The sequence below is a fragment of the Crocuta crocuta genome, unplaced genomic scaffold, assembly GCF_008692635.1.
Source record: "Crocuta crocuta isolate KB4526 unplaced genomic scaffold, BGI_CrCroc_1.0 scaffold556, whole genome shotgun sequence".
Classification (NCBI taxonomy): domain Eukaryota; kingdom Metazoa; phylum Chordata; class Mammalia; order Carnivora; family Hyaenidae; genus Crocuta; species Crocuta crocuta.
Window position 1 is genome coordinate 4,976,286 of NW_027527436.1, and position 72,089 is coordinate 5,048,374.

The following is a 72,089-nucleotide window of genomic DNA, read 5'->3' on the forward strand; positions in this document are numbered from 1 at the left end:
CACCAACAGGTCTTTGAAATGGACAGAAATACTGCCTTTATCAGACTCTTCATTTTTCTCTGTAGATGTATTGTTTGTTGTGAAATGAGCAGAGAGAAACAACTTAGCTATTAAAGCTTCGTTGTATGCTTGTTGGTAAGTGCAGTGTGATATATTTGACATTCTTTGGGGTAGAGATAATTATGGCTTTAGTTCCCCACTCCACCCCATAAGCGCTCGAGTGCGCACATGCGCGCGTGCACACACACACGCACATACACACAGAAGTTTAAAGGGAAATGTCCCAAGAACTAAGAGTATGGAAATCAATTTTATATGAGCTCCGAAGTAAAACTTTCACTTATCTATATAATGGTGAGGCATGATCCAAAATAGCAAAAAAGCACCATTCATAAACTGAAATGAGCAAAAACTCTCAAAATGATAACAGCCATTTAATAATAGCCTTTAAAATAATTCAAGGGAACTTCAGTGCAAACACAAACCCTACACCCACGGCTGAAAACTCTCTGGTTCTACAGGAGAGGCCGGCACATCTGCTTCCGCACACATCTGGACCTTGACTACCTGCCCCTCCACCCTTAGACCGACACTCACAAAAGCCATGGGAATAACCTACCATCTAATAGGAGGCTTTCCTACTTGCGTGTAGTATGAAGTCATAAATCCTACGTTATTTCAGATGAGCAGTGAAAATGGAAACCTTTAAAGTTTGTACTTTCCACAGGAAGTCTCAGTCCCCCCTGAACAGATGATTTTGATTTTGAAGTACACAGTGGGCCTTTAACTTCTACAGCTTCAGGGAGATGTTAAATTCCAAGACTCCTGCACTATCCTAAAGAAACAGCAATAAAACGTGTTTCAGGATTCAATTCCTTCAGCTTCAGAAGCTGAGACGGATGAACTAGTTTGGGAGAAATGAGACATGACCCAACCCTTCACCTAAACAAAAAATGACTCCAAATTGAACTTCTCACAAAGTTCAAAATACTATGTAATACAAATTTTCTTAAAAAAGAAATCCCAGTTTTATGTTATATATTATACTATTCCAGTTGTGGCTTGAAGTGGAAGAAGTCTGAATTGGAGTTGAAGGAGCAGGTAGCTCTTTTTCCTTTTTCCAGTGCCTGGCAGCAGCCCTGACCTGAAAGACCAGCAAGGAGTCTGAGAGGATGTTTTCCTTCTAATCATCACTGAAGCCATGACCTCTAATCCATCTCATCAGACTATTCATAAGCATTAATGTGGTTAAAAACACATCTTCAGGGAAATTCATAAACCCTTGCCTCAGTGGATCCAAGATATGTTCTGAATCAAACTACCTTAACGTCAGTTCATCTTAAAATTTCTTTTAATCAATAAAATAATTCATTAAGCCTTTGAAATTGACCCTATATGAATTAGAATTGCTCATATATGATCACATTGGAAGTGGTACTATCAAAAGAAAGAAATTAAACATTACATAGATTATGTCCCTAAAGTTTTTTAAAGAATGAATATTTTTATCATCTCTGCAATCTGGCCTGTGAAATATAGGACAACTGGCCTGTGGTTTTGTCTTGTGGCCATGGAAGAGAGAAGAGACCACTGGTTCTTACAAAGAGTGACGCTATGTGTTCAAACCTTTCATTGGAACAAAGACCACAGAACTGCCTGCTACTTGGGAACAGAAAGCACACCAAAGGCAGCTAGAATGGGAGGCAATTCCTGGCTACATTATGTAAATCTGGACAAGCTACTTAATTTTGAACCCCCCACCCCCAGCTTTTTAAAATTCATAAAAATGTCAGGTATCTGCATTATCTCTTTGTAAAATGCCTACACATAACAGGCACTCACTTACAGAGCATGCCACTTTGACCCATCAGCCATTGACACGAATCAGCCAACTATTCCCAAACAGTAGGGTGCATTGTTAAGAGAATGCTTGAGCTCAATTTTCAAAAGGTCTTAATTCCTTTAGTTGCTTTTAAAGATCAATCTTGTATATCTTTTGGCAACAAAGAATTCACGTGTGCTCAGAAGTAGCAAAAGATGAGAAGACAAATGGAGTCAGGGAGTGGAAGGAAGACACTCTTCCGGAATTGGTGGGTTCACCGACATCAAGAATCTGTCTGTGGGTTACAGTCTGAAGGAGGAGAGGATGACTGAGGGCCTGTTAAGTGGAGACAGCAAAGGAAAGCTAGAGAGGCCAGTGACGATTCTTTGGTAGACATCAGGACGGGTGGGGATGTATTATAGCTCTTTGTCGTCTTAGCAGTGACTATCTCATGGTGGGAGGAGGGTGTGGGAGAAGATGAGTTTTAAGTAAAAGAAGATAGTGTTTCATGTAGGGAGGATCAAGGAGGAAAAATGTAATACTAAGTATCTAATTCAAAGAAACCATAATATAGAAATTCCCCAGTAAAGCTTTGCTTCCTTTCTTTTTAGAAAACAAAATTAACTCACAGCGATTGGTTTAGAAAGAGGGAATCACAGACACAGCAAACGTAGTACGGAACCCCCACTTCCCCCACCATACACACATACATATAATTTAGGCATCTATTCAGTGTCTGGCACCAATCAGATACCTTCAACAACTCTTGTGTTAGATGATCTGATTATGAATTTGACCAAAAAGAGTAGTTTTTAATAAAACTGCATAGTAATTACAATGCAGTAATAATCAATAAATTATTCTCTGCACTTTTCTAAAAGCTTGAACTATTTCAGATGTTTTTCAATAAAAAGAAGAAAAGAAATTGTAAGTATAAAAGACACACATGGTCTTGCAAATTCAGATAATCCCACTGGGGAAGTGTTTAAGTAATTGATTTTGAGTAACTTTGGCCTGAAAGTGAAGTCTTACTGCTTTCCCAAGTAATCTGGGGACTGAATGGGAATGCAGATGGTGTGATGGAAAATTTTAAAGACTTGACCCAAAATGCTCTATTCTTTTATTTCACCTTGTTGACTTGAACAAAATAAATCTCCATGTCCGTAATTCCAAGAAGCATCTGTTTCTTGTGGATATACAAGGTCTAAAAATGCATAGCATATGTGTAAGTTGCACCAAGAAATATGGCCATAATGAACTCAGGTAAACCTCAGACAATATCTACCTCAAAGGGCTGCATGTTTGCATGTATCGTGTTTGGGAAAGACCACTTTCACACCAGATGTCATTAGTGCCATCATCTGCACTCAACTGAATTTTTGTTCTATTGTCTTCTCTAGCTTATACAAGAAACTTAGGAAGGAGGAACTGCTAGCCTGCACTCAGTCAATGCTGCTTTCCTAACATGGCTCCCTTCAGCTTCAATCAAGAAGCATTAAAACATTACTGTGTTTTAAGTAATTGCTTTTTCTACTTTGCAGATAATATATAGTAACTTGTTTACTGTAACTCATACCTTCTTTTTCCTAACAAGTGACTTTTTGGTTCACCCATTTTTGCACCTCCTAAGAGATGACTCATATTCTCCACTGGCCACATCATCAAAAAGTCTTAATCAAAACCATGTTATTGCAATGTGAGTTTTCTGGGTTAGTTAAATTTCTCAGCTTTATATATCCCATTGGATGTAATTCTTACATAAGTCACTTACTGTTTGCTTATGTAGGGTTAACTGTTCATTTACTCTGCATGGCTATATTCAACCTCCTTTAAGTATAATTATATTTTACCTTCCAGAAAACATATTCCCTTTCAATTCCTACTTATTGAAAGTCACTCTGTTTTACTTTTTTCAGAGGAAGTTCTTATCTTCCCAAAGTCTTGGATGACATATTCGGAGAAAGCATTGGAAATGTATTCTAGTAGAATCTTCCTTGACATCAGATAAATTCAGGCTTGCAATTCACCTGAAATGTAGGTTCCATGCTTTAGGTTTCAAGTTATTATTTAAATCTGTAACAATAGCCATTCTTCATAATGTGGAATCAAAGGAATAATATTATTTGTTTAATCTGACCTGGGATTATTTAACAAGTTCCAAAGCAGATTTTTTTTGAATTCTCTTTTCTTCCTATGTATTTACCCTTGATCTACTTAATGAGCAATCTTTGCTTGAGAGAGCTTCAAGTAAGAGGTGGACACATAACATAGCATGTACTTTCTCCTTCTCTCTATTTCTCACTTTCAAGTGAAGATTTGCCAGCTTTCAGGTCCCCAACAGAACTGAGTGTTCTAAAGGTATTAGGGGTTGATGACTTTACTTGTACCACCTTCCAGAAAGAAGAATGTGCTTAATGGAAATATTAGTCTATTGCTGCTGTAACAAATTTCACAAATTTAGGAGCTCAAAACAATACAAATTTAGTAACTCATAGTTATGTGGGTCAGATGTCTGAGTGGCCGTGACTGGGTTCTCTGCTCAAGGTGTCACAAGGTCAGAATCAATATGTCAGCTGGCTGGGCTCTTATGAGGAAATTCTGGGAAGAACCCACCTCCAAGATCATTCAGATTACTGGCAAATTTCAGTGCTATATGGTTGTAGGACTGAGGTCCTTAGTTTCCTGTTGACTGCCAGGCAGTGATCATTCTAGAGAATAACCACACTCCTTGGTTTATGGCCCGATTCTTTCAGCAACAGTGGATGAAGACCTTCTCACACTGTGAATCCCTTTGACCACCCCTCTGCCCCATCTCTCTCCTGTCTCTGCTGCTGCTGCTGCATCTCTTTGATTCCAGCAGAAGAAAGTTTTTTGCTTTGAAGAGCTCATGTGGTTGCTCATGCTCACCTATACAGTCCAGGATAATCTCTGTATTTTTAAGGTTTAATGTCTCAATGACACTGGCAAATTTCCTTGGCCATCTAATGTAGCATATTCACAGGTTCCAGGAATTAGGGAGTAGACGTTTTAGAAGGGGATGTTATTCTGTTCAACACATTGGGAGATGTTTTTCTCTGAGCAAAGTGGGCATCAGGAGATGAAAACCTGAGAACAGAATATTTTCATCTGCTAGTATAGCTACCAAGAAAAGAATATCAGCTAAGTAAATTAATGACTTTGAGGGCCCTGGGGAAATCTTCATTATGACATTTTAAGAAACAAAAGATCACTTAGTATGTGCATTCTTGAAATCCAAATCATTTTGATAGTGCTTTCTCTTAATGATACCTCTTGTATATTACTGTGCTAAGATCTACAGGCTTATTTTCCAAGTTTTTAGGAAAGATTTGAATCAATAGAAGTATGTGAGGCCATAGTAAAGAACTCATACTCTTTGTTTAAGGGGGTGTTTTTGATTTAAGAAAATCCATTTCTATGAACCATATTTGGCACTGGAAGATGGTGGAATAGGTGTGTCTTAAGCTAAGGTCTGAGAAAGTTCAGACTGGGTTTGAAGATTGTAGAAAGGAATTTCATGCATAGTGAGCAGTGTTACCTCAACTCTTATCAAGCATCCAAAGATATGAGTTTGGCTTAGGGGAAGGATACAGTTGAGTAATCCCCTTTATTTGCTTGCTTAGTGCCCCTATTGTGGATGTGTCCAAGGTGGACAGAATGGTCAGCAGCCCTGAGGGTCAGGAATTTGCCAGTTTGGAGAACAAGTCTGGACCAGAAGCTCCCTGACAGTTAGCTTCCCCTCATCTTCCTCCCTATTGAGTGTGTTTGCTCAGCAAAGACTCAGGTTTGGGTTCAAGGTTTTGATATCCATACTGTTTATAGTATGTAACTTGCCTTTACTGGGGCCTCAGACTTTTCCATTTGGCTCACTTTGAGCTTCCCATAGCGTGGTTTACTATAAGTACTGTTAGGAAATAGAACAAGCAGTTTTATTAGGTAGGTTCTACTACATGCCATGCACTATTAACATACATTGTAAAAATTCATTTAGTCTTTAAAAACCATCTTATAAGATTATGACAAAGGTATTTTTAATTTCCTCACAATGAAATTGAGATTCAGAGGATCAGTGTTCTGTTCAAAGTCACATAAATGCCGAATAGAATTGGTATGATTTGAACCCAGAAAATGTAAATGGTATGAGATTGCCTGGCATCTTTCACATTAGTGATATTAGGACAAACTGTAAGCTTTAGGTAAAGACACCACAAAAGGCAGTCCTTATCTCATGCATAACTGACATTTTTCTCAAATGGGCAGATTACAGCAGATCTCTTCCTACTTAATGGGTTCCTTAGACTTTGGGTTTTGAGGTATTTCTGAGATTTTTGAGTTTATTTTTTCCTCATGAATTTTAAGATATTGATTCTAGCTATTTTCAATAACTGGATCCTCCACCACTCTAGTTGAGTTGTTTTCCTGGACAGCTTTGGAACACCAGGGGTTAACCCACTCCTCAGTTTGCCTATACACCTTTCTGCACAGCAGTGAGCCTGCACCCCCTCCCCACAGGAGACAGGCTCAGCAGCACTGAGATTAACTGGGAGCTAAATGCAGGCAAGTAGCCAAACCAGTGCGATAAGCATCCTGGTTTTGATGGAACACTTAAAAATCATTTTAACTTTTCCAGACCTAATGTAGTTAAAAATGTGGGGGTGGGAGGTCTTCTTGTGGGTTATACAAATAGCTTCACTCTGGCAACTCCTCTGGCAACCTAAGATTAGAAAGAGTTGCACTAATCGGGGGGGAGGGGTCTCAGTCACACCAAACTTTCTATCACATGACCTGCCTTTACTCTTAAACATGGTGGTTTTTATTTGCTTGTGTTGTTGATTTCACGACTTGACTTATTATTGTCAGTCTATTAGAAAGTACTCCATTTCTCACAGAAGGGCTATGTGGGTACAGTCTGTCCTGGTTTACTGCATAATCTTTGGCTGTTTTGTTAGGAAACCACCTTACATTGGTCTTTCTGTTTACATGGAGCCATGATAAGAAGTGAGGCTGACAAAGTCCAGTTCATTTCTGTAGATGAGGATGCTGAGCACTTTTTAGAAGCCTTCATGACAAGAATTTTTTCAGGAGGCTATACTGATTGTGTGTGTGTGTGTGTGTGTGTTTAAAGATTATTGGCTTTTGTTGCCAGTGTCTTTGTTAAAATGAGCTATAGCGAATGATGTCTGAGGGGACAAGGCTACTCAAGATCTATAAATGAGAATTTGAAGACTTTGGCAGACCAAAGTCCCCATTTTGGGTTATTACCCAAGCTTCATCTATTACTGGAAATTTGAGGAAAACTACGACATTCTTCACATACAGCGTAAGTCCAGGAATGATGGTGGTCAATGCATCCCTAACAGTGCTTGGCATCCCCAAATTCCCAGAATGCCCAGCAAGTACAGACATTTCTAAGGAATGGGTAAGGCAGGAAGGAAGGCAGAAGTAGTGTTCAGCTGTTACATACTAGCACAGCCACAGGCTTGTTAAAACATTGAAATGCTCCTGTAACAGGCTGGGAAATAGTTTCTAGAATGGGTCCTCCAAGTATCTCCCCTGGGCAAGCTGGATACTCCACTGCTTTGGCATCAGCCAGCATTCATGTAGGCTATGTTAAATGTCACTGGAAAAGGGGAAAGACTGTCAAGATTTTCCTTGGGTGTGGGCAGGGATTTGGAAAGCAGAATTTCAACATATTTCATCCAAACAAAAGAAAAAAAAACCTGGGTCTGGGACCTTCAGAGGACCACAGAGTGTCTTTCCAATGGCCCACTGAGACACTTCCATGATATTTCATGAATGTGTACTCATTGTCTTAGAAACAGAATTCAAGGGAAACAAAGCATCCCCACAAAATGCTTTAAACCTTTGACAATTCTCATCACTCTTAGGTGATTGTAGAATTCTGAGTCCTTTTATTTTATTAGCAGTTAGGAAGGCGTAGTAGGTGGATAAAGCAGGTTTCAAGGAAAATTCCATTATGAAATTCAACCAGGTGGCCAGATACTAGGCCAACAATTCACCCATGGGCATCTGAAGTCATGTGCCTGGTTCAAATGTCCAAACGACTACAGAGAGTTATTCTCTTAAGTCTAAAGAGTATATGCTTCCGAATTAGGCAGACTTCAGTTGAAATTTTGGTTCTCTCCATCACCAGCTCTCTGACCTCAGCCAAATTATAAAACTTCTCCAAGTCTCAGTCTCAGAATATGTATAATGAGAATAAGTACAGCTCATAGGGTTTGTTGTTGTTTTTTTTAACATTGCTGGTTTCCCTCCTGTTCAAAATGTAAGAATTATCAGAGAATTGAGCCATGCAGCACTCTGACACTTCAGCATTGCCCAGGACAAGTGAAAGTACCCAAAGGTAACTGGCTTCTCTCTCTTCTGCCTCTTAAAGTCTTGTCTATTTTAGATCAGTCTTACTTGGCTCAGATCACTCCATCTCTCTCACCTTCTTGGCACTTATATGTTTAGCTTTACAATGAGTTAGTGGCTCTACTTGATTAGGGATTCTTCAGTCTTTCATATGTTTGAGCTTTCTTGACTTTTATGTTGAAAGCTACTTAGGGGTGGGAGCCTGAAGCTTCTACAGAAGTCCAAGTGCCCTTGGCCATCAGTGTTGGTGAGTGATAGAGTGACACATGTGCTATGGCTTGAACATTTGTCCTCCCCAGCCCCAAATTCATATGTTGAAATCCCAACCTCCAATGTGATGGTCTTAGGGGTGAAAATTAGGAATATGCTTAGGTGCTTTGAGGCCTCTACCTTTATACAGAGTCTCTAGACTCTAATCCACCATGTAAGGGCAAAGCAAGAAGTCAGCCGCCTGCAACCCAGAAGGGGGCCTGCACTAGACTCAACCATGTTGGCACTCTGATCTTGAACTTCTACTCTCCATAACTGTGAGAAATGCATTTCTGCTGTTTATAAACTATTCAAACTGTAGTATTTCTGTTATAGCAGCGCAAATGGATTAAAGGCACCATAGATTCTTTCCAGCATAGATGCAGCTTACCATTCTTTCGGAGAAATAATTAGATTGAGTACTAATATTGATCAGAGCTTGGGCCACTATGGAGCACCTTCCAGAGCTAGATCTCTGCTGCTTCATTGATTCCTATGTCACACTTGAAAATGGAAGATGTCATTAATATTCATTTTATTGTTGAAGAAACTCAGCTCTGAGAGCTTACACCACTCAACCAAGGACAGATGGCAGAGACTTGGATCCTGTTTCGCTTGTCTCTAACACCAGGCCCATTTGACTTTTTATCTTGCCATCTCTATAATCACCAATATGCCCTTGTTCTCAGGTTGTCTAAATGGCAGCTTGTTACTGGGGCGAAGTTCTAGTTAATTGTAGCCAATTGTTAGGACAGCACATACACTGAGAGTCTGATCCTGATCATCCAGAGTATTGCAAAAGAGATTGTTGAGAAGCGTAATGGTTAATTCACAAGGAGTATAAATCTAATGACACTCAGTGGGTGTGGTTGGTAAACGAATGGTGCATCCAGGAAACCTTCAGATCACACTATATGTTACCATATAATGGCTTTAAGAATATAATCTAATTGAGACATGAGAGTAACAGATTTTTATTAACTGATCTTTCGACTCCCCACTGAGTGTCCTGTGTGTGTAAGGAACAGATTGAACACAGAAACACAGGGCTCAGAAAAGTGAGGGAAGCAGACAAGCAAAAGACATGTTCTTTTCTTTGTATGGATCTATGAAATATCTGAATCTGAAGCAATGTGGTCTGAGGTAGGAGGCTATCCAGGACCAACTCCCAGCCAGGTCATTCTTTAAATGTGTGACCTTCACAGAATCACTTAAACCATCTGGGCTTCAGGCTTACTCATCTGCAAAATGAAATTAATAGTAGCCACCACCTCTCTGAGCTATTACGAGTTTCAAATGAGGTACTATTTACAGGGCACTATGCATGCTCTGTATGTGTCAGGTGGTTCCCCTTCACCACTCCTTCATTCACATTTAGAAGTACAAGTGGAGTGACCAAATCCTATTTGGGAAATGAACAGGAACTAACCTCATGATGACTGGTATCATTTTCTTAAACACGCATACAAATACACATATGGAGTGTGTGATAGGATAGGAAGCTGAGAATCCCAGATTGTATCCAAAGACAACAAGCCCAGTGGTGGTTTGGACAAAAACAAAACAAACAAAACAAAACAAAACCAAAACCAAAACAAACAAATAAACCTGTGATAAAGCTACATTAGGGCTAAAGTGTCACCACTATGGTCATAATTTTGCTTTGAGTCATGAAGGTCTGTACATGTGTCCAAGGGATCGAATTTTCCCCAGCAATGTTGAAAAGAGATGCACAAATAAACTTGTTCCTCTATCACAGGCTGCAGCCTTCTGTGTTCATCAAAGCAAGAATGGTAAGCGTTAAATATATACGTGTTTGACAACTATTTCTCAGGAACAACTGGTGAGGAGTTTGGGCCCTGAGCTGGCCTGCCCTCCAGACTTAGATACCACTCCCATTATAGGATTCTGCTTGAGCTAATAATTTACATAAAAGAAGAGGAAAACTAAAGCTTAGCCAAAAACAGCCCCCAAATCTACCCCCACCGCTGCTGCCATAAAGCTGATATAGCAACTGGGATTAACATGTAACCTGAACCAAGAGAGTTTTTGCAAGTAAGATGAAAGCTGCCATTTAAGGTTTCTTCAATGGCACCAACTGGATTAGATTTGCTCTTGAGCCAGGCGTCTTTTGACAATCCCTGGGAACTGTGTCTACTTACTGGAAGGCAGAGCTGATGCATGCAAAGTCAATTAAAATGCTAAATGAATTAAAGGCTTGACACGTTTCATGGTAGGCATTTTCCAAAGAACCCTGGCTTTATTTATGAGAGTTTTACGCTGAGAAGTGGCAGCATGGGTAGTGATTTGAAACTGAAGTCTGAAAATCAAGGAATAAAAACAACCAAATTCATCCAAACTATAGAGGATCAAAGAAATTCTATACCTCCATAGATATTTCTATGAATAATACTTCAATCTTATGCAGGACTTTCTTTCTTTTTTTTTTTTAATGAAGTCCTTTATATTGATACTAGAGTACATGTATAAATGTGACGTTAAAATCTTAGTTTCCTAAACCTTGTGTCATTTCTTGTCAGCTGAGTCCCTTTTACACCAGTGCCAGGTAAGTAATATCTTTGTTATCAGGTGAACTGATGGTGGAGGTGAGATTTCTATCCATGATGCTGATTAGTTTTGTCTTTGAAGATCTGATGCCTGCCTGGAGTGTTCTCACAGACTAAGTGCCTGGACCATGTATCTGTCAGTATTCCACACTTTTAGAAATTCCTTATAGGTAAAGCTCATTTGCCAGGATCTGGAACAAATTGCCCTTAAAAAGATGCCATTAGCCTTGAGGACAAAAGAAAGTCTAGAATGAGTAAGTTATTTGCTGAGTGCCTTTTAAATATCACAGAGGTAGGCACACTGCTAGGTCTTTTTCACATGTATTTCATAAATATCCTAAGAATAAAACATCAGCTCTATGTGACTAGGAACTTATAATGATCTTAATTCATTATGCTCCGTTCAAAATATAACTTGGCAATATTTAGTTAATATATTCAATGCATTTCTTTTAACTGTCTACCTTTTATAATGCTGCATATTCATCTTAAGTATACGGTAAAATGTGTTTTTTATAAAGTCTTATTCCTAATACTAAACTATTTTCATTGCAACATTATATGGAACACTCTGATAAATCTTTTGGCTGATGTTTCATGCTATTCCTAGTCAGCCCTGATTATCTGCAAAATAGTTCTCTTGTCCTCAGAACCATGGCTCACCTTTGTATCTCCAAGCCTAGAACAATGGAAAGAGCTCAGGAGGAAGATGGTATTTCACTCAGTTCCTTTTTTTCTGAGTTAGAGTAAGTTCACGGTTTTCAGCCCTTTTCATATCACTCAACATGGTTAGTAAATCTGAGACGACATAGCAATGTGGAACTGTATTATTCTGGAAGCTTTTTAGAACTCCTTCCACTGACTTAACTTCATATGTCATTGGTCCAACTTTTACCATATGCTCATGTCTTAACCAATACCTGGCAAGGAGAATGAGATTATCATCAGGTACAGATTGTCACAGGTGGGGTAGGTATTGATCAGACTCAGATTTCTTTGAACAGAAAGGAAGGTGACAGATTTGTGTTGTGTGAGTCACCAACAGTGTCTGTTACAGTTTGCATAGGACTCAGGTCTGGCCAACCAAAATCTAATATCCAGGGATGTGTACCAGGTCTCTTAGCACCAGAAAAGGCCACAACATTTTTGCTGAGACTTCTGGAACTCAGGTGGCCATTCTTTCTCTTTAGGCACGAATCTAAAAGGATATAAATTCTGGAGCTATTGTCATCATCTTGCCTCATGTGAAAAGAATCCCACTAGCTAACCTGTACTGAGCACAAAATACCTACTAAGGCAGAGTCTAAGTACTTTTTTGTGCCTTAAGTCATTTAATCTTCATGAGACCCCATGAAGCACATTCTTGTTTCTCCCATACTCACTTGCCTGTATTGGCTTTGTGAATGTAGGCAATGAAAGGAAGAACCAAGAAATAGAAACCAAGTCCTAATGCTATCCTTTGAGCCCTGACATTTATTGTGCTTTGATCCAGCACTTAGAAACTTCCATTACCTGAGGCAATAAAACCTTCTACCTGAGGCAATAAAACCTTCTATCATTGAGGCAGGTTGTGGTTGATTTCTATGTGCCTTGCAACTGAAAAAGTCCCAAATGATACAGAAACCATGAACCCAAGCTTTTTAACAAGGAAACTGAGGCCCCATAGTTTAATTCACTTGCTCAAAATGACACAGCTAATTTGTGAGGTGGGAACTCATGTACCCAGACTACTAGTCAAATGTTCTTTTGTCATTAACAAGATAGTTGACATTTATTAATATTGGTAATTCACATTGATTGTGTGCTTCCAATTGTGGCACTCTTAGACATGCTATTACCTGTTTCCTCCTCAGCAGTCCTGAGAGGTAGGTACTATTGGCTTCTCATTTGACAGATAAGGAATCTGAGACTTAGAAGGGTACATAACCCACCTAAGATTACTCAGAACCTGAGTGGAAGAGCTGGGATTCAGACCCAGCTGTGTGACATGAGAGTCAGAGAACTTACTGGGGTCTCTCCTGCTTCTGGCTACACAGTTGATACCTAGGCACTGAGCATAAAGCAATGACCCTGACATTGATTTCATAGGTTACTTATAGAAGCATCTAGCCCTCTTTGACCTTTATTTTGTATTTAGAAGATGGGCTTTACAATCTAACCTAAAGGTTTAAAAAATTATAGTTCCTCTAAAGTAACATTGTTTTTTAAAATTTTATTTATTTAAAAAAATTTCAATGTTTAATTTTGAGAGAGAGACAGAGGAACAGAGTGTGAGCAGGGGAGGGTCAGAGAGAGAGGGAGACACCAAATCTGAAGCAGGGTCCAGGCTCCAAGCTATCAGCACAGAACCCAAGGTGGGGCTCAAACCCACAGAGGTAAGGTTATGACCTGAGCCAAAGTCAGATGCTTAACCAACTGAGCTACCCAGGGGCTGCAACATTGCTTTTTATTGATATCCAGTAATAAGTATTAATGTAGCCTTCCCTGCAAAGCTTTTGCTTAATTTTTATTCATGTTGTACAAGAAGTCACATGGTTCAGAAAAAAACTGAATGGTGCTGTCAGCCAGAATATATGGACTTAAGTCTTGCTTTTCCCAATTGATACATTTTGATTTTAAGTTGCTCCTTGACACTAAGACCTCAATTTTTCTCCCTGAAAAATGCAAATAATATATACCTCTCTTATCTACTTCAGAGTTGTTGTGATTTGAAAACTTTTAAATGATCAGTTAATATGTTGTATTTTACTGAAAAACTGTTTTTCTATGTTCAGTTCTTAGACTGACGTATAAAAAGATTGATGCCTTATAGTTGTTTATGTAATTCCTCTGAGTTGAGAAGTAGAGACATTTGCAGAAAAGAATAAAGAATAAAACAATAACCTTAGTTTTCCCTAGTTTAGTGAGTTGCTGGAGCTCAGAGCCTAGAATATACTCCTATTCATGCAAAATTGGTGCAAAGAGAATGAACAGAATCATTTGACATTGCTCGTTAGCACCAACAGGATTAAAGCAGTACATATTTTTCCCAGGAGTGGCAACTGTCCCTTTCAAATATAATATGCAAATATGGAAAATTTCCAATGTCAGGAGGAAAAACCAATTGGGATATAAATCAAAATGCCTTGACTGGCAATCTTGGAAACTGTAGTTTTCTCTCTATTCACAAAGGGAAGCCAGTACCAGCAGGCAAGTACCGTTCCCTGGTGTTCTCACCAGGACTGCCTGGTGTCCTGGCAAAGCATCTTGTTAGATCACCTTGGCAGAGACCCAGTTATGGAAATGGCGGTAATGTCAGTGCAGGTCTGGGTAGATGTATTCTGCCTCTCTGAATTCCATTTCACTACTTAGCCCCCACACCCCCACACTCATATCTTCTCCCTCACTCATACCGTGGAGTAGCGGGCGTACCAGGGATTCACAGTCAGTCACGACAATCTTTACAACAGCCCCATCACTGTTGTGCTCATTAGCCTCTCGTCCATCGCCCTTCATCATCACCGTTATCCCTGATATTTGTATAGAAGTCCTCTGTAGTTTACAAAGTGCTTTCCTATGAAATCCTTACAATAAACTTGCATGGTGAATAGAGCAGTGTTAGTATCCCTTGTTTAATGCAAAGAGGGAAGAATTTCTAGTTGAAAGACCTTTGTTCAAGCTCTGGCTCAGCTCAGTAAAGTTCAACACACATGGATTAAGCACCTCTTCACGACAGGAACTGTGCATGATTGCCCGGGACTTCTCTGACCTGCAAAGCAGCTCACATCCCCAGGGAGTCCGCGAGCTGCCTCTCCTTCCCCTTCAATGCTGACAGTTTTGTATTTAAACCAGTGGTTTTCACCCTGTGTCCCAGGGACTTGAGGTATTCACAAAGCTGAAGCCAGGATCCTGAAGTTATTGTCAGTATTTCTAAATTATAGCCTTTGCCGTGGAAATTGAACCCTAGCTCCGGGAAAGACTGCACAGGCCAATTCACATATAAAAAAGATTGCACAGGCGAATTCACATGTGGACTAGACATTTCTGAAGTCTGCAGAGAGACTTTCTATCTGACCAGAATAAAGAGCACTTCACTCATCACGGGACATCAGTTTGGAGTTTCCTTTAATGAGTCTGTGTGATCTTTTGCTGCTGTTCTCTCTGGCTCATTCAGGCCATACTGCTAAAGGTTCCCTAGGCAACACTTTCCAAAAGTGCCAAAAAATTGTGGTGGTGTCACAAGTCTGCTTGCTGCACACAAGCCACATCATTCCCAATTTTGTTTTCAATCCCAACATAAATGTGTTTGCAGATCTGAATACTCGCTCCCTAGAGCCTGCCAAGGGTTTCTATTTAGGGAAGCTAAGAGGCTTCTGAAAACTGAAGGTTTGTTGAAAAATTCTCTGGAGAGAGCCACCAATGTCCATTCTACAAATTCCCTGTAAGTGACAGTATTTCATTTGTAGAAATCGATAGCATGATTGGTGGGGTATGGGATGGGGTAGGGGTTGAGCATTTTACCCAGGTTCAAATGCCAGGGCCAAGTCAAGTCCAGTGGTTGCTCTGGGTGAAAATGGAGCCACTCCACCCCAGGCGTTGGCCCTACCACTGACCTGAGCAAGTGCCAGCCACAGAGCATATGCTTGTTACAGCAGCTGCCCGGCCCTTCTACTTGCTACAACGCCATAGCACAGATGGAGGGAAGTGGTCGCGTGGACTCCCGATCCGCTGCCTGTTGGAGTGAAATGTTACCGCAGCCATGACTAAGTAAATTCTTCGTCAACTTTTAATCAGTGTTTCACGTAACTTGCAATAAACTGCATCATGGGAAAAGAAGGAGGCTCACATTGCCGATCTCTGGGTACTTCCAAGGTGGTAAGCGCAAAGCTGGCTCACACAGGACTTGAGAAGAGGCTTTCTTTTCTCTTGCACTGCCCAGGAGAGTGGCCTGAGCAATAAGGCCAAAGTCTTCCGAGCTCAGTACCTTTTCCTGAATCTGATACTCTAATGCTCGCTGCAGAACAAGATCCTAAGAAAACTCGTATGACAGGGCTGCCTGTGTCCCTGCCTTTTACAGTCTCATGATATTCTGAGGCCCTTAACATAGACTGCCGGAAAATCTTTAATATTAAATCCTCTCTGTTGTTGCACTGAATGATAAACCGTCAGGGCCCTCTGAGTCCCGGTGCCACTACTATATACACACGTGTGCATGGGTGCACACACACACACACACAAACATATGCCTATATACAAAATTTATATATAATAATAAAATATATATAATCACTATCATTTATATATATACACATATACATATATATAATTTATATATAATCTCCATCATTTATATGTATGTAAACTTGTTCTCACTGGCATGTAGAATGATTTTGTCTCTTATTCTTTAAGATATTAGAAAAATCCCAAATTCCATGAAAAATAGAATCATGTCCTACAAGTAAAATAGTACCTATAATAGCTTTCATCTTTCCTCTTCCCACAACTCAAGGTCCTATTGATATTTTCTAAGTGGTTAAATGGATGAGAGAGCAAAGCATTTAGTTTTTTAAATTGAGATAAAATTTAAATAGAGAAAAATTTGTAGATCGTTAAGTATAAAGTTTGAGGATTATGACACCTATATACAAATGTTTAATCAGTATCCAAATCAAGATACAGAACATTTTCATTATTCCCGAGAGATCCTCCTGTCTCATGCCTGTCAATAACAATCTCATAGATAATAACCATTCTCTTATTAATCAGTACAAACACTGTTCTTAATTATATATTAAATAAATGCAATCATATGTTATGATATCTTTTGCATCTGTTACTTTCACTAAGCAAAATGTTTTAAGATTCATTCATATGTGTATCAGTTTATTCTTTTTTATTGCTAAGTAGAACTCCATTGTCTGAAGGAATATACCATGATTTGTTTACCCATTTTCCTTTTGACGAATCTTTGTGTTGTTCTCAGCTTTTGTGTTATTATGAACAGAGCTGTTATGAATAGTTATTATACAAGTCTTTATGTAGACATATAGTTTAATTTGCACATGAGTAAAATTTCTGGAATAGAAATAAGCATATTATTCAAGTTTATGTGAAAATGCCAAAAAGTTTCCCAGAGTCACTGCATCATTTTTACAATCTTACCAGCAATTACTAGACTTCTTAGTGCAGTATTTGGTGTTTTCAGCCTTATTTGCCATCATGCTGGGGGTAAGTGGTATCTGATTTGCATTTCCTTGATAATAAATGATACTATATTTTCATGTGCTTTTTGAGCATTTGTATATCTTCTCTTACAAAGACTCTGCTCAATCTTTCCCTTAATATTTAAAAAATTGGGTTGTCATTTTAAAAACTGAATTTGTAGAACTTCTTTATATACTGTGCATGTAAGTCATAGTTCCCATATATGTGTTGCGAACATTTCCTCTTGTTATGGAGCTTACATTTCCATCATTTTAAAGACTTTTTTTGATAAGCGGACAACATAAATTTTGATGAAGTTCAATTTATCATTTGTCTTATAGAAATTTTTGTCTACGTAGGGTTTCAACAAGGCACTCCGTTTTTTGTTTTTTTTTTTCTGTTTTCCTGGAAGTTTCCGGAAGTATTTACATTGAGCAGCTAACTTCCAAAATGCAAGTCCAGAATCCAGCCTCTCCCAACGGCTGAGATGCAAGGGAAGTCTTAATGCACAAAGAGCATGTTGAGGGTTCAGTAGCTTTGCGGGCCCTGAGCATCAGGGTGTCATCATTCACAGCATGACCAGCATGAGGAGTTTCAAGGGCCTAATTTTGGTGTTATTTTTGGAGATGACTTGGTTTTCTGTAGTTTTGGCTTTCTCTAGGATCAGAGTCATGCCTTGTAGCAAAGACTGCCAAGCTAAACTTTTCTCTGGGTGAGAAAGCACGTGTTTACCCACGTGCAAACCTGAGCTTCAGTGTCTTGTTGTAATTCCATCTGTAAAACCTCTTCCTCAAATATTACTCTTTGCCTCCGTGGAAAAACAGCACCTTTAGCAGAAAGGACGAGTGGGCAAAAGCCTCCCTTACACCACCAGAGCGGTAGCATTTAAAAATGGAAGTGGCTTGTGTGACCTACTTTCCTTTGGTTTTAAAATAACAGCTCATAGATTTGCATTTGTTTTTCATTCTTGGCCCTGTGACCCCTGCTCCTGTTTTGCTTGATAAATTCCCTCTCGTCTTCCGCAGGCAACCATTCAATCCTGAGCTTTTCCTAACGTTTCATCAAAATGGTGTTAGGTAAGTTACTGGTTCTCTAGACTGGTAATTGTTCGATTGAAAAGAAAAGTGCTTGCCAGAACTATGTGACCGCTTGGATTTCTCGGTTTAAACAATTTTTATAACTGTCTAATATTAATTACTAGCCACAATCAGACAGTATGTAGAATGTAACACGTAACAGAGGCCCTGCCAATTCTCTAAAAAAGGGATTGTTTTGATTTTTTGTTGTTCTTGTTTCATAGCCAACTCTGAGTTGAAATACAACAAAAAATAAATCTTGCAGACCGCCTATTTGCCTGCTTAAACACACGTGCATGTACACACATATGTGTATGCACGCACAAATCATAAGAGACCTAGTATAGAGAAAAGTCACTGTTTGAAAACAAAGAAGTAATTATAGGCTTTGAGAATTATTGCCAGGAACATGAAAAGAGACACCGTTATGGTATTTGCACTAAGGAGAAAAGAAAAGCTCCGTTAAAAAGGTTTTAGGAGGGGCGCCTGGGTGGCTCAGTCGGTTAAGTATACATCTTTGGCCCAGATCATGATCTCATGGTCCGTGGGTTCGAGCCCCGAGGCGGGCTTTGTGCTGACAGCACAGAGCCTGGAGCCTGCTTCAGATTCTGTGCCTCCCTCGCTCTCTCTGCCCCTCCCCCCACTCACACTCTGTCTCTCAAAAATAAATAAACGTTAAAATTAAAAAAAAAAAAAAAAGGTTTTAGGAGCCCTGACAAAGTGGTGCTGGAAACCTGACATAGAGATGGAAATCAATATGCATACACCACACAAACACATATTAAACACACTATGTGTTACTTTTCAAAATATAGGTTTTCATTAATTTTACTTTTACTTAATTACAAAAGTATGCATGCTTATTATGATATTTTAAGTAATACAGAAATGTACACATTTAAAAAAATGTGGCTCTTTTGCCCAATCATCCCATCCCCGAGAAAACCATGGTCAATAGTCTGTTCTGTGTCTCTTTTAACAAACACATAAAAACATACACACACAGAATTTATTGTGTTTTTCTGTCTTTTTGCCTGAAACAAATTGAATCATACGACATGGGTATTATCCTAAAATTTGCTTTTCCCATTTATTAACGTATCAAAGATATTTTTGAGGTATATATTTGAATTATTCTCTTTAATGGTGGCATAAAGGTAAATTTGCTCACTGTATTAGCATGTTAGGGCAGCCATAACAAAATACCAAAAACTGGTTGGCTTAAACAAGTGGAACTTCATTTTCTCACAATCCTGGAGGCTGGAAGTCCAAGATCAAGTTGCTGGCAGGATTGGTTTCTAGTGGGGAGTCCCCCATCAGTGCTCTCACGTGGCTTTTGCTCTGGGGATTCACATCCTTAGTGTCTCTTCCTCTTTATAGGAGAAACTGGAGTAGAGACCCACCCTTCTGACCTCATTTAATCTTAATCACCTCTTAAAGTTCCCATCTCCAACTATAGTCACAGTGGGAGTTAGGGCTTTAACCTGTGAATTCTGGGAGACATATTTCAGCCCATAATACTCACCAATTGCTTTACTCATTGACACATCTGGTTTGTTTATTTATCAATTTATCTGTACCTCTGCAAATAATCTTAATTTAAAAAAATGGTTCATATTCTTCAAACATTGATGTATATGTGCAAATAGAGAGTAGAGGTAGGTAGATAATTATACAGATAGATGATAGATAGATAGATAGATAGATAGATAGATAGATAGATAGATAGATAGACAGATAATTCTATTTTAAAAAGCACATATTTTTTTTTTATTGAAAATGCTCAATTCATCAATACTAGACTTACTGAAAAAAGAAACATGAAAATAAAGGAACTCCTGAACTTTTGAATGGTGTTTTTCCATACGTAGCAGGAGTTAAAAGTTTCTAAAAACTCACTTGGATTTTTAAAATAGCTTGAAAAGCCTCAAAGGGCTATGATCATTATGTGTCATTACATGTTTCAATACATTAAATATTACATATGTAATATTTATCAATCTCTTATGAATGAAAAAGAGAAAGCTCTTTGCTCTTACATTTCCAACACCCCTCTTGTGTTCATTTAGTTATATCCCTTTGCTTCCATTGTTAAAATTTATAAAATTTACATCACATTCTGAAACTATATTTCCCACATTCATCTAAGTTTAATATTAAACATACACACACACACACACACACACACACACACACTCGTCCATTGCCCACTAACAATATTTTTGTTAGGGCTTCTTCAATCCTGAAATATCTTGATTAATCTTGGAGAGCAGGAATTTATCTTAAGTATGCTTATCAAGGTGTGCTCAACATTCACTGAATTCCTCGCCTCTGAGGGTCTATGTCTTTTGAAGAAAATTTGATTTGATATAAAATTTCTGGGTCATATTGTCTTTTCTTTATTAGCTGTCAATATCTTTTGACATCTTAAAGTCTGGTGAAGACTTTTTTCTCACCTTTATGTAAGTGGCTCTCTAACTTGTTTATTATCTACATGCTTTTAGGTTTACTCTTAAAACTTGGTAACTGCATCAGCATATATATCAGTGTTGAGTAATATTCATTTTTCCCAGATCATACTCCTCTCATGGGTAACCATGAAATTTTTTAATAGGTTATCCTTCCGTGATTTTTCCTTCTATAAATATATATGTATATATATATATAAATATGTATATATTTGCATATATATATATATATATGTTCCTCATGGTTTTTATGCTTCTCCTTTTCCCCTTCTCAAAGAGTAGCATATTATATATATGTTCTCCAATGTTTTTTTAACTTGACAATATACCCTGAAATTAATCTATAATAGTATGAAGAGATACCTTTCATAACNTGAGAGTCACCATGTAGTTGTGTTCATCAGTAGTTGCTCATTTTTAACATTGGGGTGTATTCAACTGTCTGGATACTCCACAAATCATTTATAAGCCCACCTTTTCATAGACAGTTCGATTGTTTTAAGTTCCTAACTATCACAAATAAACACTTCTGAATAGGTCTTTGTATGCATATGTGCTTCCATTTCTCTTAAGTAAACCCTAGGAGTGGAATGGTAGGAAGACATGCTAAGTATATGTTTAAAGTTTAAAGAAATTACTAAACTGTTTTCCAAAGTGGTTGTACCATTTTACATTTCCACCATCCATGTGTCAGAGATCCAGTTTCTTCACATCATCGCCAAAATGTGGTGCTGGCAGTTTTCGTAATTTTCGCCTTTCTAGACAGGAATGTGATGGTTATTCATGATGGTCTTCATTTGCATTTCCCTACCCACTAATGCTGAACATTCTCATGTGCTTATTTGCCACCTGTATATCCTCTCTGAGGAAGTGTCTATTAGAAATGTTTGCCCATTTTTAAAATTGAGCCTTTAATTTTCTTGTTATTGGGTTTTGAAAGTTCTTCATATATTCTATGTACAAGTCTTTCAACCAATGTATATAAGTTGTCATATCTAAGAAATGCACCTAATCTTAGGCCACAAAGAGTTTTGCTCTGGTTTAATCAAGAAATTGTAGAGATTTAGACTTTACATTTACATCTATTATCCATTTTGAGTAAATTCTCGCATATAGTGTGTGGTGTAGATTGAATTTTTTGCCTATATATATCCATTTATTCTAGCCTCACTTTTGGAAAAAAATCATGTGTTCTTCACTGAATTTCTTTTGCAACTTTATAAAAAATACTGTTTTCTATATGTTTCTATTTGTGTTTGGGTCTATGTTTAGACTATATTCTGTGCCATTGATCTAATTCCCCAACTTTGTCTTTACCCTATGTCACACTGTCTTAACTGCTGTAGCCTTTTAAGTCTTGAGGTCTGGTAGTGTTAGTTTTCTCACTGGTCTTTTTAACTCTGTTTTGACTACTCTAAGTTTCTGTGTTTTTATATAAATTGTCTATTGAGTTAATAAAAAAAAAAAATCCCTACTGCTACTTTGATTTCACTAAGTCTACAGATCATTTTGGGGACAGTCGACATTTTAAGTCTTCTGACCTATGACCAAAGTGTGTCTCTTAGAGAAACAGAACCATGTAAAGAGAGTTAGTATCAGGAACTGGTTTACCTGAATATGAAGGCTGGCAAATCCACATGTGCAGGGTGGGCCAGCAGTCTTCAGAAGATCCAGAAGAGCTGAGTCAGGTAATATCACACAGAAAGGCAACTTTATAAATATATGCACATGTGAGCCATCTTATTTTTCAAAAACCTCTTTCTAAGTGGTTTGCTTAGAAATGGGACACCCAGGGGCGCCTGGGTGACTCGGTTAAGCGTCCACCTTTTGCTCAGGTCATGATCTCATGCTTTGTGAGTTCAAGTCCTTCATGGAACTCTGTGCTGACAGCTCAGAGCCTGGAACCTGCTTCAGATTCTGTGTCTCCCTCTTTCTCTGCCCCTCTGTCACTAGCACTCTGTCTCTTTTCTCTCAAAAATAAGTAAACATTAAAAATTTTTTTTAAAAAGGAAAGAAATGGGACACACAGTAGCCATACAAAATGTTTAAAGTAGCTGTAATGTACATGCTCTATTCAATAAGTTTATTTAAGGTATAGTTAATGGGAATAAATTTTTTTCTAGTAATTGTGCTTTTTAAACAACCACAAACTATATCATATTTTTATGAGAAAATTCATTTTGATCACCAAAGTAAATGATCTCTTTAAATTGAACAAATATTTATGAAGTCCCAACTTAGTCTCAGAAATGATTTTAGATGATTTGTTTACATTCTCTAATTTAATCTTTATAATAACCATGTAAGATGTAAATGGGGTAGAATTATCCTTATGTCACATATAAAAAATGGAATTTTGGAAAGTTTAAATAACTTTCCCACAGTTATTTAGATTATGGCAGAGCTGAGCTTGAACCCCAAGCCCCATTTTTTTTCCATTATACTTTGTGGTCTCTTTCAGAAAATATCCACACACATGGCCCTAACAGCTGGACAAATAACTCTGTTTTGCTTCAGACCCTGGCGTTTCCATAGGGTCACATATATTCAAGTGACAGCACTTATTAGGATTCATTGTGCTTTAGCATTATGGGCCCATCTCTCCCAGTAGACCAGGAGTGTCTTAAAAGTGGGTTCTATGTCTTACTCACTTTTGTAAACTTCATGGCAAATATTGCCAGTCACAGACAGGCGTTTTGTACTACCCTCCTAGAAGGTTTTAATTGTCTTCTTGGTAGGTGTCTGAGAGAGTGTGTTGGGAGACTTTTTCCCCTATTCTCCCTTCGCTTTCTGAGATCTGACAGGGAAAGATAAAGCTGTACATTTGTTTTACAGTGAGACTTTTAGTACAAGAAGAATCAAGGCAGATTGATCTTGATTTCCAAAACACTTGGGGTGGAAGAAAGGAACCTAAGACCAGAGACATTACTTGAGAAACCAATTCCCAGGCTGAGGGATGAGAAGAAGAATAAGTATATGTAGCAGTTCATTCTCTTTCTTCCCACTTGTTTTTCTTGTTTTTCTGTACTATTACTGTAGATCATATCTTAGTGAACTGAGGGTGGGAGTATAGTGTATGAGTGGCCAGAGGCAAGTCCACAGAGTAAAGAAAAAGAAAGAGGGAGATAAATCTGAAGTTGTATCAGCTGAAAAAGAAAGGCAATTAGTGCCTATGACCATTTTGTTACAGAGGTTGTTCCCTGGAAATCTTTTTTTATGCAGGTACCATCATCATGATGAAGAAAAGATATGATGAGATAAAGTCTGGTTCATTAGTATGAACAATGATAATCAGGTTAAATGATAAGAATAACTTGAGAGTTGGTTATGTCCATTAAGGCTCAGACAGGCTGGGATGTGGAAGGCATGAAGGGAGATGTTCCCTGGCTGATCTTCATGCCCAGTCCAATCTGGAAACCTTTTCCTTACAGTAAGTAGTCCCTAAAGATGTTACTATATGAAAGAGTAGAGTAGTTGCCGAGATAGTGGCCAGAAGCTTAATTATAGAGATAAGGGCATATACTGAATGAAGAGGAAAAGTGTGATATTGGTATTATACTTGGCCATCTAGGTGTGCCACCAGGAACAGAAAGCATGGCTGCCTTCAACACTCTACTGCCTTCTAATAATATGCCCACTTCCCTGGGATAGACCTAGATTCCTCTTCTACTAGAATTAAGGTAATAGGCCTTATCTAGTCCAGATATTCTACACATATTAAGCAAATGAATTCAGTTATAAATCTGGCAGTAAAGAGAGGATTAATTTAACTCCTGGCAGGTTTTTTTTTTTCCTAGTAGCCTGGCAGATAGCTCTGCATGTCAACACAATATAATACACTTAAATATCAAGAGTATCTTTTATCTCAAGGGTAATAGAACATATGCCATTAGAAACTTAAAGATGCCCCTACATATTTCTTATACATGTATAAAAGCCAGAAGAGTGGGTGCAAATGAGGGAACATGTTCCCTTGGGGGAAACAGAGGCACAGAAATCATTAAGAAGCATATGAAAATTTTAAAAAACTGAATCACTTACTCATAAGAAATAGCAACAATAGAATACAAAGTAATCAGTAATCAAATCAGTATATTTGAAGCACTAAAGTCCAAGGGGACAAATAATAATTTGTCGCAATGTGTCCTCATAAATAACAAATACTGAAACTTCATCAGCCCTCCCCAAATGGATTTTCTCTTAGGATAATACGCTGCTTTCTGGGTTGCTCAAGTTTTTTTCCTTGAGTCATATGTAAGCAGATACTTTCTAGAAAGGAAAAGGTATTTTCAACCTGAATGGTGTAGGGCTTGAAAGCAGAGCAGCTAGCTTAATTTAAAATACACAGTAGTGGGACACCTGGGTGGCTCAGTCGTTTAAGCGTCTAACTTAGGCTCAGGTCATGATCTCGCAGTCCGTGGGTTTGAGCCCCGTGTCGGGCTCTGTGCTGACAGCTCAGAGCCTGGAGCCTGTTTCAGATTCTGTGTCTCCCTCTCTCTCTGACCCTCCCCCACTCATACTCTGTCTCTCTGTGTCTCAAAAATAAAATAAACGTTAAAAAATTAAAAAAAAAATAAAATAAAATACACAGTAGTAACCTAAAGTATAAATGTGCATGAATCTGTACTGATACAAATAAATGAGTAAGTTAATAAATAGGGAGAATGGACAAATCTCCCATACAAAAGGATTCCAAATAGTTTATGTAGATCCTCTGCCTTCTAGGAGGTGTAGCTTAACTTCCTACTACTTCCATGTAGGACAGAAGGAGGAAAGGAGCAAGAGGAACTTCACTTGCAGAAATCTGGCAATTACCACCTCAGCCAGGTTGGCCAGTGATGATCTTGTTGATAGTATGTGTCCTTGATGTAATGTGATGAAAATGAAGCTTCTCCTCTGTGATGTTAATCCCAGCTTCATCATGAGAAAAACCACAAAGAAATCCCAATTGGCAACATTCTACTGTATACCTGAGCAGTACTTCTCAAAACTGTCAAAGTCCTCAGAAACAAGGAAAGTCTGAGAAACTGTCACAGCCAGAGGAGCCTAAGGAGACAAAATAATGTTGTATCCTGGATGGGGTCCTCAAACAGAAAGTGGACTTGGAATAAAATGTAAAAAATATTGGAATCGGGCATGGACTTTAGTTAATAATAATGAATCACTATTGACTCATTAGTTGTGACAAATGGGATATACTGACATTAGATGCTAATAGTAGGTGAAACTGGATGTGTGGGTTATATAAGAACTCTTGGTATTTTTAAAATTTTTCTATAAGGCTAAAACTGTTTGAAAATAAGCTTATTTAAAAATACGCAGAGGATGATTAGGGAAAACGCACAGTAACTAAAACATACAATGTCCTGTGAAATAATAGAGTATATATATTGGTCTTGGAGCCTGACTCCTGGCACAGTTACTAAATCATTGTAATTTCTCAAGTGATCAGAGTACTGGGAGCATCTTTTGTTCTGATATTTGGGAGTTCCTGAGACAGAGCTCCCAAATCCCTTGTCATTTCCTAGAGGCTAGCAGTGTCTTCTGTTTTAATGAGACGATCATTGGTGGGTCCCTGGATGGGAGCTGGCCACCAGAAAGACCACCACAATTAGAAGCTTGGAACATTCAGCCCTGGTCCCCATTCTCCAGAGAGAAGAGAGGGGCAGGAAATGGAATGAAACCATCAATCATGCCTATGTGATGAAACCTTCATAAAAATCTCAGAAGTATGGGGTTCAGAGAGCTTTCAGGTTGATGACTATGTGGAAGAGCTGGAGGGTGGTGCCCTCTCAGGGCGTGGAAACTCTGAGTCCCTTGCCACACACTTGCTGTATTCATCTCTTCCATCCATTTATATAAAAATATAAAGTAAGCAGTAAGCAAACTGTGTTTCCTCAGCTCGGTGCATTGCTTTAGCAAATCCACCCAATGAGAAGAGTAGGGCTGTCTGATTATAGCTCATGGATTATAACGGGCAACCTGGACCTGAGCTTGGCACTCTAAGGGTCATGGTGGAAGGGGACCGAGCCCTTCACCCAGGTAGATAGTGGCATAATTGAGTTAAACTGTAGGACATTCAACTTGTGTCATAGAATTGCTTGGTGTGGGAAAAATGTATTGTAATCTTACATTTCATTTAAAAAAATCAATTTTTCAACTTATATTTTGCTGATTTGACATTCTGTCCTCAGCATTCAAGACTCTCTCATGGTTTGCCTCCCTCCCTCTCCCCCAGAATTTTTCCCCTTATTCTCCCCCATGGTCCTCCATTAAGTTCCTCCTAATTATTAACTCCGTTATGTTCTCTATTCTATTCCATTGGTCTATGTGTCTGTTTTTGTGCCGATACCATACTGTCTTGATGATGACTGCTTTGTAGTAGAGGCTAAAGTCCGGGATGGTGATGCCTCCTGTTTTGGTTTTCTTCTTCAATATTACTTTGGCTATTCGGGGTCTTTTGTGGTTTCATACAAATTTTAGGATAGTTTGTTCTAGTTTTGAGAAGAATGCTGGTGCGATTTTGATTGGGATTGCATTGAATGTGTAGATTGCTTTGGGTAGTAATGACATTTTAACTATACTTATTCTTCCAATCCATGACATTCTGTCCTCAGGTGTCTACATGTCCCTTCTCAAGTCCTCATTTTTCTTTTTTTTAACTTAAATGTTTATTTATTTTTGAGGGAGAGCAAGCAGAGGATGAGCAGGAAAGGGATAGAGAGAAAGGGAAACACAGAATTAGAAGCAGACTCCAGGCTCTGAGTTGTCAGCACAGAGACTGCCACAGGGCTTAAACTCATAAACCGCGAGATCATGACCTGAGCGAAAGTAGGATGCTTAACCGACTGAGCTACCCAGGCGCCTGAAGCCCCACCTTTCTTGTAAAAGTTAATAATAAATAACTATGTATATGACTCTTCATTTCCAAACATTCTGTATTATGTTCCAATACTTCCAAAAAGGGCTGATTAGAAACTTCATGTGTAGATGCAAAGTTTTTGTCAATGGGTAGATTTCACTGTATGATGATTAAACAGCAAGGTATTGTTGAGGGAATACCAAGTGTCACTAAGTGTTGGTCTAATCTCTTGGGCAATACTTTACCCCAGAGAACTTGTCTAATTTTCTATGTGTGGCTCTAAGTTAAGCATTACGAGCAATGCTCTGGAAGCTGGGTCGGGGGAGGAGCTGGGCTTCTTGTCATTTATTAGCAAATTTTCTCCTAACCTCTTGTTTCTGGAGAGGCCCCTTGGTGTGAGCACTTCCTAGATACCCTGAATTCAGAGTTTATCTTGTTCAACCATTCTGGAGAGTCAACTGTTTAATCTCCCACCTCACTGGGAAAGGAGTAAGTCTCTTGGCTGCATAGAATTGAGAAAGTAATATGATTGTGGAAGACTTTTTAATATTTTTTTTCAGAACTAAAATCAGTCCTTCTACATTCAGAGATAGTAACACCTTTACCTTCAAAGGTACCAGCCACCTCCAATTCTTGAGCCATTTTTAACTAGTGTTGTGAAATTTGGCTCTATTTTTTGGCATTGCCAAACCTGTACTTAGCTTTTTTCACAATGTTAAGTCAGGAACAACTTGTTCCTCTGTTTTCTAACTTTCAAAATGCTGATACACCTCATTTATGCTTCTCTTGTTAACTGTTACTCTTTGTTTTGGGGGGGTTTTGAGGTTTCTTTTTTTATCCCATTATTGTTATTTTGGAGGCTTTTCAGTAGGGATCAGAAGTAACATTGCATCTTTTCAATTTGCTCTGCTTAAATAAATAGAGAAATGTCTATTCTCTCTATCTCATTTTACCCATTCTGTTTCTGTGTTTTGAGTTCAAACTTTTCCCAGACTTTCTTGACTATGTTCATGATGACACATGAACTAGTCCTCTAGACTTGATCTCTCCAGAGTTTCTTTTGATTTGATGCTTAAACTTCCTTCAGCGTTCCGCACTGAGTGAACCACAGGTTCCTCAAGTTCATCTTGACCAAAATAGGACATATTATTTTACTTTCTCACTGAAAAAGATCTTTCACTCTGTCAGCTCCCTCATTAGTTCCCATTTTAATCCATTACCAAATCCTATGAATTGTGCCTTTATGATTTCTGACAAATATGGCTTCTTTCTTTCCAGTTCTATTGTTCTTCCTTACATCTGGGAAATCAAAATGACCTCCTAACCTTCCAGACTATTCTAGAAACATCCACCATGCTTTGATTACTTTGACTTTGCCATTATGAGTGGAATCAAATCCAAATTTCTCAGCCTAGCAATTTGAGATCCTTTATGATTTCACTCTAGTATACTTTTCTCAGCTTATATTTTGTAATATCTTTCTTAATTGACTAACAAGGTACTTCCCACCACAGAACCTCTGTACCAACTGTCCTGGGTACAACACTTATTCCTGTTTCCCTAGTCAACTTCTGTTTTGTTTTGTTTCCAGAGTGTATCTCAATTGTCTAAGTCAGTTTTTATTTATTTATTTATTTATTTATATTTTTATGTAGGCTTTCCTGAAGATGGCTATCTCCCTTCCTTGTTTCATTTTTTTTTTTTGAATACTTTAATTTGTCTGCTGGGGTGATGATTGAAGAGACAGTGTTTACTGTAACCTAATGACAACATTCTTCTAGCAATAAATTTTTCTTCAGAGTACAAAGTTCATTGAACAAGAAAGAGATACCTTAAATTTAAGCTTCGGGTTTAGCAGTATCAGTGGTGAAAGAAGAGTGGTTAAAGAGAATGGCAGGTGACTAGCAAACGTTGGGGTTAGAGATCGCCAGCTGGTCAGTGTTGCTTTAAAGTGATGTAAAAACTCAGCATCTAAACCTTATGGCTAAGAAATTACCACGAATGATCTTTTGACATCAAATCGAAAACACTCATACCTGAGTGGGATGAAAGTTTCTGAGAGAATAATCAAAACACCACTGGAAAATACCATACCACGGACTTGGTGTCATGATGACTTTACAATTCTTTATAGCTATAAACCATTTAACGTTCTTCAATAAAAGCTCAGAAAAGGCCGAATAACATGCAATTTTCTTTGGCAAAAAAAGCCTGGTTTAAACACAGTGAAAAGGTTTGTATGGGTTCAAAAGGGGTGACAAAGACACTATTTTTTGCTATCATTGGCCTGTGGTCAACTTTTGTGTCCAAAACAAATGAATCTGGATGGAAGTAGTTAAAAGACTGAGTTGAACTAGTCCAGTTCTTTTAAGATATTATTGCTGCACTATCCTCCCTCGTTTGAAATCTGTGTTGGGAGATAGAGACCACTTCAGCTCAATGAGTCACTTCTACTTCCTAGCCAGAACAATTAAACTTCTTGTATAAAACATGACCTGAAGCCTGCCCTTCACCACATCATCCCACCTCAAAAACTCCCAAGGGTCAGCTCTGACATTTAACAGCTCGCAAATTCAATTTCTTAGCTGAAGAAGCCAACTCCATGCTTTTACAAATGAATATTAGGTTATTGCAAATTTTCTTCTTCAACATTTGGGTAATATATAAAATGTGTTGTCAGTTCAACTGCCAGCCTGAATAACGTTATGCATGCCTCTTTATCATAATGAAGAGAGCATTTATAAGTCAGCTGCAGGGAGAATGAGAATACAATGAACAAATCCTCCATCCTTCACTTCCTGTTCTCCACCCACTGACCCCCAAGGGAAGGAAGGAAGGAAGGAAGAAAGGGAGGGAGGGAGGGAGGAAGGGAGTGAGGGAGGGAGGGAGGAAGGAAGGAAGGAAGAGAGGGATGGAGGGAAGAAAGAAGGAGGGAAGGAATACAAAACCCAATAAATATAGCTGTATGGTTGATTTAGTCAGCATTCCTACCAGTTAGTGAAACAGTTAATACATTTTTGCTGCTTCTTTATTGTTAGCAGCTGAGCAGCTCTTTACTCCTCCTCCTTTTCCTTTCAATTGTTATTGATCTCTTGCCACAGTTTGCCTACAATCCCCTAACAGCATTAGCTCATTTTTACTCCAGTTTTTCAGATTAGCTCATCTGGGTTATGTTTTTTGGTTCGTTGGTGTTGAGTGTTGAATACATCTTAATTTTCATTCTTAAAGGCCTTCTCTACCATAACAGGTACTCAATGAGCTTGATCTTCTTTTATATCATGTGTTTGACCTTCATACCAGAAAGAACTCTCAGAGTTTTTCTTTATTCATTTGTTGGTATCTATAGCAGGTGGATTTATGTGGAAAGGGAGAGGGGATCTTAGATTTCTTTCCTTCATTTCTCAATTGTTTCTGAAGCCCATCCTCTTCCCAGAATGTATATTTGACATGATGGTAATGCGGGTTCTATTTTCATCCTGTTTAACGTAACAAAAGCATCTGCACTTCATTTGAAAACAAAAGCCTTTTCCTCTGCTTAAGATAGTTCACTGTTATTTACACTTATTCAAACACACACAATATACTCCCTACTCAGGCAGGACTCAGAACTCGGTTTTAAAGACAAATTTAATCAAATAAATCAACCATTACTCCGTGGGAATATTGTGGCTTCCTACCCCGAACCCTTACCAATGTACACAGTGTTCATGCAGTCTAACTGCAAATATAACTATCATTCCTTTTTTCCCCCATACTTATCCCAATTTCAGATCTCAGAGAAAATATAAGATCCAGTGCCATCTGTTTCTGAGCTTCTTCCCTTATGTACATGAACCATTATCTCTACATCTTTATCCCTATTGCTAGCTCTGTCTTTGTCCCTTTCTCCATGTCCATCTGTGTCTACATTTACATCACCGTTTATCTATCTACCTGTGGCATGGATGTACAAGTCTTTAGGGGTTACTAGCTCTCTGTAAGGGACTGGAAAAAAAGGGTGAGCAGGGCTCAGTTCCTTCCCTTTAGAAAAAGCTGAGAATAAGACACAGGGATGTTAAGACATGTTTCAATTAAATGGAGTAAGAGTGGGAATAAACGAAGTAGTGTGGAGCCCAATGGGAAGACTGATTGTCTCCGCTTAGGAACCGGGAAAGGTTTCACAGTGTGGGTCTCACTTCCTGAAAGGTGAGTAGGGGGTTGCAGACAGACAGAAAGGTGGTAGTTTTAGAGCGAACAGTGTGTGTCAAGGTGCACTTAGCTAAATATTTGGTGTGTTTGGGGCACAGCAAGAGAGCCTGATGGCTGCAGTCTGGGTTGTGTGGGATGGAATGGCAGAAGCCCAGACTACAGGGATGGAAAAGACCTATGAGCTCATCGTTCCTTTTCTCCATTTCTTCCTTCTCTATCTCAAAGCCAGAGTGTCCATGGTGTTCTCATCCATGGCTGGCCCAGGAAAATGGATTTAATCTCTTTGAACTAAAAGAAAGGAGGTCAAGAATGGAGACAGGCTAGAAGCCAGGTCACAACCTGTCTTCTCAATAGCCAAATGCACTTTGGTTTTACATGTGAAGCCCTGTGTGCTTTTTAAATTTGAGTTACTCAACGTTTAGGTAATGTGCTATTTTTAATCTGTTTGCTAAAGTCAGCCATTCCTCATCCTCAAATTCATTTCTCTAGATCTGAAAAAGGATAAAATGTCATTTGATGTATCTTCATGAAATTGTATTTGATTTACTATTTGAGATTCAGAGCTGGCATTAAAATGCGTGATGAAAAACAAATTATTTATCGAGTTTGTTCTCTTTCCCCCCACACACAGTCAAAACATTTTTCTCTCCCTCGGAGCAATCAAGCAAGGCCTACTCTATCTACACTTGGGGACAATTTAATTTCTTATTCCATTTTGCCCAGCACTACTGAATGTCTGTTAATTATAAAAGATCTCCCATTGCAGTGATGGCAACGGAAGTTACATAATTGTAATTCCAGAAAATATGCACTAGACCTGTCATTTAGGAAAATTTTAAAATCGTGCTTTAAGAGGTAGCAACAGTTTAGTTCGTGAAATTCTTTTACCCAGAATAGTAGAAATTTTCAAAATCCAAATGCATTTTCTCTCTTTTTTACAAATACTAAGTTAACCATTACATAGATATTATGCTTTGTGAAAAATCAAAAACCGAAGGTCAAGTTATCCCTGGGAATTGAGTTAAAAGCCACAGTTAGAGTTTGAAGGTATGACATGTCCCAGAAATAACCTAGTAATCCATACTGAAATAAGAAATCTAAAAGGAAAGCTGACTACTTGTTTCATTTTTCAGACTTTTACAGTGGGTAGGCCAGTTGAAATGTCAAACATGGGTCAAAATACATTAAATAGGTCTCATACATGTAGCATGAAGCAAACTTCCTATTCTAAAGCATGTATAACCAAATATGATAGTTAAAATACTGCAGAAAATTTGAAATAGGTGTCAGAAAATGGCTTTTTGAAAATATAACTTTTAAAGTGTTTTCATTCACAATCTTATATGAGACTAGATATTAAATTTATTTTTCACATAAAAATGATACAAATCTCAAAAGCATTTTTCATGATATATAATTGCATATGTTGAAGTATTGTAATATTGAAATGTACTCAGTGTAATTCATCATTATTAGTGCTCATATGCAAATTATATTCTACTCTGGGACTGTTTTAGTTATTCCTGTGTTCATTTTTCCTTAGAAGTTTTATGTAATTCTATAACAAAAAAAGAAGGAGAAGGAAGAAGAGGAAGAAGAAAAGGAAGAGGAAGAGGAAGAAGAAGGAGAAGGAGAAGAAGAAGAAAGAAGAAGAAAAACAGAATAGATTCATACATTGTTAGCTTCTCATAAAGAGTATGAAGCTTAAGGGGCACCTGGGTGGTTCAGTTGGTTAAGCGTCTGATTTCAACTAAAGTCATGATCTCATGTTCATGAGTTTGAGCCTCACATCAGACCTTGTGCTGACAGCTCAGAGCCTGGAATCTGGTTCAGATTCTGTGTCTTCCTCTCTCTCTGCCCCTACCCTGCTTGTACTCTGTCTCTCTTTCAAAAATAAATCAATATTTAAAAAACATTTTTTAAAAGAGAACGAGGTTTAATATACATATACAAAAATATATGTGTGTGCATCTCTGTGTATGTGCAGAACAATTTATAATTTATATAACAATCATTTACTGAGTTACCACATTGTGTCAGGTACTTTTTCAATTGCATATATCCGTATGTTCAATATAAGCCTTGAAACAGTTCTAGGAGGTAGGCAACACTAATCTTATTTACAGAAGAGAGGAGAAAATGAGCCAGAGGAAGTTTTAAGTAATCAGCTGAAGTTCAAAGCACCAAGTCTTGGATCTGAACACCTCTTTGAAGGCTTACATACTCCCAAACTCTTAACCACTACTGTGTATTCCTCTCTGCTGCTGAGGGAGTGGACGTTTTAACTCTTAGTTGACAAATATAATAGTTGATTTGTTTTTCATTTTAAAACAAAAATGGCCATTTATTAAGTGAATTATCAAGAGCAGAAACCAGTATAGTAAGAAATTGAGAAACATTTAAATTAATAGTCTACTAATACAGTAATTTTCTTTCTTAATTATTTCTTTAGATAAAGAGAAAAAACTACAATCTTCATTGCTTATTCTAGAAAATTGCCAGTCTCAAAGTCTTTATATTTACATAGAGTCATTGCAATAATGTTATCATAACACGATGTCATCAGAAATAAGACTTTCTCACGTTCTGACAGTTCTGGATTTTTGTACTTTTTACATTTTAGTGTCTCCCTTTCACCATATTTCTTCACTGCTCTCATGTCATGGGCATTCTGTCTTGTTCTCACTTGGTATCTACTAAAGAGATGAACACTCCCACTTCCAAAAGCTCAATTGTCTATTTTATCTATGCATGCATCAACAGATTATTAGAAAATAAAGAAAATTAATCTTTAACAAGTACTTCTGATGTGCTACATACCATGCTACATGCATGAAATGTGTTATTCCATATGGTCCTAATTACCTATCTGTGAAGTAAGGGTTATTAGCTCTAGTTATCAGGTGAGGAAACAGTAGCTAAGTAATCTACATATGCTCATTTATGGCGCTGTTAGAATGGTGTCTAAAGCAAATGCATATGTGGTATTCTTCTGTCTAACGCACAGCAGTACTACTAATTTTCTCAAGACCTTTATTTTGCATTCTTCATGCCTCTCCCACTGTGACTTAGATTGATGATGTTGCAGGGGGCCTGGGTGGCACAGTTGGTTAAGCATCTGACTTCAGCTCAGGTCATTTTCATGGGTTTGAGCCCCATGTCAGGCTCTGGGCTGACAGCTAAGAGCCTGGAGCCTGCTTTGAATTCTGTGTCCCCTCCCCTATTCATGCTCTGACTCTCTCTGCCTCAAGAATAAACATTAAAAAGATAGATTGCTGATGTTGCTGGACATGCAAATATTCCTCCCATATTGTGTTATACACAATTCAGAAAACTACCTCTGGTCTCACAATATTGCTCCCTTTTTGAGAAAATAAGGTGGTCAAAACCTATGCACAATATTAGTAATCTTGTAATAGATTACTAATAAAAACAATGATACGAATACAATAGAAACACATGTTTCAAATAAATTTAATTATTTTGGTTTGTTTTAGTTTTTTAACATTTATTTATTTTTGAGAGGGAGAGAGACAGAATGTGAGCAAGGGAGGGGCAGAGGAAGAGTACCCAAAGCAGACTCCAGGATCCAAGCTCTCAGCACAGAGCCTGATGCGAGGTTTGAACCCACCAGACATGAGATCATGATCTGAGCTGAAGTCAGACGCTTAACCAACTGAGCAACCCAGGCACCCATAATGAATTTAAATTAAATAAATATCATGGGAAATACTGAAACCTTAGAAAGAAAGGTAAAAGGGAGCTTGATGGACAGAATACTAAGGAAAAGATTATAAGAAAGGGTGCTGAGCTATAGAGACAAGAGTGAAATGCATAAAAAAGCAGGAAGAACCACCCAGTAAGCATTTCTTAGACAGAACATGGGCAAACTGAGTCAGGAGGAACAATATGGGGTGCCTGGGCACTGGGGATAATGCTGTATTCCTTCATGCTTTGCTGTATCCAAGTGGCGTGGTGTGCTTTGCATTCTGTGGCTGTGACCGTATGGCATGAAACATTAAGACAACGGGAAAAAAGTTAAATATGGACATCAAGGCTTCCACAGTGTCCTGACATCATTCCCTTATTCCCCAATATTTTATCAGTAATTTACATATGGGAAATATTTATTATACTAGAGTAGATTGTATTGCCTTCATAAGTGAGTGACATGGTATTAACTTTTTAAAATTTTTTTTATCAAGGGGCACCTGGTTGGCTCATTTGGTTGAGCATCCAACTCCAGCTCAGGTCATAATCTCACAGCTGGTGAGTTGAAGCCCCGCATTGGTCTCTGTGCCGACAGCTCAGAGCCTGGAGCCTGGTTTGGATTCTCTCTCTCTCTCTCTCTCTCTCTCTCTCTCTCTCTCTCTCTCTCCCCCTCTCATCTCTCTCTGACTCTCACTCTCTATCTCACTCAAAAATAAATAAACATTAAAAAAATTTTATCAAGTATCTGGTAGTATGACAGTGTGGCCACCCCAAAATATAAAAGGCAATTCACTGGGAGAGTAAATCAGTAAGTCCTATGATTTGACAAAATATGTCTATTTTTCAACAACGATATTGATATTGCTTTGCCTCAAAGGGTTAGATTATTCAGAATATTCTTAAGGTGCCGGAAACAAAAATCCTGTGTGCTCATCATGCGAATTCCTTGGGCTTTCAGGAGGGCAGAGGGATCAGCGCATATAACATGGACTCTCAGGAGGGGGCTTTGTTCAACTTGTGCCATTAGTGAAGAAACTCCAAGCTGGGTTCCATCATTTACTAAACATTTAGTGAATATTCATTTATGGTAGGCCCTTCTTCCCTGACTCCTGGTCTGGCTCCTGCCCCACACTCTCATCACACTGGCACCGTATTTTAGTGGAGATCAGATGTACTGAGTAGAGCAGAGGGAGATAGGGAGAGCATGTCTGGACTTTTTAGACTGCGTGATTTTAGCCAAGTTATTTTGTATCTCTAAGACTTACTTTCCTCAACTGTAACATGGGAACAAGTAATTTCCTGCATTCCTCATACTTATTTCAAATTTCATTTCTGAAAATGAATATAAAGTGTTTAGTGAAAAGAATTCATAGCTACAACTTACTCAATACAAGGTGATGGTGTTGATTACTACCAGAAGAGTTGCTGGTTGTTATATGGATTGGCTATGCTGCCTATGTAATTATGTACCTTCCAACAGAGCTAACTCCCTCAAACCCTACCAAATCATGCTTAGCCAAATCAGAATTGTTCAACCTGTTTGTAACACCAAGGTCATAAACTTATTTCAACAAATGTATCAAACATCTATCAGGAGCTGGCATTTTTGTTAAACTCTGAATAGAGAATAATAAAACCTGTTTCTTATTCCTTTTTTTAAAATTTTTTTAAAAAATTACTTATTTTGAAAGAAAGAGAGTGAGAGAAGAAGGGGCTGAGAGGGAGGGAGAAAGAGAGAGAGAGAACTCCAAACAGACTTCACACTGTCAGTACAGAGATCAATACAGGAGACCGTATCGAAACATGAGATCATGACCTGAGTGGAAATCAAAAGTCAGATGCTTAACTGACTGAGCCATCCAGGTGCGCCAGGACCTGTTTCGTATTCTGAAGGAGTGGAGTGATAGGTGGAACACACAATGTAGAAAGTAGTGCTATGTAGTCACAGAAGTTAATGTGGCAGAAAGAACACAGATTATGGAAGTTGACAGATCTGGGTTCTAAAATCTCCTCCATTGTTAACCCCTAGAAGAAGCTGATTAACTTCTAGGCCTCAGTTTCTTTAACATCATGTAATGTAGACCTGCCTAGATAGAACTGGAAGTAAAGCATGTAAAAGGTAGTCACTTTTGACATACCTGACACATAGTGCCATTCAGTGAATGTGACCATTCCATAAAGGATGATATTGGTAACTTTGACACGAACAGATTAAGGAAGGATTTTTGTGCAGAAGACCTTGTGCAGAAGAAGAAGATTTGAGTTAGGCCTTTAGTTAAAGACCATTCTTGGATCATCTGCCAGTTATATTAGTATTTTTTTTTTAATTTCAGTGATGGCTATTACATAATTCAAGATGATTTAAAAGGTGGAAAGCAAGTTCATCAAGGTTCAAAAAGTTCAGGTCAAAATATTTAAGGTTGACTTTTTTTAAAAAAGGGAAGAGAATCAAATAAATATGAAATATATCAAGAGTCAACTTAGGTACTTATAATCCTAAAGTGCACTTAGGGCGGCCTTAGCTCATGCATGGCAAGGGGGGGTTACTTCCTAGGCTCCCTGGGAACCACACGCTTGCCCAGCTCCCTCTGGCTGTGTTGAGAACAGTTGGCCGAGGGCAGAGCTCTGGCTCCCTGGCAAAGAGACAACAGGACAGGAATTAACAGGAGTTCTGTGATTGATTTCTGGGTTTTTTTCTTCTTGTATTTAGGGAGAAAAAAGTGTTCTAAGAGAGACACAAGGCTCAACAAGTTGAATTTGGGATTTATTCCCGGTATTACTTGGATTTTCAAGAATTTTTGGAAATCTTGCCTTTCGGCCACAGTACTCCTCAGCAATATGAGTTATTTGCCAAATTCATTTCAAGCTCTTGAATTTACAGTTAAAAGAGAAATAAAAAAGTCTTTCATTTGTTCCTAAGCTGTTTATTTTGCTTGTAAAACCAATCATAATGTCTACCCAATAAAAAGAGAAATGCATGAAAGTTCTAACTCCAGAAAAGTTAACCGTTGAGCCTGAAATTCTCCCTAGGCAAAGCCAGAAGTCATTTTAATGAGACAGGGTTTTCTCTTTGAACTTGGGAGGGCACAAACAACAAACTTGCTAAGAAAATTCTCCCTTTATCCTCTGTAATTCTCCCCTTTAATACAGACTGTGTAGCTAAGCTTGCAACTGAAAATTGCTAGCCTTTAAAATTTGTTTTCAATGTTTTATTTATTTCTGAGAGACAGAGAGAGACAGCATGGGCAGGGGAGGGTCAGAGAGAGCGAGATACAGAATCTGAAGCAGGCTCCAGGCTCTGATCTAGCTGTCAGCACAGAGTCCAACGTGGGGCTCGAACCCACGAACTGTGTTTGTTGATCATGATCTGAGCCGAAGTCAGACACCCAACCGACTGAGCCACCCAGGCGCCCCAGCCAGCCTTTTAAGTCCCGAGCAGCAGAACGCAGGTAGCGGTCTTGTATTACCTTGTAACACTGGGAAACTGCTTAGTGTCAGTGTGTTGTTGACTTGCTGTGGTGTGGGGTGGGCCGTGTGGCATTGACTTTGGGTGTACCCTGGACCTCCCCCCAGCCACTGCCCTGTCCCATGGACACCACCTCTCACTATTGCTCATATACACGACCCTGCACGGCAGGTAGCCAGCCTGACCATCTGTGAGCTTGGAAACACAGATAATAAAATTGTTATGAAATGGACTTCCCTCCAACCTCCCCCACTAAATGCCTGAAGCAAGGCTGATTTGCAAGCTGAGCAGCGTAATCCTAACGGAAATGAGACGAAACACAAAAGCCAAACCTTAAAGGTGCATCATCCTATGGGTTTCAGACCTACTAAGACCAGCACTGGCCATGTGGGATCCTGTTTTGCAGAAAATTTGGACACAATCTCAAAGGTTTTGTTTCTTTGGGTTTAAAAACTTTTCATCACTTTTTCCTTCTAGCATGAAAATACAACACTAACTACTTTACCAGGAGAAGAAAAAGTGTTTGAAAAATAATTTCACCCCCTGCCAGTGCCTGCTATTGAGATCAGTGTCGTTTCCAATTTGTTCCTGACTCTCAAAATATATATTTTTTTCTAATTGGGAATTTTCTCTTTATGTGAATACCAAGGCATCGCAGCTGTGGCAAAAATAAACAAGTAAATAAATGCACTTTATACGAAGAAGCTATGATCTTGAGGACTGCTTTCCCTCTGGATTCTCTGATATCCACGTTGAGGTGATTCAGTGCAGTTGGTGCAAGGCCCCCGTGGAAAGCAGCCGCAGGTCAGTGGCTGGGCTTTCCCCAGATGGGGGAGACCAGACTTTTGGCTTTACCATGAAATAACACACATTAAATACATTCTTTTCATCTTCAAAACACAAATGTAAGTCTTGTCGGGTGGAGTCACTGTCATTACTGAAGCTTCTTCTCTTGGTAACTCTTTTTACCACCAACCCATCACTTGTCTCTTACCAAAACTGAGGCATCAACTGGCAAAACAAAAACTAAAATAAAACAAAACCACAAAACAAAACCCAAACCCAAAAACAAAACCAAAAGGGGCAAGCCATGTGCGCTTTCAGACTTGTTCTTCCCAGGCTCCAGTGTCATGGGGGCACCTGGCCTCTCAACGCCCCCCCCCCCACCACTGGTGGAAAGTGTGCTCCTCACAGTGCAACACACCAGCATCAGAAAGGAAATATGCTCTTGGAATGAGGAGGATGCAATGAAGAGGAGGTATGTCTACAGATAACAATTTGGGGAAATATTTAAGGACAGTACTGTGACTCAAGGGGGAGGGATGTCCTGTGATAGCAGAGGGTACAGAAGTCCAGGCTTTGGTGTTTTTCCGGCCTGATTCAACCACTTGCTCAAGTGTCTCCTTGAGAAAGTTAGTTAATCGCTCTAAGCCATAGTATCCTCATGTGAAAATGGGCATAATAACACCCCCTATTTCATAGGTTTGTTGAGAAGACTTAATGAGACCAAAGATATACAGTGTCAAGCCCTGTGCTTGGAATATATAAGCATTCCAATAAATGTGAGCTGAGATTGGACTGTGGTGCTGAATTCACATGCTGGTTGGTGTCTTTTTGCAAAATAACCCTGAAATTCTTGAAGATCTGTTTGCACTTTAATACAAGGCAGTGGGATAGAGTGAGTTGAGCATGAATTTCATAGAACTGAATTTAATATCATTCCTTCACATATAAGCTTTGCCAGGAGGTCTATCTCTAGCAAGCAATATGGCTTTTGGGGGCATGTACTCCCTTCCAGAAGTTATTTGGGGACTGAAGGCAAAAGCATAATTAAATTGCTCAGCTCATAGTAGGTCTTCAGTGAGTGTGGCTTTCTTCCTCATACTTTTTATTCTTACAAGCAAGGATAATTTAGAAACCTCATGATCGAAAAAGTTCTTTTACATATTGTCTTCGTGTCATCTTTTTAAAAAAATTTTTTTGTTAACATTTCTTTATTTTTGAAAGACAGACAGAGTGCAAGCAGGGGAGGGGCAGAGAAAGAAGGAACTCACCAATCGTGAGGTCATGACCTGAGTTCAAGTCAGACACTTAACTGACTGAGCCACCAAGGCACCCCACTGTGTCATCTTTTTAATGAGCCCTTTGAATAAGCCAAAGTATCACTTGGTAGAACTAGTCTTTAAACTACAATCACTTGGTCAATAGCAGTGATGCATAAGTCATCTCTTCAATGTAATTTGCAAGGTGGGGACAAGATCTATACAATCAGGTTGCTGTGAGAATTAAATGGGATAATACATGACAGATGCTTAGAACACTGATGGACACATGTTAAATGTTATCATAAGTGCTATTTTTACTTTTATGTTAACTACAATATTATAAATATTAAGAACTTTATTTCATCACCTTATTCATTATCACTTGTATAAAGTAGCTTAGAATTAGATACAGTTTGTGATACATAATTGCATAATTTCTCTGTCAACACTTACTTTACTACATATGTTTTGACAGTTCAGTTTATATGTCAACTTGGCTAGACTGTGGTCCCTAGTTGTTTGGCCAAACACTAGTCTAGATGTTGCTCTGAGGAATTTTTTTTTTAGATGTGATTAACATGTACCATTAGTTGACTTTAAATAAAGTGGATTGTCCTCCATATTGTGCATGGGCCTAATCTAATCCATTGAAGGTCTTAAGAGCAAAAGTTGAGGTTTCTTGGAGAAGAAAGGATTCTGCTTCAAGATTAGCCTCTGTCACTACTTGAATTTCCAGTCCGCTGACTTATTGTATGGATTTTGGACTCAAGACTGAGACATCAACTGTTAACCTGAATTTCTAGCCTACCAGCCAGCTCATACTTATAAGATTCACTGTCAGGTAATTTGATTCCTTTAAATCTCTCCCTCTATTTCTCTATCTATCTATCTATTATCTATCTATCTATCTATCTATCTATCATCTATCTAGCTATCTATCATCTATCATCTATCTATATCTCTCCTACTGGTTGTCTTTCTCCGGAGACCTCTAACTCTAATATATAAATATGCCCTCTTTCCTTGTTTCTTCAGTTACATCAGAGTTGGCAAACTATGGCCCATCTGCTAAATCCACTCTGCTATCTATATTTGTAAATAAGGTTTTACTGGAACGTAGCCATGTAGCCGTTTCCATTCATTCATTAATTGTCTGTGGCTGCCTCTATGCTAAAATTGAGGACCAGAATAAAATAGTTGCAACAAGTCACAGTGACCCACAAAGCCTCAAATATTTATTATCTGGATCTTTACAGAAAAAGTTTAGATACCTGAATTAGAGCAAAAGTTTCATGACATTAAGAAGCATTCCATCTTTTGGTAAGGCAAACTTTGTAGGCCTCAACTATTGATAAAACACTGCTACAGGAAGTGAGGTTATAAGGTCTTGTTTCTGGAGACAAAAAGAATGAAGTATTTTCTTTCTTCTCAATATTGATCAAGATGTTTACCTGCTTGTAGACAAGGCAGCTAAACAAAACATTTTGTTGAATGAAGGATCCAATTATTTTTATTGACATATGTCTTCTTCCAGAACCTACAGCAATATCCTATACTACTAAAAATGTAATTGGCATTTGACCCTATGTTTCACTCCTAGAAAAATAGTCTCAAGACAATAAGCCTAAAATAAATTTTAATATTTCTTATCAATATGACAGGTTGAGCTGGTATAAGGGCTTGGTGCATAAGCTATAACAAAAGTTATATATGTATATATAATTATACATAACATACAGACAATAGATATCTATAATATATATTATACATAAGAATAGATGCACATAGATCTAGATATCTTCAAGCTTTAAAACCAGAAAGAAAAATCTCCTAGATATAGAAACAAAAACCTCAAAAATAGGATCACTGAATGGGAGTTAAAGCTGAATGACCCTCAAGGACTTCCCACCTGGGCTGTGTTTTAATGCCCACTTGTCAGAAGGTACAGAGTTGAGTCTCTGGAACCGATGTTCTTTGGGGAACCACAATCAAGCCCCTTCTGTAAAGCTGAGCTGGACGGGTTCATTAGAGCTCCACTTAAGATTCTGAAACGTATTTGAGAACTGGTCACTGGTATTTGTTCATGGGTTGAAAAAGAATTTCCCCAAATTTGTCTATATTTTAACCATAAACTGTACATATGTCTCAAATTCCACTAACCAAGTAGGGGTAGAAATGACCTGATATAAGAAATTATATACACATTATTTTATAACAGAAGAATCTGCAAGTTCCTAGTAGAAACAGATAAGAATCTTCTCAGAGACTTTTTTTCAATGATTATTTCATAAAAATAGATGTATAAAAGTGAAAAATTAGAATTTCAATGGCAAGCTCTCCTCTCTGCCTAGAAAAAAATTAGATTTATCCTTCAAAGTCCAATTCAAATGTCATTCTATGACTTTCTCCCACATGAAAACCTTCCCTCCACTACCAACTTCCCTTTCCTACATAAGCTTCTGTTCTCATAGTCCTTTGCTCATCCCATTAGATTAGAACTTTCATACTGCATTGTATTTACCTTTGTACTTTCTTTATCTTCCTTCTAGAGTTAAATGGTTTGGGAGCAGAAGTTATGTCTTATTTATCTTTGTGTCCTCTGTAGGGAACTTTGAGATGTCTCTTAAAAGTAACAGACATAATCATTTCCATTAACCCTTGTGTGGGATAGCAAGAATCAAATAACATTGACATTGATTATTTTATGAATAATGAAATTTAATGAAGAACATTTAAGGTATTTGGGCATATAGCCAAAGACCTTGGATGACAACTGATGGCTAAAACTATGTTTGACTGGTGATAAGAAATTATATAGATAGTAAGTTCTGTAGAAGTTCAGGAAACTAGTTTGGCTAGCTCAGAATGGGGGAGTGTTAGAAGATAAAGGTAGAAAGTTTGGAAGATTGGGTGGGGCTAGATTATGCATAACTCAGGAATTTGGACTTTATCCTGTAGTTAATTAATGGGAAACTATGGATGTTTTTCTGTGTACAATCAACAGTCTGGTTTAGGATTATTAATCTGGCTGCAATGTGTAGGATGCATTAGACATGTAAAGCAAGCTAAAACAGGAGAATCATTTGAGAGACTATTGCAATAATCTAGGGATGAGTAGTAAGACTCCAGACCAGCAGTGAAAAGGAAAAGGAAAAGATAGGAATAATTTTAGGAAAGACCTCAAATATACTTTTTTTTAGAAAAAGAAAATTAAAATGTTAAATTTATTACTGGAAAATCATAATCTTAATATGTGAATTTTTCACAGGTCAAGAACACTGTAAGAGATCAAACATATTAAGAAATTGAAGATATATGATAAGATTAAAATTTTCCTTAACATTCTAAATTTTTTAAATAATTACCCAATTAACCAGACAAAGTCAAAGTTTTTCATAAACATCCATGTAATATGATTTACCTGATAATTCTTAACCAGGTATTATAAAAGAATTCTTTTAGTGGGATAGGGTTCTGAAATGGGAAAAGTATGGAGGTCACATATGGTTCTATTTCATAAATTCTAGGTTATATAAAGTTCACATATTGCAAGGGAAAGACTTAGAAGCTCTGAACAGAGTGACTAAACTTATTTGTGATGTTATTGTCATTGGTGCTGGTTTAGCAACTGCCATAGTTAAGCAAAACTATCATATCATTAAGAAAGAATGCAAAAATCCTGAATCAATATATATGACAGAGTTTAGAAGAACCCCAGGCTTCGCCTGGGGCATAAATTAATACCCAATTTAGCTAGTTCCTTTCTTCCTTTAGCTCATTATAAATCTTTGTTATCACTGTGTTTTTTCTCTCTCTCTCTCTCTCTTTTTATCAGTTGGACAATCTAAGAATACCATTCTTAGTCTTTAAGTAAATTCTCAGTCATCTAAGGAAGCCAGACTTCAAAAGCTCTGGTACACTGTCATGAAATTCCATTTTTCTTCCCCTACTATAGAATAGCAATTTTAAGCCTTTCTATTCTAATAAATTGCCATCATAAATTAAGAGGTCATTATCAGTCTAGAGAAGCAGCTCATGTACTGGAGGAAAAGTCTTCAGCATTACACACACAGTGGGAATGGTATTGATCCAGCCGACAATCATTCTCCTCTTGGGGAGAGAGTGAAGAAGGGCTCAGGTAAAGCACAGATTTTAGAGTGAGACTGGCCAGAGTCCCAATCCAGTCTAGATCATCTATTAGTCGTGTACTATATTTGTTTGCTATGGCTGCCATAATAAAGCACTATAGCCTTAGTAGTTTCAGCAATGGAAACTCACGTTCTCACAGACCTAGAGCCCAGAAGTCCAAGAACAAGGAATGTCAAGGTTGGTTTCTTCTGTGGTCTCTCTCCTTGACTTATAGATGGTAATCTTTATGTGTCTTCACAGGTTTTCCTTCTGTAACTATCCCCAAATTTCCTCTTATAAGGACACCAGTCATATTGAATTAGGGCCCACCCTCATGATTTCATTTTAACTTAATCACCTTTTTAAAGAGGTCCAATATTCAAATACCGTCACATTCTGAGGTATGCGGAGTTAGGATTTCAACATATGAACACAATTCAGCTTATTACTTAATTTCCTCAGGCAAATTACTTATTTACTCTGTGTCTTTGTTGTTCATTTGGAATAAACTTTGGACACAGCCAAGTCTGAAAAAATTGTAGGTGCTGATTGTGAGGTAAACACCATGCCTCACATACTCCAAACACAGGTCACTGTTGCTGCAAAAGTGTACTCACAGAATCTTTGCTTTTCATCTTTAAAGCTAAGGATTTTCTTGTCTTGTTTTTAATAACACTGGACTTATTTTGATATATGATTCTGATATATTGATATTCAATTATATAATTTTTAAAAACCTGGGTATCTCAGAAGAACTGCCCAAACTAGCATATTACGGCTATAGAGATTTTTATCTAGGTTGGAAGTATAAAAACATTCTGAATGATGAGATTTATTTAGAATGCACATACTTGGAAGTTACCGCATACCAAAATGGCCTTGTATCCCATCTATCCTGATATAATATTTATTGATTACTTCATTTCTTCTTCACCTTCAATTTCCACATTAAAATAATCACTAGATCTACCAGCATATACTTGTAAACGTCTTGATAATATATGTTTTCTTCTCCATCTTCATCGCCCTCATTGTGGTCTCCAGAAATCTTTTGGTGGCAGGGCTCCAGGCCTGCACTATTGCACTAGCCTTCTGTTTTTCTCCCTTCAATCTTGCCCTGTCAAATCCATAAATACTAACACCAAGCTCATGTTTAAAACTGGGGGTGAGACCACATCTCTAATATGTATAATTGATCTATTGTTTTGTACTGCATGTAGCAGTTTGTCGGAAATTTTTATGCTGGGACAAAAATTGAGGATAAAGTTCACTTGTGTGACACAGTCTAAATGGTAACTAACGCTACCAGAGGTTGTTCCATAGCTAAGTCATTGGTGTGATTACTCCGTGCTCTTCTCTCCATTTACTTCACATTAATACCTGATCAGTCTGTGCCAACACTGGCCTAGAGAATCAAGTTCAAGATCCTTTTCAGGACCTCAGCAATGATTAAGATCCCTCTGGGAAGGCTCTACCTCCCCTCCAAATGTTTAGAAGTCTCTGGAATCCTCCTTGTTGCCTCTTCAGATTCCGTTCCCTTCGTTGTTTCTCCAATCTTTCCATGAGCAGGTAACTGCCTTTCTGTCTTGCCATAGCATTTTGATGGCACCTTTCATACCACATATCCCACCAAACTCCTAATTATTTGTTTGCCTCTTAGTCTCCCTCCCAGCCTAAGAGCTTCTCCACGGGGTTTAATTCACCCTTCTAGCACATTTCTCTAGCACCTTCAATAATGTTCATGCAATAAACACTTGAGATGAAAATTTCAGAAGGTAAAGAAGTGAGAGACCTTTTCTGTACCTAAATAGTTTTAATTTTCACCATGCTTACAGATTGCTTCATGAAGAAAGCAGAATTGAGGAAGCAGAGAAAGAAAGCAAGAAACAAGTATGAGAATGGAATAAGGAAGAGGAGTGAGGGTCACCGAGCACTTACTCCGAGCCTGTGCCCCTATCACAGGATTCCTCACCTGCCAACCACCAGGCCTATACCATAAACAGGGTCCCAATTCCATTCACAAGTGCACTGATCTTTCTGCCTTCATTTTGTGTTCCTCATGACTTTCTCTATTTGTGAATTGCCCAGGTCCTGGTCTCCTCCTCTTTTGTTCATGTTTTTGTCCTCATTCTGAATCTTGCCTCTTAAAACACAGTTGTTGAGAACCATATCTACTATGGCAGCTTCCTTCCCCATCACTCCAGGAAAGATTTTGCCAGAATCTCCAAGAGAGTGGTTGGGAAGAGAGGGAGTGAGGGATAAGAAAAACAAGTAGATTAAATGACAAAAAAATGGTGTAACAAATGAATGAAGAAGGGATGAGAAAACTAGTGAAAAATGAGAAAGAAGGGAAAAAGAAAAAGAGGAAAAGGGAAAGGAAAAGAAAAAGGCAGGGAAGAGAGAGAGGAAATCCAGTACTTTCATAGAGTCTGCTATTCTTTGACTGAATTGTTACATTGCATGTTCTTTTATTTCTATCTGGATTATTCACTGAAATCCTATTTAGCATCAAAGCAGAAAACTATTCCTTAAATGTCCCCTAAGAAAGGCTTTAGTGTTACACTCCATAGAGAAATCATACAGTTGTGACTCAAGTAAACTTGAGTAAAATTGTTCCAGACAAACATTACTATGACAAAGCTCTTGGTTGTGAAAAGACAAATGAGTTTAGTCCAGAGAAGGACTTACTGGGAAAACCACACCCTTCTATTTCCTCTAAAAGGACACAGAAACTATGATGATAAGACAATCCACACAACTTTTCACAGAGGTGATGACCCAAAAGCTTAACAAATAAGAACACTTACAGAACTGCCAATCATGCTGGTGTTTTGTGTATATATTTGGGGTATTTTGTCAATTCTTTAGCCCTGGGTCAGAGTATTCAAATAAACGCATGATGATTAAATCATATTTCCTGTTAAAAATTTTAGGGGAAAGTCAAAAGAATTTTTTCTTAATGATCTAGATAAACATCTACCTTCCCCAATGCATCTCCCACTTACAGTTTTTCTCTCCACCCTGCAACATTTCATGTAATGACCAAAAAAAGGTCTTTACTTATAAGGAAATTGACACAACTTTAAAAGTTTCAACAAATTAGATTTTTTTTATTCTAAAATGGCTTCTTAGTTATGATTTCAGCAAATGTATAATAAGCCCAAATCACATAATAAGCCCTATGCTGGGAAGTAGGAAGGCAGTATTCTTTGAGACAATTAGAATAAAGTTAAAAAGTATTGTCATTATTGCTTGTAACAGAGAATCTATATTTTACAAGTGTGAAGTATTTTTAATCAAGATCAACTTTACATCTAAGATGGGCAAATACTCTCGAATGTTATGTAGCAAATATTTTCTCTAAGTGAAACACATGATTGCCTGATGGACATGGACTTCTTTAGGGCAGTAATTATTGCAGATGCAACTTGATAATGATTCAAGAGTTCTACAGGATTTCTGTAGCAAGTATAAGATGCTTCCAGTCACACTCCAACATACTCTGAGAGCAACTACTACCCATAGCAGTTCTTTGCCTACTGATACAGAGGTTTCATTAATTGAGTTCTATTTAACAAACCCACCCAGTTAGTGTTTTCTTGTCACTCACTTTAGCAGCCCCATAGACTGATAACCATAGTTCCCAGCTTTGGGCTCCTCCCAACACTTCTGTGTGTCCTGTTGCCTTGCAGGCTTATTCAAATTCAGTTCTGCTTGCTCCCAACTACGTTGGTGCCAACTGTACTCGTTCCTGTAACCGAGTAGTATGTAACACAATAAAATATAGTCCTGGAAGGAGAGTTACAGTTTCTCTGAAAACTGCACTGAATACTTTGGAAAGTCTTTAAAAGGAGGGTCTCTAAATATTTCTGTTAAATTAGGTGTGGGCAAGATCTTTGTAAAATATTGGGAGAAATTTTAAACATGTAGAAGAATTCTGGATACAGAATACTTTGCATGTCTCTATAATTTTGGCCTCACTTGAAAGGAACCAAAATTGAGAAATCGTAGATGATGAATTATGGGTGTGAGTATATGAGAAAGACCGCATGGAATTTCAGTCAGGTGGCCCATACACAAAGAAAAGGCATGGTGTACATGAGAAATGTTGGGGAATAAATGCACATTTATTAGCTTGAAATAAACAATTCAAGGTATGTACACATCACTTTTGTGATTCTCTTTTTGTAAAGCTCTTTCAATTAACCAATGAACAACAGACAATTACTTTTACAGCAAAATGTGGGAACGACTGAAGGAAGTCTTTGGTACATACAGCACCATAAGGTACAAAGGCACACTGGTTTCTATTCTCACTTCAGCCACTTTGAATAAGACACTTGTTCTCTCAAAAGTTTGATTTCTTGTTTATAAAAAGGGAGAAAACCTATTAGGTTTACTTCAGATGTTTTTTTTTTTTTAAATCACATGAAATAAGAAATGGAAATATGTTATAAATTTCAAAATGCTAAAAATAAATGTAAAGCAAATAGATCTATTAAGCTTTAAACTCCTGATTGTAGGGGCTTATGTCTGGTATAACTTTGCATTCTGAAAAAGCCCATAGAATGGTGTTTGTAGAGAGAAAAACAGTAAGTCTTTAATGAACGAGTTAATGGATACATGGACCTATTCTTCTGCCACAGTGATGTGCTCCACATGGAAACACTGCTTCTTGGCCTTTTTGACATGATGTCAGGTTGACTTGACGGACATCTTAGAATCTGTCCTCACTGGGGCCATTTTTTGGCAATCAATGCCTGTGGAGGAGGCATGTACCAGACCTCTTGTATAGGTTTATGTGGCCCCTATAGATACTTATTATATAGTATTCATCGTATGAGTCAATGAACAAATGAATGATTGAAAATATTCGGACTCTTATGTAATTTGTTTTTCCCTCACAACTTACTGTCAAAACAATAGGAATTTGTGGTTGTTCTATTAGTTGGATAGGCATTTGGTAAATATTTGTTAAATGAATAAACTAATATGTAAATGAATGTATGAATATGAAGATAACCTATGTCTTATTTTTCAGCTTCACTGAAATTTAAACTGACACACAAAATTGTGTATCTTTAAGGTGTAAATTGTTGATTTTATATACATATATGTAAGTGTACAATTATATACACTTGACACATTTGCATATTGCAATATGATTACCACCATAGGATTAACTAACTACTCCATCGTGTCACATAATTATCATTTATTTTTTTGTGGTGAGAATATTTAAGATCTACTTTCTTAGCAACTTTCAAGTATAAAACACAACACCATTAACTATAATCATGATTATGTGCATTAGATCCCTAGAATTTATTCACTGTCTAACTATAAGTTTGTACTCTTTAACCAACACCTCCCCATTTATGCCACCCCCAGCCCTTAGTAACCACCATTCTTATCTCTGTATTTGAGTTTGGCTTTTGTAGATTCCACATATAAGTGATAAACAGTATTTCTCCGTCTGATGTATTTCACTTAGCATAATGGCCTTATGGTCAATCCGTCTTTTGTCAAACAGTAGGATTTCCTTTTTGATACATATATGTATATGTATGCTTAACAGTGCATAAAGATTCTCTTTTCTCTACACTTTTACCAACACTTGTGTTTTGTCTTTTTGATGATAGCCATTCTAACAAATGTTATATCATTGTGGTTTTGATTTGCATTTCCCTGTTGATTAGTAATATTGAGTATCTTTCCATGTACCTGTTGGGCATCTGTATGTCTTCTTTGGAAAAATGTCTGTTCAGTTCCTCTGACAATTTTAAATTGGATTCCTTTTGTTTTTGTTGTTGTTGTTCTTGTTGAATTTTTAAATCCCTCATTAGATACATGATTTGCAAATATTTTCTTCCATTCTGTAAATTGCCTTTTCACTTTGTTGATAGTTCCCTTGCTGTATAGAAGCTTTTGAGTTTGATGTGTTCCACTTGTATATTTTTGCCTTTGTTGTTTGTGTTTTTGGTGTCCTATCCAAAATATCATTGCCAAGACATATATCAAGGAGCTATTCTATTTTTGCTTCTAGGAGCTTTACAATTTTGATCTTCATTCCAGTCTTTAATTTATTTCAAGCTATTTTTTATAAGTGGTAAGACAGGGGTCCAGTTTCATTTTTATGCATGTGGTTATCTAGTTTTCGCAATGCCATATATATTGAAGAAACTATTCTTTCCCCATTGAGTATTTTTGTTTCCTTTGTCAAATATTAGTTGACTATATGTATGAGTGTTTGTTTCTGGGCTCTTGATTCTGTTCTATTAGTCTATGTTTCTATTCTTATACTGGCACCATACTGTTTTGATTTCTATAGCTGAAGTCTAGAAGTGTGATGCCTTCAGTTTTGTCTTTTTTCTTGGGATTGCTTTGACTATTTGGGGTCTTTTATTACTCCATACATATTTTAGGGCATTTTTTCCCTTTTTGTGAAGAATGTCATTAGAATTTTGATAGGGATTAGTATGTATAAATGGGTTTGGGTAGTAAGGATATATTAATAATATTAAATTTTCTGATCCATGAACATGGAATATCTTTTCATTTTTTTGTGTCTTCTTCCATTTTTTTCATGAGAGTCTTATAGCATTAAACATGAAAATTTTTAAAAGATATACCTGTCTTAAAGTCATGAAGGTGACTTAAAGTTACTTGCTACTAATTGTAATAAAATACTTTTAAAAAAATTAAGACTTGCATCATGCACATGATAAAAAACTCAAAACAGTTCAAAAGGATATATAATGAAAAGCAAGTATCCTCCTCAGACCATATCTTTGATTCATACCTTACAGAAGCCTTTCTAAAGGTTACTTGTTACTTTTGTTTGGTTGGTTTTTTTTTTTTTACTTTTTATTTATTTTTGAGAGAGAGAGAGACAGACAGACAGAGTGTGAGTAGGGGAGGGGCCGAGAGAGGGAGACAGAATCTGAAGCAAGCTCCAGGCTCTGAGCTGTCAGCACAGAGCTCCATGCGGGGCTCTAACTCACAAACCTTGAGATCATGACCTGAGCTGAAGTCAGATGCTTAACCAACTGAGCCACCCAGGTGCCCCTAAATGTTACAGTTTTAGCTAAACACTTCAGTAAAGTGTTAAATTTTTGTATAGCCTTCCAGAAATTTTATATGCACTATAAAAACATATTTTACATTACATGTATTATCTATCTATCTATATATATATGAGAGAGACCCAAAGACTGAGGCACGAACATATTGAACACACTTCTTTCCTTTTAAACTAAACAATGCATCTTAGAAATGTTTCCTTATCAGCCTACATAGATCTATGTCATCTTGTTTAATACTTTTTCTATTATTCATTTAACTGTTTTCCCACTGACGGATATTTAGTTTGTTTTATATTCTTTGCTATTCTGAATACTGCTGCAATGAATTCATTTGTGTATATGCACATGTATGTATATGCACACACACTTGTTAATATGCCCTAGTGCAACTGTAGAATGAATTCCTAGAAACAGAATTTCTGGGTTAAAATGATTTAGCCCCAGAAGGGAGAGAAACTCCCTTATTAAATTTATTTTTCAATGTTAATAATGTTTGAGAATATCAGCTCTGCCCCCTAAAAATCAATGGGTCTCTTTTCCCCTAAAATTTAAATTGGACATTGAACACATGTGGCACTTAGTTGGGATAATATTAGACAACTTGGCTCATGTGAACCTTCTGGTTTTCATGTAGCAAAATCTAAAAGACTTCTTGGATTTTCAGTGCATGGAAAATCTAAAAGACTTCCTAGAATAAGAATGTTAGGAGATCATCTTATTCTCCTTGGAAAATCCATCTGAAACATCATAGAAATGATAAAAATGTGTTTCTTTCAGACTCATTTTATGTGTATTTTTTTCCTTTGAATGAGCTTCTCTCTTATTCCCCAAAGAAAAAGTACTAATTATTGATTTTGTTCAGCTTTCTCTCTCTTCTCAAGTTATGTTTTTTTTTTATCACTATAGTATAATAGGAATGATGAAGAAACTTAAATGCATTTACTTATTCAACAGAGAAGAAATATTCATATGTGGGAACACTAATGTATATTAACATGATTAACCAATGACTAATAGTATGATTTTCACTTTGATTGAATAAAAATAATTTTAAATATGTCAACAATCTGAGTTAAAAGTGGTACAGATGCTGACCCTTTCAAATATGATAAGTTTTTGGAGATATTCATTTAGGGGAAATATTTAAAATTAATTTATTAGAGTGATTAGCCTAGAGTTGTGTCCACAACAGAAGGGGAAAAACAATGCAGATCCATCTCATTCAAAGCTGTTAGTTGAAGAGATAACTTGTCACTTATTTATATGTTGTTCTCATCCCTGGTTGCACATTAAATGATCAAGGACTTTTAAAAAATACATATAAATGTTCAATCAGACCAATTAAATCAGAATCTCAGGATGAAGGAGGGGACTGGTAGGTATCCACGTGTTTTAAGGCTTTGCTGGTGATTCTAATATGCATTCAGGTTTAGAACTACTGATTACAGAATGATAAAGAGTAGGAGTTTAGAATAAAATACTTCTTGATAACTATTAGGACATCAAAGTGAGTGTGAGACAGACCACTTCTCTCATTGTGTGTAAATTTACAAAGGAAATTACTCCAAGAGTCTTATATTTTTCTGGAACCTTCAACAAATTCAAGATGTATAGGTGGGAGACCATGAAGATTTAAGGATAACATTAGTGAGAGAGCTGATGCTATGCTGGATGCTTCATCTTCTTTCTGTGAAAGAGCTGTGGTGGATGATACATTTTCTTTACACAGAGAAAGGTGCTTTAATGGGTGCACTCAGAGAACCATGAATTTGTTTTCTGCCATTCGGAGACACAAGACTGTTATCTGACCCATGGACAAGAGAAGTTTATCAAGCATAAACTGGAGCCTGTTTTCTATCAGCCAATTGCTTTGTCAGTGGGATCAACAGTGTGATAATATGGGAACCAGCCTAGCTCTTAGAGTTTGTCAGGGCAAAAAAGCCGTAAGTGTTTTCCTGTAGAGAATGGCAGTGGCATGGGAGAGGAATCCTGCATGGCTCCTGGCCAACATGGTTGACAAGAGAGGTGAGCAAAACTTAGCAGAAGAAGTTGGAAATGTATCCTCAGATGGAAAGTGGGAGTTGTTGATCACCTAACATAAAGATGTATCTTCTTGGGTCAGCAGAAGAGCAGATGCCTTAAAACCCACAAAGCCACATTGGAGAGAAAGAGTCAGCCAAATGCCTTCCAGGACTACATTTTAACCAGTTACCAAATAGAAAGCATGAAGCCATCCAGCTCAAAGAAAAATCAGTCTATTGTTTGTCTTCATTTCCCTCTGCTACAGCAATACTATAGAGAGTAGAAGAGCTATTAAATACAGAAGGAAGAACAAGAAGAGTCAGAGGTAAAGCCATCCATGTCCTCTGTCCCATTACAAGCTGCAATCCTTAAGCTTGTCCAAGTGGAAGAAGAATATAATGTTAGGTGGACATTAGCATTTAATTAGCACTTTCCCTATGATTCCTGAATTTGTAGAGCACAGTAGAAAGTAAAGATGATGTTGACACTGAGACTATAACTGACACTAGAATTTATGATTTTAGTCTTGAGATGTCTTGCTTATCTTTTAACTATCAGATTTTTTGTGCCCTTGATCCTAAACATCTTCTTTCTTCTTAATTGATGGCTTCCCTACCAGAGTTTCTTTACCTGCATCTTGCTGACTTGTACTTGACATCTACTAGCTGATTTCTTCTCAACTCTTTCTTGAAAACACTGATTTCTCAATGAGTAGTAACATTTCCTAATGACTCCTGTGAATATCCAAGTCCTTACCCTCTATACTCTGGTTTCTCTTCAGATCGCATAAATCTTTCGCCTTTTACCAAGTCCTTACCCTCTGCCCTGCCAACACTCATCTGCAGTGAGGCATGTCTCATCATGGAATAAAACAGAAGAGTTAATTAGCTATTTTGCCCTCCAACTTGTTTTGCTAGCATTTTGGAGATGTAGGCAAACAACAAAGGGCAACATAGAGCTCATTAGTGAAGCATAAGAGTGTCCACCAGAATGGAACTAAAGTAAACTGTGAGCTCATCCAAATTATAGAGTTACAAATTTAGTTCTATTTGCATTTAATGAATTGTGTGCTATTAATGCATTGGAAATCATAGGAACTAATAAGGGTGGAATAATTTTTATTAAAGTCACACATGTAATTGTGTACCTTCATTTACATGTTTACCTCATTTTAAAATGATTTGAAAATCAGAATTCAGAATGATAAAAACACTCTTTGAGGGATTTGAGTTCTGATACAGTAGGAACCTAAGGAAATTATTACATAGATGACTTTTATATGCCTGGACAGTGTAACTCTTTAGCACTGGAAATCACTTTTGTTTTACTTGCCATGATCTTTCCAAGTTTCTCTCATAAACTACTCTGGACTGGTTTTCGGAGCCAGTCTAGTATGAGACCTCTAGGGAAGTCACAGCTGCAATGTATAAAAAAAACAGCAGTTTGGGTTCATTATTGCATTTTCCCTTCCAAATATGTGGAATGCTAATAGTAGAGGCATAGGGTATCACATGCCACTATGTCAATGAGAAACTTGGTAAGGGTGACATTTAGTTAATTCACACAATCTTTATTAAAACTACAATATTTTAAGCCATTTATTTATTTTGAGAAAGACAAAAAGCAGAGGAAGGGCAGAGAGAAGGAGAGACAGAATCCCAAACAGGCTCTGTGCTGTCAGTGCAGAGCCCCACACAGGGCTTGAACTCACAAACCATGAGATTATGACCTGAGCTGAGATCAAGGGTCGGATGCTTAACCGACTGAGCCACCCACACACCTCTAAAGTACACACAATTTTAAGTAATGAGGTATAGATTATTGCTGTTAATTGCTTTTCCATGAGTAAGATGATCTTTGTATTCCTGACATGTCCATTCATTAATTTATTCAACAATCATTTATTGATTATCTAGAATGTGTCAGGCATTGTTTGATGCTAGAGATAGAAAGAACAGTAAGATACAACACTATCCCTGATCCATAATCCTGATGTATTTGCAGAGAAAAGCTTGTAAAATATAACTTCAGTAGAAGTGTTATAACAAGTCTGCACCAATTCCAGTAATGGAACTAAGAAAGGGACATTTAATTTATTAGAACAATTTGGGTGGCAAATATTTCAAGATCCTCGAGTGAGTTTTCTGAGATAGAGGAGGTGTTCTAAGGGAAATGTGATCATGGTGACAGGGATATTAAACACCACAAGATGAGTAGTGAAAAATACATAGGCATGGAGCAGCTTGACACCTTCAGGAAGTTGTCAGCCATTTAATATGACAAGAGTGTGGGGTCTTTATTAAGAAATAAAGTCCCAAAAGGTACACTGATAAATGAAGATAAGTCCCAGATCACAAAGTGTCTTCTATCTATGTTATAGAACTTATGTTCAATCTGTAGGCAATGGGGAGTCATTGGAATATATTTAAAAGGAGAATAACATTGTCAGATTTGTAGTTTTAGACACATCATTCTGGCAGCCACATGGAGGATTGGTTAAAATCTCACATTTAATCCTTCAAATCCATGAGCAGTTGAACCATAGGTTCAAAAATTCTGTTAAACTCCTACAACTGAATGCAAAAATGTGTGGGCCTATATACTACTTCTGGGGAGAAGTTTCATAACATACATTAGACTTTCAATCACAAAAAAAGGGGATGATAATGAAAACCAGGACATAGGGTGATGAGCTCATCTTACTCTGCCTGGGACTTCCTGGTTTTAGTACCAAGAGTATCACATCCTGGGAAACTCTCAATTCCAAGGAAACTGGGGCAGTTAGTCATGCTCCTTGGAAGTTACAAGATTGTGGCAACAGACCCTGTGAAAGGAAATTAAGAACTTCAGCTAGAGAAGAAGGAATGGCCTTGAGAGGTACAATACATAGAACTGAATGGTCAATTGAATTGGGGTGCAGTAAGGAAAAATAAATTGAAGATAAAACTTATGTTTCTAGCTCTATTCACTATATATATCTGGTTGCCATCAAGGAAAGTGTGTGTGTGTGTGTGTGTACACAAGTAAGGATGACTTCCACTTTGAGCATGTCATATTAAGTATTTCTGAGATTCTGATGGAAATGTCCAATGGGAATTGGACATGTAGATTTAAAGTTGTAGGAAATCTAGAAGAATTTGAATAACATTATTCCAGGATGATATGTAGAGTCAGAAGTAATGGTCAAGAAGAGTATACTGGGAGGGGCACCTGGGTGGCTCAGTCAGTTAAGTATCTGACTCTTGATTTGGGCTCTGGCCATGATCTCGTGGTTTGTGGATTTTAGCACTGCATTGGGCTCTGTGCTGATGGTGAGAAGCCTGCGTGGGATTCTCTCTCTTCCCCTCTCTTTGCCCCTCCTCCCTTCATGCTCCCCACCCTTCTCTCAAAATAAATAAATAAACTTAAAAAATAAAGAAGATTATTCTGGGAAGATTGTACATTTGAGGATAACTGTAGGAAGAAGGTCCTGAAAAAAATATGAAAAACAGTCTGTTCAAAACTTTAAGCAGATTACCGATAAAAACTATACTCTCAGAATTCGAGAGAGGAAAGATTGTGATTATTATCTATATCTTTTAAAGGTTTAAATATTTTTCTGGATATATTAGTCAATGTAAACAGAAAAGAAAGAGAAATTAGAATATAAAATTTTAAAAAGGAAGGAATGAAATATGACTTGAAGCTTATATGATTATATACTTTAGAAAATCATTGGGAAATATGATTGCAAACATGAAAATAATTTAGAGACGCCTGGGTGACTCAGTCAGTTAAGGATTCAACTCTTGATTTCAGCTCAGATCATGATCTCATGGTTCATGAGTCTGAGCCCCGCAACAGTCTCTGCACTCTGACAGAGTGGAGCCTATTTGGGATTCTCTCTCTCTCCCTTTCTCTCTGCCTCTCAATGCCAAAAATAAATAAATAAACATTAAAAAATAATTTAATAAGCTGGATAGATACAAAGTATATACAAAAAACCAAATCATTTCTGTTTATTCTAATAATAAAAGGTTGGAAGATTTAATCAACAAAGTTATTCATCTGTAATAGCAACAGTAAGAGTTAATATTGAATGTCATTATTGGATGAATATTGAATGTTATTATGTTTAGGCACTCTTCTAAGTGCTTTCATAAGCTTAATTCATGGATTTTACGGATGAGGAAGGGGTGGCAAACAGAGTTTAAGTAATTTGGTTGTGTTCAAACAGTTAATAAGTGGCAGACGTATATTTTAAATTTAGGGAGTCTTAATCCATAGGCTGTGTTTTTAATTGCCATAGCATGTAGTTAATTTCTTTAGGAAAAAAATAGTAAGGTCCTACTCAAGAATATATTTAATAAGAAACACCATAAATCTATATGAAGAAAATGTTAAAATGGTACCGATGGAGAAAGGAAATCTTAGACAAATAGAAAAGCATATCATGTCCTTGGGTAGGAAAACTTAACATAAAAATATAAGTTCTTCTTAAATTAATCTACAAATATAACTTGATTCCACTAAAAATAATAAAAGATTTTTTTTCTGTGAAACTGGTTTTAGTTTATATGTAAAAAAATTAAAGAAAAATTCAAGGAAAAAAGTACTGTTGAGGAGACAGAGCCTCAGATATTTTGAAAGTATCAACATTTTCAACAATTAAAATAAGATGCTGCTAACACATGAGCAGAGAGATAAGTGAAAATCTAGAAATAAATTGAAATACATAGGGATTCAGGATAAGATAGAGGTGGCATTATGCTATTTATGTAATATACATGAGTAGGGGAGAAATCAAAAGATTCAATAAATGGTTCTTGGATAATGGGGAAACCGTCTGGACAAAAATGGATACATATCTCAATTCTTGAAATAAATTTGAGACAACTGAAGGCTGCACTGTAAAATAATGTCAAACCATAAGAGTAATAGGGAAATTATTTTATAATCTCAGTGTATAAAAGACCTTTATATGTGTAACACAAATACAAAGGCCATAAGAAATCACACTGATAAATTTAACTACATAAAATTAAAATATTACATCCTGACCAAACCACTGCAAGGAAAATCAGAAGATAAATGATAAAAGTGTGAAAATATAATAACATCAAATATGTGTAATTTCCTTTTATTGAAAATAACTCTTACAAATCAAAGTGATCATCAATCAGAAAGAATGAGCAAATGATACAAGAGAGAACACAAACATGAAATACAAGTTGCTTATAAACAAATAAAAAATGTTCACTCTTACTCATATTATAAGAAATGCAGATTAAAACCACATCAAATGACCAGATTATGAAAGATTCCAAAGTCAGGAAGCATACCATGTAGATAAAGATGAGGCAAAGAGGCACCCTCATGCATTACCGGCAGGACTGCAAGCTGGGACAGACTCTGTGTGGGGCAATCTGTCAAGATCGGTCAAATTTAGAACTTAGAGATAAATATATCACTTATGCAAAAAAAAATAAATTAAAAATCTAAAACAGTTAATAGTAGTCATTTGGTTCGTTCTTTCCACTGAGAACTGTTAAGTGGGCATTGAAATAAAAACATCTTCAAATTAGAATTCAAGAGTATAAATAAGGAAATGTTAGCAAAAATGAAGGGAACATGGAGAAATAAGTGAGCCCTTAAATTGTTTTCTTCTGAGAGCATTTGTTGATCCTCACAATTTGAATTTGAATTAAGATAGCCTTACAGGTAAGAAGGGCGGAAAAAAAAGCAGAAGACAATCATCCCCACTCCCTCACTATCCCCCCAAAACCTGCCAAAAAGAATCACCTTACAGTAAGGTGAGAGCTAACTGAATATTCTCACAGGTAATACTAGACTATCTAATATAAGTTTGACCTTGGTTTAAGGTGATTCTAAAATATTAGAGATCCAGCAGCCTGGCAGAATGAAATGAAATCATATCTGGATAAGTTCACTTATTGTAAACCTCAATAATTCTCTCTATAAATTGTTACTTCACATAAATCATCTAGCACATAGCAAAGATGATGAGGAATAAAAGGAAATTGTACTCAATGAATACACAAAGATTATAAAGTTTCAGATATTGAAATTATCAGATGCATACAAATGATCAATTATTAGATATTATTATTACATTAATAATTAACATTATATATTAATAAAATTTATCCAATATGATATATCCATCTATGTTTATATTTGTATCTATATCTACAGAGAGAGATAATATATAGTACATCCTCATTCTGTGGTGTACAACACCTCCATCACCATTATGTTACTTGCCTTGGAATACCTATACTATCTCAGGAAACTCATTCAAGAATCTTTTCTCTGAGACATTTCCCACCCAAGAGTAGGTAAGGGAGGTCTTGCTTTATACGTATTGAGATTCATGAAGCTATAGTGATTGAGATAGTGTGGTATTGGTACAGGAACATATAAAGAGTTGAATGGCATAGGATGGAAAACTGGGAATCTGGCCTACACAGATACAGGCCCCTAAAGAGGACAAAGGTAGAACTGCAGAGGAGTCAGAGAGATAACAGTGTTTTAAAGAAATGGTACAGATAAAATCGGGTATTTGCACTAGGAGCAGACTATAAAAACAATACATTTATGATATTAGAAATATGAAAAATTTGCTTATTAAAGCATTTAATAAAGAAAATGAAATGACAGGCCACAGAAGATAATATATGTAGCACATATAACTGACAAAGAGGTCATATCTGGAATATACAAAGAAGTATAGCAAACCTATAAGCAGAAGATTAAAGACAAAAAGCAAACTCATACAACAAAGGGAAAGAGCTTGAAAAGAATTTTCAAACGAAGTGAATCCACATTAGACTGGCTAAACAGTAATAAAGAAAATCTGACAAAAACAAGTGGTAAGAATGTGGAGCAACCAGTAAATTCTTTCACTGCTAGAGCAACACAACTTGGCCAGACCCCTTGGGAAATAGTTTGTCATTTTTTAGTAAAGTTGAAGATTTATATATCTCATGCCTTAGCAATTTTATGGTCATATTTGTACCATGTAGAAATGTGTATGCTTTAGAAGTATAGGATGCCACAGAGCAAGAACAAAAATGAAAGAGATGCATAAGTTCTTCACCAAAAAAATAATAATAAATAATTTTTTAAATCTTTAACATAATTTTTACTAAACAAAAGAGGTCAGATCCTCCAATATATGCAGTACATGATCCCATTCACATAATGAACAAAATAAGCTTTCTTACTTAAGGATAATGACATAGAGAGCAATAATGTAAAGACAAGCAGGAAGTGATTACTAAAATTGCCAATGTAATGGCTCTCCCTGAATGGCTTGTGATTCGGCAGAAGAGGAAGCCTGGGATCGACCTGCTTCTGGGCACCTGACAGTATCTCATTTCTTTACCTGGATGCTGGTTACACAGTAGCCTTATCATATTTCCTTAAATTGCACATTTATATGTTGTTCACCTTGCTGTATTTATGTTGTATTTCATCATAAAAAAAAGTTTATTAAAGAGAATAAACGTTGAGTGTTAATGACTCAGTAACCACAGATGGGACTTCTTGGTGCTGGTGGAGATTTGTTTATGAAAATTCATCCAGCTGTCCATGATTTGTGCATTTCCAATATGTGTAATTAAGTAAAATTTTTAAAAATTAAATTTAAAAAATTAAAAAAATAGCAGGTGCCTGGGTGGCTCAGTAGTTAAGCATCTGACTTCAGCTCAGGTCATGATCTCACAGTTCATGAGTTCAAGTCCCACAGTGGGTGAGCTCGAGCCCCACTTTGGGTGAGCCCCACTTCTCTCCCTCTCTCTCAGTCTCTCTTTCACTGCCCCTCCTGGGGTCCTTTCTCTCCTTCTGCCCCTTGCTCACTTGCACGTTCTCTCTCTCTCTCAAAAAAAAGAAAAAAAAAAAGGAAAGAATGCAAACAGGAAGCACTGTGGACTATTCTTTTTATAAGTTGAGGTTTGAATGAAAGCGAAGCTTAAAGTAGTATCCAGAAGGCAGGAATTTATAGTCTATAGAAGAGACTTGGACATAATTATATGTGATAAGGAGAGAATCAGGAGAGGAGAAGGCGTGGAACAGTGGAGAAGAGATAACCAATGGCCGGCCTCGGTTTTAAAGGAGTGGGAAGGGAAGCAGGTGTACAGATGGAAAGACAGGGTTTGAACAAGGGCAGGAAGGAGTACATTTTTCTTTGAAACTTGGGAGAAGGAAATTGGAAAGAGGAACTTTGGCAGGAACAGAAGAAAACATGGCTATAGGTAATAAGCCACAGATTTAGATGTTTAAGCCCAAGACTACAGAAGAACATACTATCACTTACAGACGGAGGAGATACAGAAACCCCTCTCTCCAAGAGGACAATGAGGGATTATAAATGTTACAGTGAAGGGGTGCCTGGGTGGCTCAGTCAGTTAAGCGGCCAACTTCAGCTCAGGTCATGATCTCATCATGGTTCATGGGTTCAAGCCCTGCATCTGGCTCTTTGCTGACAGCTCAGAGCCTGGACCCTGCTTCATACTCTGTGTCTCCCTCTATCTCTGCTCCTCTCCCACTCCTGCTCTGTCACTCTCTCTCAAAATTAAACAAATATTAAAAATTAAAAGTAAATAAATGGTACAATGAAGAGATGGGAAAGAAAGAAAAGCTACAGAACTATTCAAGGATCGTTGAGTAGCGATGATGATCCAGTGTCAGTTGCAGTTGATATATTTGGTGGCATTTATCTCCAGAGTTAAGCAGTTAGCTTCAGTGGTTCAGGGACCAGGAATGAGACAGAGAATGATGAAGTTAAATCAAGATTGAGAATCTTCAGGTAAAAGTTGGCTCATGTTTATGGAAACGCAGGTTGCAGTAACTGGTCCTATGAACAGCATGGTCAGATGGTGCGTATGGGCCTGGGATTCATAGGGAAGGAAGCAGTCACAGAATAGTGTGATCCAGGGAGGGGGTTGGAAGTGTTGATAGACTACAAGTCTGGGAAAAATGGAGGAAGAGGCAAGTGGGAACGAGGCAAGTAAAAGAACTGCACTGCTACAGTTCCCCTGGCCAACTATCTCTCCCCACGTTTGATTAAGAATTGAAAATGTTCAACTTTACAATGGAATCTTGCAATTTTTCATTCTAATACAAAATAGAATTCAATAGAAGAAATATTCTGTATTTTCAAGTAATAATTTTACAGAGCTTCTCTTAAGCACAGGTCTTGAGAACAGCACTTCATTGAGACTCCACCTTATAAATAGGAGTCCAAGTTAAATATTATGGGGGAGTAGGTAAATCTGCAAAGAGAAAACCAAATCATATATCAAAGCTCCAATACATATTTACTTTTGGATGATTCTCTGTGTCAACTTGAGTCATGGCTTGCCTTGGCACTAGAATGACTATTTCCTGAAGATGTCAGTATGGCTGGAAGATTAGAATCCTGCCAGAAGTTCTTCCTAAATTGCTCATGGTTAGGCAAAAGACAGATAAGAGGAGAATGAGAGCACAAGTGTTCTGACCGAGGCTGAACCTATTGCTGTCGGCTGTCTGTGATTCCCTTGTTAGGAAATGCAATTGTCTGAAGACTTGGTTAAAAGCCTCCTCTGCCCTCCTCACCCCCATCCACATCCCTGATTTCAGGACTCCAGTTGGTTTAGTTTTTGCTGTCATTTCCCAACCATTAACAATTAAACTGCACTGTTACCATGCTGAACAGAAAGAGTGCTGCCAAAAGCAACGTAAGACAAAGAACCAATCCATCATCAAGAAGGTAATTGTTGAGCAAGACTTCAGTGTGACATACAAGGAAGATACAGAAAATGCATTAACGAAGTCTATCTTTAAGGATATTATATAATAGAAGAATAGGGCAAAGCATAAATATTTCACAAACCCATGTATGGCAAGTGTCAGTGCAAGAGAGGATTGAGATTTTGAGGTAGACTGGTATGGTCAGCATAGGCTGCATGGGGACAAAAAGGATGTGACCTCAGAGATGAGGTGTTGTGCAGAATTTCAACAGGCGAATACATTGAAATATCAACAGTCATGTTCATGTTATTTCTCCAAAAAAGTTTTAAATGGCCAATGCCATCACTTGCAAACATATCTGCATTTAATCAACTTATAATTATTTGTGCCAGGGAGAGGGATAACTCAAAAACGATTTGCTTTCAAATTGGAATAAAATGTGCAATATTACTTGATGTCCAGTTGTCTTTGTTTGGACTTGTTTAGGCTAATGTTAAATTCACTTGCATTTTCTGAGCACATGAGAGAGCACAGGGATATACTGCTTAGCACTAGATGGTGTTGGGGGAAAGCCACACTTGGATAAAACAATGACAAATACTTCTGAATCAATTTCATTGTTGTCATGGCTGAACACAAACAGCCTCAGAACATCTGGGATTTCCTCATTTTAATTCCAAGTTGTCAGATTTGCACACATTCTTGCTTTCTTGGACTGAAATATTTTTTCTACTGTGACTTGTGTCCATTTGCAAAATTAAGAATTACCATCAAATGGGGACCTTAGATTTTCCCACATGAACTGTGTCTTATAATGTCAGAGTTGGTGAGGAGGGAGGAAAAGAGAGCCTAGAGAAGAGAAAAGAGGATTTCTGAATTGAGAAAAAACATCAACAACAAACTAAATGATTAAAGAAAATTTCCTAAAATCGTTCCTTTAATTTCAAAGGGATCTGTAATTTGAAATTGAAGCCAACATTACGATGACAGCATCCAGGAGATCTTTGAACCTCTCTAAAATTTCAGTTTGCCACACCTTACTTCTACCCTTCTTTCTCTCTTCTCTGCTTCAGTTTTCCCCCTTAGCATTTTTCATTATCTAACATGCAATACACTTTATTTATTTTATCTAGTGTCTCCACCACTAAAAGGTAAACTCCGTCATGGCAGAGACATTTCTTTATATCCCCACTCCCCAAAACAGTGTGTTTAACATACAAATACTTTAAAAATATTTGTTGTTGAGTGAATTCTAAATCTTTGTGCTAGTGGGCTTGAAGTATTTTTTCATAATCTCAGAGTAATTCTTATATTCAGTTTACCTTAGACAGTTCTTACATTTCTACTATGAAAAGAAAATTAGAGTCAAATTTAAATTATTATAGCGGTTTTATATATATATATGTATATAGCGGTTTTATATATATATACATATATATACGTATATATATATGTATATATATATATAAAATCAGATTATANTCTGAGTTCAAGCCCTGCATCAGGCTCTGTGCTGACAGCTCAGAACCTGAAGCCTAATTCAGATTCTGTGTCTCCCTTTCTCTCTGCCCCCCCCTACTCATCCTCTGTCTCTCTTTCTCTCTCAAAAATAGGTCAACATTAAAAAATTCTTTAAAAAATCAGATTAAACAAAGAGAAAATAAATTTGAATGTTTTGTTTAAAAAATACACATAATTTTCAACCATGAATATATTCAATAGGGTTAACCTAATAACTAAAATAACTATATTGGTCTAGTTACATTAGGAGTAGAATTAAGCTGGGTCAATCAATACTCATAGGCAACTTTCTATTCAACAGACTTACTGATGAAGAAGTGCATATGTTTGGATTATGGTGACTCTTATCAAGAATAACTTTAGCAGAATAACAATTCTGAATAATATTTTTTTTACTATTTTGGAATGGTTATTATCAAACAGTATTTACAAATAGAGATAAAATCTTTTATAAATAAATAATGTGTGTAATTATAAAAAAGACAGCTCTGAAAAGCAATTTAGTAATGTGATAGGCTGTCAAGATAGGTGTGTCATATGCAGATAAAAGGAGGTAATCATTTCATTTCTGTATCTAGTATTGGTCAGAAAATGCCTGAAATAGTTTTTAAGAAACATATTTTAAGTGGATCATTGACAATAGAGCATATTGAATAGAATAACCAGGATGGTGAAATATCTAGAAATTATTTTTATAAACACTTAAATACGCTTTATTAATAAAAAAAGAAGCAGTTCAATAATCTAGAGATGTTTAGCATAGAAGAGAAAATATTTGGGTGAGAAACAGTGAACACATTTTAAGATCTTCAAATAGCTGACTACCAATAGAGCTAAAATTTGATTTTTTTAGTTTCTCTAGTGGGTCTAAAAAGAACAATAAGTGAACTGAAATTACAGAGAACTAGACTTTTATTTACTGTAACATAGAACTTGTTAACAATTTGAACATTTCAAAAATATAATGAATTACATTGTGAAGTAATAACCCCTGCCACTTCACATTCACACTGTTCAGTGAAGGAAACAAACACCATATTGTGAATATCCAGAGGGTAATGGCTGCGTTTTATGTTTTTATACCTTTAATATATGTAGTATGTTTCCATGTAGAAGAAACATGGAAACAGTTTTTTGGGGAAGAGGGGAAAGAAAAAACAACAACCAAAATTTATTCTCCAACAACACAGACAGCATCAGCAGGTAAAACTCCAGGGGTTTCTNCTTCCTTGTTCTACCGTTAGAGCAATGTCTCCTCATTTGCTTCATATTATGTATACAAAAAGGGGGAGGGGGAGTTTAAAACGAAGAACAATAACGGTATCTTTCTTCACTGTCCAGTTGTTCCCGCTGTACATCAACTCAGGTTGAAGACAGGGCATCGGAAGATCTCAAGAGCTCAAGAGCCTTTGGTGGCATGGATGAATGAATGCTGATAGGACACATGAATATTTCTATGATTCTGCATGATCCAGGCTATCTGAGACAGAATACTGACAAACTTGGCTGAAGCCTGACTGAATAGAAAATATGTGAGAGAGGCACCTAGGTGGCTTAGTCAGTTGAGCACCTGACTCTTGATTTTAGCTCAGGCCATGATCTCATGGTTAATGAGTTCAAGTCCTGCATTGGGCTCTGCACTAACAGCATGGAACCTTCCTAGGACGCTCTCTCTCTCTCTCTCTCTCTGCCCCTCCCCTTCTTGCTCTCTATCTCTTTCTCTCTCTAAATAAATAAACATTAAAAAAAGAAAGAAAGAAAACATGAGAGATAGAAGTGAGAGATAGTATTTGATGAGTAAATGTCAGGACTTAACTACCCCAGAACATTTGTTTACATTCTATGGTAGTAAAAACCCAGAGAATTTCTCCTTTCTTCCCCAGAGAAGATTTGTTTACATTCCAGAGTGAAGAACTTCCTGGAAAAGAAGATGGACTCATGTGCCAACCAACCTATATAACTTTTGAGTTTCACAGTTTCAGGGTTTCTTCCCTACGGAAGAACCCTGGTAAATGTTCAAATGAACATCTGCCTTCATTGTGTCTATCTACCTATCATCTATCTATTATCTATCAATTATCATCCATCTATTCTAAATATCTATCTATCCATCATGTATCTATCTATATCAACTTAACAGATGAATGGAAAAAATGAAAGAAGGGAGAAGGGAGGGAGAAGATTAGATATTTATTTGTCAGGAACTCTATATTCCTGCATTCGATGGAAATTTCACAGATAATGATGAAGACCTATTCAACTTTTAGATACATGTTGCTTCTTATATAATATTTTAAACATTTATTTATTATATAGTTAATATATTTATTAAATAGACATATTTATTATATGTTATATTTTTTCAAGTCACTGTTGGTAATTTTATGTGATGCTTTCAGTCCCATGCCAACAAACAAAATTCAATTTCTGATAAAAATGAAGACCAAAGAGTCTGCAAGATTTTTTATGTCAAAGCATCTCTTAGAAAGTATACAAATTTCTTGGTATAAAGAGTAAGTTTTACCTCTGAGAAATCATTAATCAAAAGTGCTCCAGTAAACAACATGGTGGTTTGAGGTAAGTTACTTACAAAAATAACAAAGAACCCCTTTCTGAGGTAACACAACTGATTCTAGAAAGATAATCTCTTAAAATGGTTGAAATGGAAAGAAGACTCATGCGGCCTATGTTTTCCTCAGGACATGTTCAAAATAAACTGAATTATCTGAACAGAAAAAGTAAAATCTTTTAAACTGAAGATTCTAAAAACATTTAAATTGCTATTTTGCTAGCATTTAGGATCTTGAGAAGAGCTTTAGCCAAAAGAACAACTCTTCAATGTAACCATAGGCATTTAGGCTTTTTTTTTTTTCAAGTTCATTAGGGTATAAAGTGATTCATGAAGAACTTCAAAAGGATTGATTAATGCATGTCTAGTTTCTGTAGTTAAAACATTTGAAAACTCTTTACTCCCCCCAAATTTTATGGTGATTCACCTAAAAAAAACTCTCTCACTGGCAGAAACACATGTTAGCAACATTTATACACTGAAGAGAAACACCACTGAGACCAAAATATTATGTTACTAAGTTAATGATATGCATATCTCATAGAATTTACTGTAATCGATATCTGTGACCAAGCTGGCAACAGATCAAGCAGTGCCCTGTATCAAATCCTTGTGAGGCCCCTCCTCTGACTGCTTTACCCACTGGCCATTACAGAGCTTATTATATGGTTCACCTTCAGACAATAACTCACTACCAGAGTAGTTTTATTTCAGCTGCTGCATATATATTTGAAAATGTCTATCTTCTTGCTCAAAGTCAATTTTAATATTTACTCAGACACTAAAAGCATTATGTTATATACATTGCATTTATAGAGGTATTATTTTAATATCAAGTTATCCATGACTTAAGCAAGAATTTGTGTACTCAATCTTGAAGAGATGAGGATGATGTAAAAGGGCTATAAAACATACTAAACATAATATTTTATATGTGTCTGTCATGCCATTGAACAGTTTCAAAGAGTCTCACTGGCATTTTATCTGATCTTCAGAACTACAAAGTGCCCCACCTTTTGATTTTCATGGCTGTCATGTAAGAGGAGTTTAGCCTCATTCTGAATGGCTCCAGAAGGTAGAACTACACCAGCAGGTGAAAGCCATAAGGAGTCACACTGTAACCCAAAATAAAGGAGTATTTTCTGACTATTAAAATCTCTTTAAGTGCCTTGTTTTGATTTATAGTTAGTGTGTCTCCTATTGATGGAAATGTCTAACACAGTGGCAAAAAGAAGTCAAGTATCCAATGAGTAGCTGGGTCAGATGGCCTTTCACATTCCTCCAAATGTTGGAATCCTGGGTACATGCTGTAGAATTGCTTTAGTTAAAAATGGGTAGTAGCTTGCTGTCCTTCAGATCCAAAGGGGGAGTTTACCACTCCTTCTGTTCCCTTCTCTATTCTGGACTCATGCCCAGTTAAGATGAAGAACAGTTTAGCCATGAGCTTCAGCTGCTGCGTGGCTAATGGAAAAGGAGCCCAGGAATGCACACGCTCTCTCTGTGTCTACTCAATGCCAACAGGCTCGCCTGATTTGAGCAAAAATCCAGTCAAGCTGCCTACTTGGCAGTGTGCAAGCAACACATCTGGGTGCCTTACAAGATTTCTGACTGAAGTAAGGTGCTGTTTTCAAACTATATAGGCCCACTATATAAAAGGTCTCTTCCCCACTGGGCTGTGCCATAAGACAGTGAATGTCGATCATCAAATCCATGGTATCATGAAGCAGAAAGATCTCAGAAAAGATTTTAAGCCACACTTGTCAAAATGCTTTCCATGGAAAAACTGTCTCCTGAAGGCTCCATGGGGGGAAAAGTGTTATGATACCAAAGAAATTGCCTCTTTGGGTCTTTCTAGAAGATTCACAAGCACATTATTAAAACTAAATGTTCTGAGAAGTCCTACTGCAAAGAAATGTTGGTAAACATAGATCTGACCAACACAATTTTATTTTTTTTCTTTGTATGGTGCTCATTAACATTCTGTAGAAGACACATTGGGAAATAATGGTATTTTTAGTACCAAACTCTCATTTTTACATATGAAGAAACTTATGTCCAGGGAAATAAAATGACTTGTTCCAGGCTGAATATACGGACAGAGTTATGACTAGAACTTGACTCTCCTTACTCCTAATCCAACATTCTTTTCTCTGGTGGATTGTTATGATCATATTTTTGTCTTTTATATTTCATTTCATCATGCCTGGATCAGGTGTTCATCCTTAGACTGATCTCTGGTGAGAGGTAGAGTCTGGGAAAAGCCTTAAGATAAGTACTTGCTTAGCTGATCTACTAGAGCCAAGAATTGGGGTCATGTGGTAAATAAACAAAAATATATCAGATCATGAAGAAATGTTAGAACCAAATCTGGAAATTTTCCACAACTAAAAAATTCCCCACTATATATTAAATTTTATGGTTGCCTGTATCACCTGCATTTCCTCTTTTTCATACTCAATTTCTAATGACCCCTTGCTTACCGTGATTCACCCTTTCCATATAGGACCCCAAATCTACTCAACCCTACTAAAAATGAGAAAATTCAAGATTGTATTTTGTTAATTACAGAACTGTTATGATTATTACAAGTTCGGCAACTCAGGATTCCTTCTCTAGATGACTCAGTCAGACCCAGACATGGCTCTTGAAGAACACAAAATATATGGACTTTGCATTCTCTTCCAGTGCAGTCCAATATATAATGGTGGTGAGGGGAAAGATGGCAGCAGTGAATGTTCCCATTTAAAACATTAAAAAGGGGGTCGCCCGGGTGGCTTAGTTGGTTAAGCGTCTGACTTTCGCTTAGGTCATGATCTCGCGGTTCGTGGGTTCGAGCCCCGCGTCGGGCTCTGTGCTGACTGCCAGCTCAGAGCCTGGAGCCTGTTTCAGTCTGTGACTCCCTCTCTCTCTGACCCTCCCCTGCTCAGGCTGTCTCTCTCTCTCTCTCCTAGAAATAAATAAAAAATTAAAAAATAAAATAAAACATTAAAAAGGAAACATACCATACATATAGATGGCAATAGCAAAATGAACACTGGATGAGTCACCAAGTTCTTTGACAATTGACAAGTTTTATAATAGTCAATTTGGACCTCCTCAAATCAACTTCCTGGGAAGCTTCCCCTGAACTTTTTAGGACCAGCCATAAAAGAAGGTTTGTAGTATTCTTTTGGGTTGTCCCAACTTAGTTGTTCAATTCATTTGGTAGTAATTTTGGTGGCTATACATTCCTTAAGAGTCTGGGAAACACAGTCATCTTTTTTTTCAGTCTTGAGTCCTTTTGATCATATACTAACCTAAGAATTTAAGTGATACTGCTCACTACCATTGTCATAAACACTCTGCTAATTAGCAATATAGGAAATCTTATAGTCTTAACCTAGGGTGAACTACAGACTCAAGAGACTATATCCAATCTCCTAATTTCTGCTTAACGTTATCAGCCTTGGAGCATAAATAAAGCTTGATAGATTGGCTTGGGGCAGCTGAATATGTTTCCTTATTAATAAATTTGTTCTAGGTCAGAGCTGTCTAATACAACTTCCCTTAGAAATGTTCTTATTTTGGGCTGTCCAATATGGCAGGCACTGGACATGTGGCTACTGAGCACTTGAAAAGTGATTAGTACCTTTGAGGAACTAAATTTTTAATTTCATTTAATCTTAACTACTTTATATTTACATAGCCTCATGTGGCTAATGGCTACTATATTAGCATAGCTCTAGAAGGAACTATATACTATAGCAATTAGCAAGATGTGTTTTGTGGGGTAGGAGGAGCAAGAAAATGTGAAATTGCAGTTCTCTGATTCATCTCCTCTTTTTCTGTATATTCATTTTTCAAACCACAATCCTGTTATCCTTAGCATCAGAAACAGGGTCTATTAGAAAACACTAGATTAACAATGCAGCTCAGAAAGATGAATGATGGTCTGATCTTAAGTAGTTTCAGATCTTCCTCATAACAAAGTTATATACTTACCCTATTGTTTCTGATTCTGTT